This window comes from Lactuca sativa, chromosome 4 (assembly GCF_002870075.4).
Source record: "Lactuca sativa cultivar Salinas chromosome 4, Lsat_Salinas_v11, whole genome shotgun sequence".
Classification (NCBI taxonomy): Eukaryota; Viridiplantae; Streptophyta; class Magnoliopsida; order Asterales; family Asteraceae; genus Lactuca; species Lactuca sativa.
In genome coordinates this window covers 398689454-398761542 of record NC_056626.2, presented here as the reverse complement: position 1 = coordinate 398761542, position 72089 = coordinate 398689454, and the positions used below count along the sequence as shown (strand labels likewise).

At 37.9% G+C, this 72089-nt stretch overlaps 5 protein-coding genes and 2 long non-coding RNA genes across 9 annotated transcripts in view; 4 read left to right on the top strand and 3 right to left on the bottom strand.

The window, feature by feature from the left end:
• Positions 1 to 17625: 17625 nt before the first annotated feature.
• On the bottom strand, positions 17626 to 21024 carry LOC111906793 (putative F-box protein At1g32420). Of its 2 annotated transcripts, XM_023902564.3 has the most exons (3): positions 20756 to 21024; positions 19824 to 19969; positions 17626 to 18890 (listed from the first exon to the last, which is right to left on the bottom strand). In XM_023902564.3, exon 3 carries the CDS (start codon positions 18886 to 18888, stop codon positions 17731 to 17733), a length of 1158 nt encoding a protein of 385 aa, XP_023758332.2. In that variant the 5' UTR covers positions 18889 to 18890; positions 19824 to 19969; positions 20756 to 21024; the 3' UTR covers positions 17626 to 17730. The 2 variants fall into 2 exon arrangements, with proteins under 2 accessions (XP_023758332.2, XP_023758334.2); XM_023902566.3 differs by lacking the exon at positions 19824 to 19969.
• A 25204-nt stretch (positions 21025 to 46228) lies between these two features.
• On the top strand, positions 46229 to 47337 carry LOC111906770 (putative F-box protein At1g47790). Its single transcript, XM_023902541.2, has one exon. The coding sequence runs from the start codon at positions 46261 to 46263 to the stop codon at positions 47335 to 47337; it is 1077 nt and encodes a 358-aa protein (XP_023758309.2). The 5' UTR covers positions 46229 to 46260.
• A 387-nt stretch (positions 47338 to 47724) lies between these two features.
• On the top strand, positions 47725 to 49671 carry LOC122197434 (uncharacterized). Its single transcript, XR_006191076.1, has 2 exons — positions 47725 to 48249; positions 49086 to 49671. It is a non-coding gene; the product is annotated as an uncharacterized LOC122197434 (long non-coding RNA).
• A 1842-nt stretch (positions 49672 to 51513) lies between these two features.
• On the top strand, positions 51514 to 54281 carry LOC111906771 (serine carboxypeptidase-like 45). The gene is made up of 11 exons (XM_042901526.1): positions 51514 to 51746; positions 52024 to 52128; positions 52207 to 52302; positions 52459 to 52463; positions 52546 to 52597; positions 52700 to 52785; positions 52867 to 53166; positions 53350 to 53483; positions 53602 to 53694; positions 53848 to 53965; positions 54105 to 54281. Exons 1-11 carry the CDS (start codon positions 51518 to 51520, stop codon positions 54279 to 54281), a joined length of 1395 nt encoding a protein of 464 aa, XP_042757460.1. The 5' UTR covers positions 51514 to 51517.
• Positions 54282 to 54386: 105 nt separating this feature from the next.
• On the bottom strand, positions 54387 to 59351 carry LOC111906794 (translation factor GUF1 homolog, mitochondrial). Its single transcript, XM_023902567.3, has 11 exons — positions 58794 to 59351; positions 57913 to 58642; positions 57659 to 57815; positions 57334 to 57388; positions 56709 to 56776; positions 56515 to 56619; positions 56172 to 56243; positions 55953 to 56066; positions 55578 to 55718; positions 55424 to 55483; positions 54387 to 54931 (listed from the first exon to the last, which is right to left on the bottom strand). Exons 1-11 carry the CDS (start codon positions 59133 to 59135, stop codon positions 54766 to 54768), a joined length of 2010 nt encoding a protein of 669 aa, XP_023758335.1. The 5' UTR covers positions 59136 to 59351; the 3' UTR covers positions 54387 to 54765.
• Positions 59352 to 60916: 1565 nt separating this feature from the next.
• LOC111906795 (ubiquitin-conjugating enzyme E2 2) lies at positions 60917 to 62806 on the top strand. 2 transcript variants are annotated; one of them, XM_023902571.3, is made up of 6 exons: positions 60917 to 61095; positions 61624 to 61757; positions 61866 to 61891; positions 62009 to 62098; positions 62180 to 62268; positions 62344 to 62806. In XM_023902571.3, exons 2-6 carry the CDS (start codon positions 61633 to 61635, stop codon positions 62470 to 62472), a joined length of 459 nt encoding a protein of 152 aa, XP_023758339.1. In that variant the 5' UTR covers positions 60917 to 61095; positions 61624 to 61632; the 3' UTR covers positions 62473 to 62806. The 2 variants fall into 2 exon arrangements, with proteins under 2 accessions (XP_023758339.1, XP_023758338.1); XM_023902570.3 differs by having other exon boundaries at positions 60921 to 61095; positions 61615 to 61757.
• An 8334-nt stretch (positions 62807 to 71140) lies between these two features.
• LOC128133954 (uncharacterized) overlaps positions 71141 to 72089 on the bottom strand; it is a 2182-nt gene continuing 1233 nt past the window's right edge. Inside the window, exons 3-4 of the long non-coding RNA XR_008232277.1 lie at positions 71864 to 71935; positions 71141 to 71325 (exon numbers count right to left, since the gene is read on the bottom strand). This is a non-coding gene — a long non-coding RNA (uncharacterized LOC128133954). The remainder of the gene's footprint in view (positions 71326 to 71863; positions 71936 to 72089) is intronic.

Genomic DNA, 72089 nt, shown 5'->3' with positions numbered 1-72089 from the left:
CAAAAGAATTCGGCAGCTCTCGCATTCTATTTATAGGCTGCTGGGTCTGGGATTACGTTGGGAGTAATTTCCAAGTACGTTGGGCGTACTCAGTATGTTGGGCGTAATTTCCAAGTACGCTGGGCGTATGCTTCAGATAAACTTTGGTATGTGTGCCATGATCTTCAAAAATTTGTAACTTTCACATACGAGCTCCGTTTTCGACATTCTTTATATCCACGCGTAGGTGAGTTTATGCTCTACAACTTTCGTTTAGATTCCGTTGGCTAATTTTGACTTTATTTTTTTATTATTTATTTTTAGTAGGCCGGGACAGAAAAACTTCGTTAGAAATTCATAACTTCTTCGTCCGACGTCCGTTTTTGTCTGTCTTTTTACCGTTAGACTACTATCAACAAGATCTTCGATTCTCGTTTAGATTGTTTCGGCTAAAAACCACACGATCTCAAATCGAGTATTCAGTCTGCATACCGCTAAGTCGAAACTTAGAAAAATCATAACTTCCTCATACAAAGTCAGATTCAGACGTTCTTTTTATGCATGCTCATGGTTTAACGAACTCTACGACTTTTGTTTAGATCGCTAAGGCTAAATATCAATCTAACGTAAATTCACTTTTTATGTCATTCAGCGTCGTGTCGGTTCTGTCGCGAAACTTCGACAGGTCATAACTTCTTCGTTATAACTCGGATTTCGGCGTTCTTTATATGCACGGAAACCTTGTGACATATACTACAACTTAGTTTATATTATTCATTCTAAACAATCTTCTATCAAAAAGTCATTTTTGACGCTTATCGTCTCTAAATTGGCTAGCCCTAATCTATGAGCGTTACAGGAAGGTGTTTGATGGTGACAGAAGGTGTATCACAGATGCGAGGGTACACAACAGATGGTGTATTGGAAGATGAAAAGGAGCGAGAGGACAGGTGTTTCGCTGCGAAGCCTGTTAGTGCACAGATCAACGAATGTGATGAGTTGAGCAAGAAGGTACAAAATATTCTAGCCTCTCTGGAAATACCTATTACTAACTATGAAAAGGAATTGAATGGCTTAAAATCTAAATTTTCTAGTATAAGTAGTAGTCTTACCCAAACTCGTGTCACAAACTCTAACCTGACTGATCAAATTAGTAGGATATCGTCGAAGAGTGAGGAGAGAAGGATATGGATTGAGCAGAAGGAGAAAGAGTTAATTAGGTTTAGGGATGAGTCAATCTATTTGCAACGAGACAATCTTAAGCTTTTAAAACAACAAAACATTTTTTGTTTGATTGCGAAAAGACTTTATTTTAATATCACTCAATTGCATCTCGATTGTGAAATAGGAAAGAAGATACATCGCATGATTTTACCCTTCCTTGAGTTAAAGGAGGATGAAGTCGATGCTGAAGCTTACAACTGTGAAAATGTTGTATCTTCTGACGAAATCTCTCCTGCCTACAAAATTGGTCTTGACAAAATAGAGTCCTACATAAAGTCAAAAGACCATAAGGACATGCTCAAAAATATGTTAGATGAAAACGATAAATTGAAATTAAGAACCGAAACTATACAGAAATTTGACTCGTTGAATGCCAGATTAAGTTCAGAAAATAAAATTGATGTCGAAAATGCATCTGAACTTAATGAGGATGATGACATGAGTGAAATCTTTGTAGAGGATGTGGTGGACTGTTCAGAATTTGTCAAAAGCGAACCCGAAACTAACAAAAATCTAAAATCTGAAAACTCCGTTGAATTCGCTCGCTCATCGACAGACAAGACCAAAATTCTCAAGGAAAAAGCTGTTGTATATCAAAAGGTTCAAACCGCTCCAAATCAAGTTTACACAGTTCAGGGAGTCACTCCTCAACAAACAACAGAACTGACAGCAATGGTAGAAGAAGATATGCAAATGGATGTGAGGAGTTCTTCTGGTCAGCACCACTAGATAACACTGATGAAACAAAAGACCTATCTCAGAAAACCTCATGGGGAGTGAAGGGCAGGTACGTCCTGGAACCACTTAATGAGCCTACAAGATATGATGTGCCAAGCACAAGTGGCACCAAAACATCTTTGGGCAAACCAAATATAACATCTAGTGAGACGTCTTCGTCAAAGAGCGAAAGCCATGCTTAATTTCCAAAGAAAAAGGCCAATATTCATAAAAATCCAAAACAGGTGGCAGAACGAAAACACCAACGAAATCTGAGATACAAGAAGAATCTCTCAGAAAGAAAACAGTTTTGGCGATCTCAGATATATATGGCTTATCTTTATTTCTCTAAATTCAAACTCTTTGAACTTTCTCATTGAAATAATGATCCCACTCGCGAAATGCTTATTTTGGTCCATAAATGAACTTGTTAAGCTTACACATCCTTCAAAACCTATCTTGGTTTAATTATGTGCTTGTTCCTATCCATGATTGTCTCTACTTGAAGATCCACTTGCACCAAATGGTTAAGGTCAGGTGCATGATCTACCAAATTACAACATATATGGATTGAATCTTGCTTTCCATTTCCTCCTTCTATGTTGTAGCCTTTAGGGCCTATCATAGCTTCCGATAGCTGGTACACTCTGATTTCCTGTAACACCGTGAATTTCAAAATAAGTTTTCGCAAAATATAAAACATTTTTTATTTAATTTTCATAAAACATCAAGTTTAAATCTCCAATTTACATCATACAAAATCCCAAGATCACATATAAAAATCCCATGTGTGTGTACAGATCAAGCCGGCGCCTTCCCACGGTCATCACTAGTACCTGAAACAAACAACACTAACACTGTAAGCACAAAGCTTAGTGAGTTCCCCAAAATACCACATATAACACATATTAGCCACTCGAGGCTATAACTCTGTGGGTTCGTGCACCCAAACTCTGTGAACCCTCAGGTTCTAACTCTGGGAACCTTCCGGTTCCAACTCTATAAGCATGCACAGCATAAATCACATAGACATCATGCAGTACAACACATAGCATACACATAACATACACATACTCTATCACATAACTCTGATTACCTACTCAAGGTAAAGTATAGTGAGAAGACTCACCTCGTATATCTCGATAACTCGTGAATCCTGGAAATCACTCGTGCTCAATCCTCCGAGCTATAATCCTCCTATAACATCATATATCTCTAATTAACACTTTTACCACTAAGGTTGACTACCCTTGACAAGTCAACACTGGTCAACAATCAACGGTCAACAGTCAACTTTGACCGGACTCGGCGAGTGCACTAAAGCGACTCGACGAGTCTAAGCGTTTTCACCAACTCTCTAGGATTCCCTTTTGACACGTCGAGTACTCCCCTGACTCGACGAGGTCCACTTGGCATGAGTCGCGGGCCACCACAACTCAACTCGCCGAGTCTCAAGAACAACTCGGCGAGTTCCAGCTCGACTCAGTCCATCTGTCAACCCTCTCTAACTCACCCTGACTCACTGAGTCAACCCATAACTCGACAGGACCACTCGCTGAGTGGTTAAGGACAATCTTCATGCTACTCGCCGAGTCTGTTCTTCAGACTCGGCGAGTCCATGCCATGCATCAACTCAAACTAGCTTCTGAGGTCAGATCCGTTCCATCCACTCATAGATCTGGCCCTCCTAAGCTCATTCATCACGTAAAGTTCATATCTTGGTTACCATGCAACACTTACAAGGCTCTTTTAGGAGAAATGACCTCTAAGATGGCAACCCTAGTCTCCAACCCAAAAGGAAGGACATAAAGCATGACATTAGGGACTCTCTGGACCTACTAAGGTCCAAATCTAAGCACCATATCCCCATGGGACCTCTCACACTTCAAATACAAAGCAATTAAGGCATGAAGAAACCCTAGATTTGACCATATCAACAAAAACACGAGAATAAGCTCTGAATGATACCTCAAGAAGCCTCCTCTGATGAAATGGAAGTAGATCCAAGCTCCCCAACTCTTCTAGCTTGATTTTCCTCTTCCCTTCTTGCAAAAACACACAAATTTGGTGAACAATCGCCTCTTATCTCACTCACAAAAACCCTCGGCTGCTTTGGTGCTCTCAAGATCAAGGTAGCCGCAATGAAGGGCCATAAGGTCCTTTAAATAGGGCTTAGGACCGGGAAATTAGGGTTTCATTAAACAGCGAGGACTCGCCGAGTCCAGGCGCGAACCCGCGTCCTGAACCGCGATCCTACTCGGCGAGTTTGAGCTCCAACTCGCTGAGTCCCCTCACAAAACCCCAAAAATATATGCATAAAAGATACCTAGAAATCCGGGCTGTTACATTTCTCCATACCAGTGACTCATTTACCACAGTAATATAAACTCTTATATAACTAAGTTCATGACGTATTTTATCAGATCTATAAGGAAAAAGTGGAAATATGTCGGTTTCCTTAATAGCTCTTTCAATTCCAAATTGAATGCTATCTACAACTCTAGGCTCTTCGTTGGTTGACTCTTGAATCTTAGCACGATCAATGGGGCACCCACTAGCCCTTTTGGAAATCAGCTCCCTCTCTTGGAAGACTGCCCTTCGAGCAACAAACACTTTGTTCTCAAAAGGATTGTTAAGCAATTATCCAAAATGTTTGATGGGTTCTCCAATGAGATAACACATCTATATTCAAAGTCCTAGATTGTCGAGCTATTCACGACGAGTGTATGCCTCATAATCGTAGACTTCCTTATATAGCAGTGAGGATAGAATCCCATTTCACATATCATAGAGTGTTTCAAGAACCTACTTAGTTGGCACAAGACCAAAGGACTTCTTGTAACACTATTCATGGTACAGTCCACGAATTGTTAGCAAACATAGTGCGACTCGTCAAGTACAAAATCAACGAACAATTTGTTTCTCTATCCAACTAACACTTCCTAGTCGTAGTGGTTTGGGTGGAGATAGATCATGAAACTCTTTCATGATCACTTAGATGATTGATAAGGTTCTTTTACTGAGATTCTCACTATGAGTATCTCATCCTATTGCCCAGTTGATTCTTAACTTCGTTTCATGAGAGCTCTAAACACCTAAAAGGTTCCAGACTCACGTTCATACGAAGTTGATTTTGCCATGTATCGTGGTTAACCTGAATGGTCCATTAGTGCAAACTGATTCCAACAGATTTTCACTTCACCTAATGATGTATTCATCATCTATCTTGATAAACAAGATTTTCATTTATCATAAGACTCGAGGTCAAATGATATCCAAAATCCAATCCAACTGGATACCTGGTAATGCATTTCTCATTTATGTGTCTAAGATTATGATTCCACAAATACATTTCACCCAAACCTTTGGATGTATTTGACTAAGTACATATTGTGGTCAATCCGAACGATCAATTAGGTAAACTAATTTCAAAAAATATTCACAATAGTACATCTTATTCAAATAGTTGAATCAGCATTGAAATATTGCTACTATACTAGCTTCATAGATTTCATGACTTTTTTTTAACATGCTTCCACATTTAAATAAGTCAGAATTATCTCATGAATCATAGTACAAGCAATTTCAATTATAATACCATATGAAGAGAATTGTCCTTTGATTCTATGAATGCAGCAAGGACTTGGCATTCATGATCAAATTATCTTCTCCATGTTTCAGTCTTCTTACTTCATTTTAGCAACTGCACGTTCTTGCAAATGTCAGTTCTTAATCCTTAGTAAAATACTCAAGGTTTAGAAGTAATGTTTTGATGGCATTATAAATCCATATATTTGGTTAAATACCAAACATGGAAGAACTAGCAATCTTTTGATCCAATGGAAAGTAGCACGGGCTCGTGATCCATGATCATATTTAACCTCTTCATGTTCCAGTCCTTTCACCTCAAATATACATTTAGGAAAGTTTGATTTCTTAGTCCTTTTCTTGTTATGGAAACAAACAGCTATCAAAACATGTCTTAGAATAAGCCTTCCTTTTTCCTAGGTCTTAGGTCCCAGATTAGGTATACCAACACTAATCGCCTTATAAACCGTGGGAAATTAGATTTCTTCTTCTTGACACTTCTATTCATGATAGTAAAATATGGGAGTGTTTTGAAGTATGAGTTTCTATGATTGCCATGTTAATTCCAAAAGGAAATCTCAACATGCTACACAACTCCTTCATGGTTATTCCAAGTTATTCATATCAAAATCAAAATGAATTGATTATATGTACATGTCAGCTAGTTGACTAACCCTAGTCAACTTCTAACTCAAGGAAATTTCATTTTACTTCAATATGTCAATTTACAACGAACATTTGATAATTGCTCTTTCTAACAACTTAAAATGCAATGTTTGAAATAACCTAGGAAGAGCTTTAACAAAGGAATGATCTTTCCTTTTGTTTATGAGAAATATTCCCAAACTACGAACTTGACAAGATTGATCATCCTCATAGCTAATCCTTATAGGTTTTGAAGCAGTAGATTTTAGTGGATAAGGTTATAGACATCATTCAATAACAAATTTTATTATGGTTTGTTTTACTTATCCTTAGAAAATAATCACCCTAAATAAAATTATTTTAGAAGGCTAGGATCCATATGTGGCTCCATGATGTGTAAAGGGATGCCGTAAACACACCATAAAGTTATTTAAGTAGGCAAAGCCTTTTACCAATTTCGATCACTATGAAATTTCTAGATCATTAAGATTCATTGACTATCAATGACATGTTAATATCGGATTATGTTCATCTCAAATTCAATGACGGGGTCGCTGCGGATCACTATACAGATGGTGAATCGACCATACAAAATCGTGTGGTCCCCCGCTCAAGTTACACTTGAGATTCGCGAGTTCCACATCATTCTCTACCTATACACTCAAATGGACATGCCGGTTAACCATGTGAGCTCCATCAACAAGTTATAAAGAGAATGTGCAACTTTTATGGATAACATAAGATTCACATTAAATAGATTGAGAATTAACCTTGCAAAATCGCATGGCCCCCGACTCAAGTTACGCTTGAGATTCATGAGTTCCATATCATTCTCAACTATACCCAAGATTGATGTGCCGGTTAACCATACGAGCTCCACCAACAGAATATAAAGAGAATGTGCAATTTTCATGGATAATATAAACTCACATTCTATTAATAAAACAGGATTTTGTTTTATACTTGTATTTAGAATACTTTTAGATTGACCATTATCACCATCAAACCCTTTCGATAACTCCATTCTCAAAATGCAGTTGGGTGGTGAGAGTGGTAAGCGCGAAGCATATTAAAAACCTAGCTCATTAGGAATCATAGAGACCTCCTTAAACCCCTACATCATAATGGGTGAGCCTAATCATGGTAGGACTGATAATGTCAATATTTAAACATGCGAGGGCGCATGTTCTAACATTCTTATATATATAATAGGCACAATTCAAATATGTATAAATATAAGGATTAAATTTAAAACATTTTAAATTTAGCTGTCTATCATTAATTCTAATTAATTGCGATGACGCAATGTAATAATTAATAAAACATGAGGGGTTAATATTCAAATTTATAAATCTTTATTATAAATAATATTAAATATTTAGAATCACAATTTAAATAAATAAATAAATATTCAAATTCAAATAAACACATTGAAATAATATTTATCAATTTTCCAGATTTAAAACATTTTAAATTTGGTAATTATCCATATTTTATAAAGCTTCGTATTCGAAAAATGGCAAAAATCTGAAACCCTAATTTCTGCCGAGCTCACGTCGTAACCTCCTAGTTCACGTCGTGAGCTGCGACTAGGGTTTTTAACATATTATGAATTTTCATTTGTTCATCTTCCATTCAGTTTCAAACAAGTTTTAATAGAAAATATGGACGTAAGGTGAATATAACCATGAACCAATGTCTCTGATACCACTGTTGTGTTTTCTATGCATCAAATACACTCTAAACTAGGGAGCGGAAGAATCAAAACTATGATATACCTAAGTGTACATGCATCCTATGGATCTATTGTTTCATGCTAATTACACCAACCCTAGAAAACATAAAAGCAAAGAAGAAAATATACCTCTTATGTAGCCCATGATCTTCATGCTTGAGATCTTGATCCTTCATGAAGTTGCTTGGATGAAAGGATCCAAACCAGAATCTCTCTAATAGTATCACACCCAATGACACCAAAGAGTAGAATAAAAATAACTAAGAGAAGGGCCAATTTCATAAACCCAAATAGGGTTAGAAATTGTCCCTATGGGGGGAGGAATAAGGGTTGGCGAAACTTCAAGCCAAGGTGCAAGGAGGAATGCAATCCCTAAGGCCCTATTTATAGCCTTTGATCCCTTCCAAGTTTTAGTACTCCTTCCCATGTGGGATGGAGGCATAACCATGAAATTTCACTCCTTTTCCATGTGGGATGGAGTGATTTTCACCTAAACCTAATTCCATAAAGGTTCTAGAACATTCCTGATTAACCAACTATCGATTAATGAACATTCAACCCTTTAATTAATTAAACTGTTAATTAATTCCCATAATGTATTTCCAAAATATATTTTCAGTTAGTTTCTAATTTATTATTAACCATAATAATTAACAAACGAATTTCTCCTTTATTTATTCTATTCAATTTGAGTCTTGAGGGAAACCCAAAAGGACCCTGTCATTATTAGAAATATTACCAATAGTTAATGACCTTGGATACTATTCCAACAACAACATCTCAAATGGGGGTCAATCGATATTGGCATGGTAATTGTTGTTGTATGAAAACTCTGCCAATGGAAGATACGTATCCCAACTCCCTCTAAAATCCAACACACATGTCTGCAGCATATCCTTAAGTGTCTGGATCCTCCTCTTGCTTTGGCCACCTGTATGGGGTGGTACGTCGTGCTAAAATGCAACTGAGTGCCTAGTTCGTCGTGGAACTTCTTCCAGAACCTAGATGTAAAATGAACATCTCTGTCAGAGACTACTGACACTGGCACCCCGTGTCTAGCCACCACCTCTCGCACATAGATATCCACCAAATTTTCAGCGGGTATACTCTCAGAGATAGGGATAAAGTGGGCACTCTCCATCAATCTATCCAATATCACCATTATGGCATCCACACCCCTCGCCGTCCTTGGTAACTTAGTGATGAAGTCCATAGTGATATCCTCCCACTTCCACATGGGAATGGGTAGCAACTGAACCTTGCCATGAGGCCGCTGATGCTCAGCCTTGACCTTCCTGCAGGTCAAGCACCACTCCACAAACCAGGCAATTTACCGCTTCATGCAGGGCCACCAATAACTCAGTCTCAAATCTCTATACATTTTCTTAGCCCCTGGATGTATAGAGAAGTTGGACTTGTGTGCCTCCTCCAATATCTTCTATCTCACTCCTCCAATCACCGATACCCACACTCGATCACACTATGTCAGAAGACCTCAATTATCCTTAACAAACAAAGGATATTGTCCCTGAATCCGCTCTATCTTCCAATTCTCCTTCTTCACCCCCTCGACCTGAGCCTCCTTGATAATATCCTACAATGGAGAGATTACTTTCATCCTCCAACAAACGTTTCCAATCGGGGAACCTGCTGCCTTGCGGCTCAAAGCATCGGCCACTACATTGGCCTTCCCTGAATGGTACAAGATCTCACAGTTATAATCTTTTAGCACATCCAACCACCTCCTCTGCCGCATGTTGAGGTTCTGCTGATCCATCAAATACTTCAAACTCTTGTGATCAGTATAAATAGTGTACCGTACCCCATATAGATTGTGCCTCCAAATCTTGAGGGCAAATACCACTGCCCCCAATTTCAGGTCGTGAGTGGGGTAATTCGCCTCATGAGGCTTCAACTGCCTCGAGGAGTAAGCTATCACATTCCTCATATGCATCAGTACTACGCCTAACCCTGAGATCGATGCATCACAGTACACCACCAAATCATCTAACCCCTCAGGTAGTACTAAAATCGGAGCCTCGCATAACCTCCATCTCAGGGTCTCAAAAGCCAACTGTTGATTCGTGCCCCATCGAAATGTCATATTCTTCTTAATCAAGCGGGTCAAAGGCATAGCAATCTTGGAGAAGTCCTGGATAATTCTCCGATAATAGCCCGCTAGACCCAAGAAGCTACGGATCTCGGAAGCATTATTCTGCACTTCCCACCTCATCACTGCCTCAACCTTGGTTGGATCAACCGAAATGCCCTCTTGGTTGATGATGTGCCCCAAAAATTGTACCTCTCGCATCCAGAAATCACACGTGGAGAACTTGACATACAACATCTCCACCCTCAGGGTCTCCAATACCTCTCTCAGATGTTGCTCATGCTGCTCCTTGGTCTTAAAATAAACCAGGATATCATCAATAAAGACGATAACCGACTAATCCAGCATCGGTCTACACACCCTGTTCATGAGATCCATGAACGCTGCTGGGGAATTGGTGAGCCTGAATGGCATCACCACGAACTCATAGTGACCATACCGAGTCCTGAAAGTTGTCTTTGATATATCCTCATCTGGTGGTATCCCAACCGAAGATCAATCTTTGAAAACCAAGATGCACCCTATAACTGATCGAACAAATCATCGATCCTCGGTAACGGATAACGATTCTTTACCGTTAGTTTGTTCAACTCTCGATAATCAATACACATCCTGTGTGACCTATCCTTCTTTTTCACAAACAAGATCGGAGCTCCACACGGGGAACTACTTGGTCGGATAAACCCTCGGTCTAGCAGCTCCTGAAGCTGCGTAGATAACTCCTGCATCTCGGGCGGTGCTAACCGGTACAGTGCCTTTGCTATCATTGCGGCACCTGACACTAAATCAATGCGAAACTCCACTTGCCTCTTCGGAGGCACTCCCGGTAACTCCTAGGGAGAAAACATCTCAAAACTCCTGTACAATCGGCACACTGCCCACATCTATCGTGGGTTCAACCCTCGTATCCGAGATATAAGCCAAAAATCTCGTACATCCCTGGTGTAGAAATATCCTATCTCTCGCAACTGAACAAAGGGTTGGCCCTTGCGACGCTCTCTCACCATGAATAACCAATTCTCCCCCACCTGGGGTTCGAACCCTCAGCAACTAGCGCTCACAATCGATCATGGCCCCATTGGCCCCCAGCCAGTCCATCCCGACAATCACCTTCAGCCCTCGCAACGGTATCGGGACTAGATCAACATGAAACCTCTCCCCAAGAACATTCAGGACACAGTCCTGATACACCCTTGCAGCATTCATAGTGCGATCATCTGCAATCTCTATCTCGAGCGGGGAATCCAAAGTTCCCGACGCATTCCGAAACTTCTTGCTAAGCACAAGAGACACGAACGATCAGGTAGCTCCCGAATCGAACAACACATGAACCGACATACCATTAACCAAAAAGGTCCTTATACAAGCACAATGTACACTTAAGCAATGCAAATAAACATAGAGCAAAGAAAAAATAAACACATACCAGCCACAAGGTCTGGCACTGCCCGAGCCTCCTTGGTAGTCAACTGAAATGTGCGGCTCTTCATCGCTGGAGCATCCGCCTTAGCAAGGCGGCCATCAGTAATCCTCATCGTGGCGAGCGCAAGCGCTGCCACTGCTCCTCCCCCACCCTGTAACCTCGGACAATCGGCCTTCTTATGGCCAGTCTGGTTGCAGTGGAAACATATCAGGCCCTTCTTGGGGCAATCCCTGCCCACGTGGCCCAGCTGACCACACGTATAATATACCAGGCTCCTCCCCCGGCAAGCTCCCCCATGAAACCTCCCACATTTGGCACACCGGCCACGGGCTTGCTGGCCCCTACTAGATGAATCCGAAGTCTTAGGCTTTTAACCTGACCTACTGTTGTATGTGCCTACTCAGGCTTTCGCTTGGTACGAAAGTCCAACTCCATCTCCTGCTCACGGGCCTTCTCCACCATCTCATTCAGGGTTTTACACCATGTAAAGCTCACAAACTCCGAAATATCATCCCTAAACATGGAACGATATCTTGTCCTCCGCATGTCCTCATCGGCAGCATACTGTGGGATCAACAATGCTTGCTCCCGAAACTTGGCAGTGATCTCCGCCACAGTCTCGGTGGTCTGCTAGAGCTCTTGGAACTCCCTCACTAACCGTTGCACATCAATAAATAGTGCAAACTCCAAATCTAGTCCCTGAACAAACTTGACCCAATTCATCTCAGCCACACCGGCAGCTCCTACATGACTAGTCACCTCACCCCGCCAGTCTCGGGCTCTGTCTCTCAGCATACATGAAGCGAATCCCACCTTTGCCGCATCAGGGAAAGAACTCGTGCGCTGGGTGTTCTCTATATCCGCCACCCATCGTCGGCTGAAAATTGGGTCCCTGACCCCAAAAAACTTCGACACCCCACACGCCTTGAACTCCCGGAACGAAGGAGTCTGGGCCCCAACCTGGCCCGCATCAATCTCGACTCTGAATTCCCTAAGCCTCTCCTCCATAATCTCCATCATGCCCTACTTGACCTTCCCAAAGATAACTGGGGTGGCGTCAAGGATGCCCCTTATAACCTCAGTTGCGATGAGCTCACGCAGCCTCTCGTCGATGGGCTCGGTACCATCGCCCGACCCAGATCCCGATCCTGATCCCCCAACTCCATTTCGTGTCATCAATATACTGTATTGCTATACCATTAAACACAATGATCTGGATGGCTATAAAGGGGATCCTCCCACATCGGTCCTCCTTAGAGCTTCCAGGTCTAACATTGGTTCGGATATAGGTCTTGTGCTTTCAGTAGTATGGGCCCAATACTACCTTCCACACCTACCTGTATCTTCCCCAGTGCTCTACCCGATAACTCCAATTCTTCCCAAAATAAATCATATCCCACAGACTACCACATATCTCAAACCTTAGGCGACCCTAAGATTTACTCTACCCATATCAACCATACCGATCATAACAGGTTGCCCTTATGCATGCAAATTATACACGGAAAAGGATCAAATAGACTTTATTAAGAGATACTACCCTAGGACCACAAATAAAATGAGGAACATGAAATAAGGACAAATCAATCATTCTAAGGCTATAAGCTCCTAGCTGTATACAATTTTAAAAGCATACACATAGCAAGATCCATACGATTATCATAGCTCAAATATCAGTATAAAATGTCTAACACATTGGGGAACTACTTACTTAGCTCAGCCAATCACGCACGTTGCGGTCTCCTCTTTTCAATACTTAAAAGTTTTAACTTTTATTTTATTTTTGAAAACAGTTTAACCATTTCCTTAGTTTGAGTCTTGACACACCCAAGAGTGTGCATGAATCCCTCAAACCAAGGCTCTGATACCAACTTGTAACAACCCAATTTTTCAAAAGAAAATTTTCATTTTTAAATAGTCAAAACACTTTTCCATAAATCATGAAATCTCAATACAATTGTTTTCAATTTCATATCCATAACAATATTTTTTTCCAAACATCTGAGTGTCCCATAAAAAAATGCCTGAGAGAGTGCACGCCGCGCCATCAAGACTTACCCTTGCCCTTGGGCTCAGATGTACCAGAAACAAATCCACAAACTGTATGCTAATGCTTAGTGAGTCCCCCAAAGCATACCCCACACACAATCCACATAACACATATCATATTAGCCATAAAGCTACATAAATCACATAAGCCATGCATACAAACATATAAGGAAGCCATGGAAACCCTCCAGGGTCTTACACCTAGTGTCATTGGAACCCCCACATGGCCTTAACTACCTGTCATGGGAACCGCCACATGGTCTTCCTGCCATGGGAACCCCTACATGGTCTTCTCTAGCTTCCATGGGAACCCCACATGGTCTTCACTACCAAGAAAATATTATACATACTAAACAAGAAAATATACTAGGATGCCATGGAAACCCTCCAAGGTCTTACATCAAATGTCACGGGAACCTCCATGTGGCCTTAGTCTACTACCACGGGAACCCCACGTGGTCTTCCATGCAAATGTCATACTAACATAACGCATAATCAATCGACAATCCACATATCATAAAATGAGTCGGCCTTGGTGCCTTATACCCATTGGTATGGTGAGAAGACTCACCTCTCGGATGCTGAACTGACAAGCTAAGATCAAATAAATCCCACGCACTGCTCCGACTCAACCGCCTATATTCATGATGTGATTAACTTGTCACAATCCCGAAATACCATAAATGCCCTCAAGGTCAACCCTGGTCAAAGTCGAGGTCAACGGTCAGGGTCAACAGTCCATGTTGACCTCAACTTGTCGAGTGCATCCAGCAACTCGTCGTGTTACCCGAGTGACTCTTCAACTCGCTAAGTCACCTATTTCACTCATCGAGATCCTAAATGTCTAGAAGACCGAAAACCCATGTAGACCGAAAACCCTGATTCTTCACCGAAATCACCCCGAATCTTGAAAATGGGTAAACCCTACCCGGCTCGTCGAGTCAGCTAAGGGACTCGCCGAGTTACACGCGTCTAGACTCGTCGGGAAAAACCCTAACCGAATCGTTGAGTCAGCTTACCGACTTGTTGAGTCCCTTCAGACCATTTCCTCGTTCAGACGTTTTTTAGGCATAAGTGATGTCTCATACTCTAGATCTAGACTTCTAAAGCTCACTTATGACGTAAAGTTGCATGTTTTACGTTCATGCATGGCATCTAAGGCTCAAAATGCAAAAACAAGATCCATAAAGGATTTCATGCATGAGGCTTGCCCAAAGCTTGATAAAGCTTGGAGCTTTAGGCTCATGGGACCTCCTTTTTTCCAGATCTAGAGTCTCAACTTCATGGCAAGCTCCAGAAACTTAGGAACCACAAGATAAGGGGGAAAAAGCCCTAAAACTTTCTAGAGAGATATCTATCAAAAGAAATGCTCAAGGTGGTAGCTTTTTACCTCTAAACTGAAGCTAATATAGAGAAACACTTGATCCACAAGCCTCTTCTCGTTCCAAGGCTTGATGCTCTTCACTCTCCTTCCAAATATGCACTAAAACACCCAAAGTTTGCTCCTCTCTCTCTCTCTCTCACAAAAGGATAGACACGATTAGGGTTTCTCATAGAGGGTTAGAATGATAAGGGAGGTGGAAATAAGGGCTTACGATCCTTTAAATAGGACAGAAACCCTGAAAATTAGGGTTTTCTCACTCAGCTCCTACTCGTCAAGTCGGGGTCCTCCGACTCATCGAGTAGACTCTAGAATCACACGGCCAACTAACTCCTCTACTTGGCGAGTTGGGGCATCCAACAAGTTGAGTTGCTCTGAAAGTATGAAAATAAATTAATTAAATATTGTACCTGGGAGTCGGGATGTTACACTTGAAAGAATCTTTTCCCAACTCTTGTGTAAAATCATTCTTGATCACTAATTGTGACACAATCCAATTGTTATCAATAGTCATATTTGTTTCCTCCATAGTAGTAAAAGTTGAAAGAACTTGAAAATTATTGTCAAAAAATTCTTCGCCATCTTCTTCTCCAATTTCATCTTCTTCTGACACATCATATGCAGCAACTTCATTATCACTTGTTATTGCTTTGCTTGCAACAACAACTTGAGAGATTGGTAGAAATCCTCATTCTTAACAATGTCTAATACTCCCTTCATCCCAATATTATTGTCTACAGACAAGAAAACATTAATTACCACTAACTTTATACAATAAAATGACAAGTTTGTCCTTACTTTGCATTTAATGTTCCATTAAATGCTTAGTTGGTTAAGTAATAATAAAGGAGTATTTTGGTAAAAATGTTATTTATTTTTAGAAATTGACTATTATTTTTGGACAAACCAAAAAGGAAAGATAGACTATAATATTGGGACGGAAGGAGTATGACATTAGCATCCATCTACAATCAAATACATAAAATCTTAAGAAAAAAAAACATCTTGCATATTCAAGCAAATAAAAATGGAAACCAAAACAAGAACTCAATCAAATAGATTAAAAAAAATTAAAAAAAAAAAAGATAGAAAAGACAATCAAACGTCATCAAATCAAACAGACAAATATAAAAAAATCGGATTTACAACAACAGTAAAGATGATAAATCAAAATATCTTGCATATTCAAGCAAATAGAAAGAGAAATAGAAACTTAATTTCAATCCCGTATCATCTTATCAAATAATCAAACAAGGAACATAAAATCTGGAAAAAAAAAAAACATCTTGCATATTCAAGCAAACAGAAATGGAAACCAAAACAAGAACTCAATCAAATAGATAAAAAAAAAAAACAAAAACAAAAAAGGACAATCAAACATCATCCAATCAAACAGACAAATATAGAAAAATCAGATTTACAACAACAGTAAAGATGATAAATCAAAATATCTTGCATATTCAAGCAAATAGAAAGAGAAATAGAAACTCAATTTCAATCTCATATCATCTTATCAAATAATCAAACAAGGAACATCTATTCGTTAGAGATCATTTTGCAATCTTTATGTAGCTTAGACGATAAGTTGCAAGTCTAAAACAAATAATTTGTTTTTTTTTCCTTTTATCACTGTTTTTTTTTCTTTATTTTATCAGAGTACGTTTTCCGTTCTTCGTACTGTTGAAATATGAAGTTTTATGTACACTCCAACTCACCTGGATATAAAATTGTGTCTCTTTTCATCAAACATGATTATGAAATTGCAAGGTTCTAAATAACGTAAGGCATGACTTGGCGGCAAGGTAAAAGTTAAGCAATGACGAGCCATGACGTTTTTCAAGGCGTGACTATATTATATACATTAAAAAATATAAATCATATAATTATTGAATTTTATCAAATATATGAAGTTTTTAGAAATGTTATATTAATATCTAACAGAAAAGAATTAACAAAAACTCATTTATTTTAGGCCTGATAAAAAAAACAAAACAAAAAAAAAACAAAAAAACTCGTGCCTTGAAAAAAACTCGCGTCATAACGCGATAAGGCGCGCCTTGACAAGTTATTTGGGCGCCACGCTTCACAAAGCCGCCTTGGACGTTTTCGTAACGGCTACACCACGTCTCGCGCCATGACACGCCTTGAGGTGCGCCATGGCGTGCTTTTTAGAACCATGTAAAATTGTATGTCTCTTTTCATCAAACACGATGCCATAAATATTATTCGATTTCGAAACTAACTACAAGGTTGTAATCATTGTAAAACGCCAAGGAGTAAAACTAAATGTGTAAATAAACCACAACACAAATGCTCTTTTTGTATAGTTAAGTTTAACCTTACTATAAATTATTTTTTGTCAATATATCAAGAACCACATGCCATAAATATAAAATAATAAAATAACAAACAAAAAAATATTGGATCGACTAATTAAATGACAACCCTAACATAAATTGCATACACCTTTGTAAAGTTTTTTTTTTTTTTTTTTTGAAAGAGTACACCTTTGTAAAGTTTCTGGAGTCTACCTTTTATATTTGCACAAAAGTTAACCAAAAAACAATCATGCAAACCGCAAATATTTTGCTACATAAGCAACAGAAGGGTTGGGGGTACACGTCGCAATGTGATTTGAACATTTATAATGTCGACTTGAGATCGATTAAAATGCAAAGGAAACTAGCCCTATGAATTAAAAAATCATGAAAACATTTATAATGTCGACTTGGGATCGATTAAAATGTAGGTATAATTATAATATAAAAAAAAAATTAAACGTACAGTCGACATCTCATATTAAAATAGTGAAATAAACAAGTGAGACCTGAATAGTCATCATCTAATATATTCATTAATGAAGTTGGGTTAATTTTCCTTCAAGAAAAGGTAAGTTTGTTTCCCTCACAAGCGGTCCCCATGCCTAACAACTGAAGGCTTTCGAGACACTGAATAACATCAAATACAAAATAAGCACCATTGAAGTCCACTAGTCTTGAAAACTCCCCAATCTTAAGATTATAAACTTGGAACCCGTTACAGAAGCTGTAGAAAACAAGATCATCACTCGTGCTCAATTGCAAAACACTTGATAAATGTGCCCTAACTTGATCTTTTTTAAAATTCAAAAAAGCAGACCAAGAAGCATCTTTCATCAACCAAATCTGATTAGCAAAATCAGCTAGCGAAGGTATAGAACCTTGGATGGGTGTTGGTGCAGCTCGCGAAGAAACCGCAGCTATAGAACCTTGGATGGGTGTTGGTGCAACAGATAGCACAGTTTTGAATGGCAATGCAATACTGCCAAAAACATGAGTGCTCAAATCAAATGTCAATAGATAATAGGTCCGAGTCAAATCATAGTGTCCCAACCAATACAATACTCCATTGAAAAAACATGGCTTTGTCATCACAGAACTAAACAAAGGCGTAGCGGAAGCAATTCTACGCCAAGTGTTTGTCTTCAATGCATAAACAAAAGATCTTCCTGCTTTTTTCCTATTACGTTCGGGTACACACACAATCTTGTAATCATCAATGACCGGGTCAAAACCGAAACCGATCCCCACCTCAGAATAACATGTCCGAGGACAATCAGGCAGGGTTAGTTTGCGCCTAATTGAAGGGTTCCACAGACTAATACTTTTTTCATCATAATCAAACAGACAGACAAGTCCATTATATGAACCAATAATATTGGAATGTGTGGAAGGAAACTGTACGGGTGTTATATCGTTGTATCCATGTGTGCGAAACAATGGCAATTGGTCTTGTGGATGTAATGTGTAGAACTCTTCTAAGTCACCTTCTTCATTCTCTTTATGAGTTCGGTGTCTTATTAGGAGTTTTTGTCGGGATCGAAAAGTGTGCATGTGGATGAAATCAGGGCTACCAATACAAGAATACCACGATTTGGAGAGCGATCTAAATCGGAGGAGGGATTTGCTCGGTAGTCTTGTGAAGATTTCAACAATCAACTCATCGCATAGATGAGCCGACTGCATGCGCTTCGGCTTTTTTCTAAGTCGACAAGACATAACTGCAATACAAATTATATATATATATATATATATATATATATATATATATATATATATATATATAATCATATTCAAAGATGTATTATAATATTTAAATTCCAAATAAACATCCTAGGTTTCAAGTGTGTCTACCGTCTATCCTAGGATCAGTCATCATATATAAAAATACAAATCTAAAAGCATATTTTAGCAATCTAATGAGAGATTATGAATGTTTAATTATAAATAACAAAGTATAAATAGTCTAGAACTGGAACATCAAGATATCAAGAAACATTGACCTTTAATTAGCATTGCTTTTCTAAAACATATTTGTTATTTGATTTTCTTCTTTCTAATTTTATAAAGTTCGTCTCACATATACATATACATATACTCAAACTAATGTACTATCACCCCACAAGGATTTTGTCATTTTCGTTTTATACAAATCATGTAGGCACTGATACACTAGCATCAGCTAAGTCGTCTGCATAATGGTGTCATTCCAAGTGAACCTTGCATCTCAGGTCAGGTGTTAATACTTTTGAGAATCTTTCAATCAAATGAGTTGTCTTTTTTGAAACCCAAAAGAAAATTCCATTAAGGCATTACATCGAAAGCGTCATGTGCATATTAAAAGCAGGAAGATATTGAAGAGTTAAAACTAAAATGGAACCTGTGAAGAAGAAATCCTAATGGTTATTGATTTAAGAAACTGTAAACCCATAGACACCATCCCATTTTATTTTTGTTTGCCATGTTATCTCATCATTCATCAAACAACATGACAAACAGATGGTGAGTGGGAAAACACATTAAACTCACTGGAATCAAACCAGAAAACTGCTTACTGGAGATGGAGACTAGAAAAAGATGACAAGGAATTGATTTTATAAATTGAAAAATACTGTTATTGAGTTCATTTCTAAGAATTGAAGCTGAGATTATACACTGGGGATCCTAATCAGCTTTGACCCGCAGAACATTTTTTTATGGATCTGGTTGAATGCCTTATGCATTCAAAAGACTAGAATCGCTGTTACCCATGTGCACACTTCAGGAGGAGGAATCCAACATCAAAGAATCCTTCAAAACTCTGCATCAAATATAACATAAAATACTTATTTTTGTTGACTGATTTCATTACATTTCACAGGCTGATTGTGTAAGTGCTAAACCTTTTGTAGGCTGGATTAGAATATGTCCATGTCTTCTAATCTATTCTTTTTTAACAACCTAATCTGGTTCAAGTTGGATGATTTCCACTTTGACCCACTACAAGAACATACAAGCCTTTATTTGAATGGTTTGGCACTAAAGAACTTTGACCTCTTTACGTGATATATATATATATATATATATATATATATATATATATATATATATATATATATATATATATATATATATATATATATATATCCCTTTTTATTACTAGATAGATAGTGTCCAAACCAGATCCCTTTTTCTCATAATCTCCTTACACCATCTCAGGAACTATATCAGATACATAAGATCAGTTTCCATAATTAAAATAAAAAAACTCTCAATTCCAAAATTCAAATTCGAATTCTACTTTACATGATCAAACTCACGTATTAAAAAGCTAAATAATTTCACAGAATGCTTTAACCACATCCCGCCTAAAACCTAATTAAATTCACTCACCTGAGAACATACAACAGAACACATCCTAAAGCCTAATTATCATCCCATACGATTGACAAGATTCCTTACAGGAAACAACAAGCAGAATACATTCTGACTAAAACCTAATTATCATCGCATTCAATTGATAAAATTACTTAACGGAAAAGATAAACATAACAAATCGCGTCTAAAATCCAATTAACATCGCACTACGGGTTACAAAATCGCTTACCGGAGAAGATGAACAAAACGGCGGACGATTGACGGAATGGTTGTCGGCTGGTCGCTAAAAAATTGGATGGACGACTCCGCAGATAAGATCATAAGATAGCATAACTTAACGCCATAGCTGCAGAGATTTTCTGGGCTTAAACTCATTTAGTAACTTTCAACTGTGAGCCAGCCCGACGTTTATATATTTTCTGGGCCCAAACAATTGTTTTTCTATGCTTTTGTTCATCTTAATGTAGAAGACTAGAAAATGCACTCTTCAACCCGTCGGTTTGAGAACCAATTGGGTTTGTTCTACAACTTTACAAGCACGTTGAGGCAAAATCTAAGATAGCGTTTGTTTTTTGTCTGTAAATTTGTGTTGCCTCTTCTTTCTGTGCCGTGCAGACGTTAGCCTTCGCAGACTGTCTGCGCCGTGCAGATCATGCGTAGGCCTAAAAATGTTTGCATGTCCTCTTCTTGACGCAGATGTGGACCCGAGTCTTCTAACATCTTCTAGCCTAAAAAAACATATAAATCTTTATATTTTTCAAGTTTTTTTAATTTATATTTTTTCCAACTTTATTAATGATAAACAATTTGAAAAAAAAAAAATTACAAAACTTAAAAAAAAACGTTCGATGATACAAACATGATATTTTTGACAAATTTATAAATAAAGATTTATTACAATAATAGTCGTTGAAGTTGTTTATATGAATATGAAAAAAAAAATCATAATATATTCTTATATTTTTTTGCCAAATTTTGTAAAACATTATTTAATACAGTATCATCAATTTCTCGAGAAAATATTTATGATACGTTTTTAATGGATTTAATTGAAAAAATCGAAGTTTATTTTCATCCATTTATGTATCAAATTCTTTGATAGCTAATTATAATGTTTAGTTATAACTTTGCAACAAAAGTTGTTGTTTTTATCAAATATATACGTTAATTAATATCATTTTTATTTTTATTTTTATATAATAATACATAAAAGTTGATCTGAATTCGTTAATTATTTATAACAAAGTCATAAAAATATTAAAAAATCACGTTGAAGTTTAAAAAATCAGTTTATTTAGATTTCAGATTATTTTAATAACTCACAGATGTTAAAAAAACAAACAATCTTTTTTTTTCAGACTGCACACGTTTGGTCCACCTCTTCTACTGCAGAGGTCTACAGATATGGTCCGCAGACTGCAGACATTTTGCCTCAGAAAAAACAAACAACACCTAAGTATGCTAAAGTTCGTCTAAATAAATGGTTGACACGATACGACACGCAACTTAAACGGGTAAGGTTAGGGTTGAAAATTTCAACTCGAAAATGACTCGTTTATTTATATGAAAGTTCTTTGATTCTTTAAGTAAACTAAAAAGATCCAAAACCAAAAACATAAGTAAAAAAACATTTAGATTAAATCATTTTTGTAATGTGGAAATATCTTAGTTAGCTAGATCAATGATTCATTTCAGTTTTTCCATTCTCTCCCAAACTACACAGTCCGTTTCACCATTCTCTCATCCTCATGATGTCGTCATCCACCCCCGCAACTCCTAATGTTTCTATTTTGTCATTTGAATTTGTTATGACTTTATCTAATCTGAATCTCAACTATTACTTTTTCCTGTCCGCATACCCAACTCATACTCCTTCAACATGTTTAATGTTTCAACATGCAAAGCTTAATGCATATTATACACATTAAAAAGAAAAGTTCATGAGGCAATATGGGAAGGGAGGGGAGAAAGAAAACGCTGAAACGCTGACGGCTCAGGTGCGGAGGTCGAATTCTGATGTATACATAGGGCCTCGCTCCCCTTTAGAGGAGGTATAACATTTAACCTTATAGGAAGAGGATTGTCACAAAGCTAAGTGCTAAATTTATTGCCAGAAATCGGTGCATCTAGACTTTTAGATGATGGTCTGAAACTTAAGGTGACACAGAAAACAATATATATATATATATATATATATATATATATATATATATATATATATATATATATATATATATATATATATATATATCGAATCAAAACAACGTATGGAAAGTAAGGAAAAAAATAAGACCTAAGAAGCTAAAGGGAAGACAAGGACCTATACTCAGCTTCCGTGCTTGACCGGGACACTACTTTTTGCTTTCTGGATGTCCAACTAATTAGATTTGAACCATGAAAGATAGCAAAGCCATACTTAGAACGACTAGCATCTCCATCTAAATTCCAACCTACATCAGAATAAGCATGAAGAGCGGGAACTGTAGTGGGTTTGAAGTGAAGACAACGATCAATAGTCCCTTTTAAGTATTGAAGTATATGTTTCACTGCTTGCCAATGTCTAGTTGTTAGAGCATGCATAAACTGACAAACTCTATTAACCAAGTAAGCAATATCGGGACGTGTGATTGTTTCATACTGAAGAGAACCAACTATCTGTCTATACAGTTTTGGATCTTCAAATGGGTCACCTTCTAATTGAAGATGATGATGAGGATTAGCCGGTGTCGTCATCGGAGCTGCCATCGCCATGTTACTTTTGTTTATCACTTCTTGTATATAAGCCTGTTGAGAAATTTAGAGACCATCTATATGTCGATGTATTTGAAGACTAAGAAAATAATGCAAGTCACCAAGATCTTTTAGTGAGAATTGTTGATTTAAGGCATTGATAAACTTCTGAAGGTGAGATGCATTTGTTCCTGTTACAATTAAGGCATCCACATACACAAGAACATAAACAGTGGAGGTAGATGAAATATGCACAAACAGAGATGTAGCGGACTGACACGCTCTAAAACCATTTGTAACCAAGTATTGCTTTAGTTTTGTAAACCAAGCTCTTGATGCTTGTTTAAGTCCGTAAAGAGCTTTATGTAAGCAGCATACATGGGTGGGATTATTTGGGTCTTCAAAGCCTTTTGGTTGTTTCATGTATACCTCCTCCATTAGATCGCCATTAAGAAAAGCATTGTTAATGTCGAGTTGTCGAATTTTCCATCCTTGCGAAACAGCAATGGAGAGCACAAGACGTATAGTTGTAGGCTTAATAACCAGACTAAACGTCTCAAAAAAATCAATCCCAGCCTCTTGACTAAAGCGTTGTGCTACTAATCTGGATTTGTGTCGTTCAATAGTGCCATCCGATTTTCTTTTAATCTTGTAAATCCACTTACAACCAATAACATTAGTATTAGTGGGACATGAAACTAAAGACCATGTGTTATTTTTCATGAGTTCATCATACTCTGCCTTCATTGCAATTTGCCAACATGCGTGCTTATTTGCTTGAGAGAAAGTTTGTGGTTCAAGATAAGAAGATGTGGAAAGATGGAAGAGTTTTGGTTTTAGTGAGTTGGTGCGAGCATGGGTGATCATAGAATGTTGATTATTGTCAACAGGACGATAATGAGAAGGAATAGAAGGATTTTGTCGAGCTCTTGAGCTAATTGTAGATTGTTGATGATGTGGAGTGGGAGAGGGAGACATAGATGAGATGATTGGAGTATTTGATGGACTCGAGTTAGGGGTGGAAGGTGGTGATGAATGGGATGAGATTGTTGGGGAGGATTGGATTGAGGATAGTGAATCTATTTGAGTTATAATGGTAGGAGTATTGTCAACATTTGGTGAGGTCTGATGTGAAGGAGTAGATTGAGGGATGTATGGAAAGACCTCCTCATTGAAAACAACATAGCGAGAGATGTATATGCGAGAGGTTGGTTGATGGAAACAAAGATAACATTTGTGTGAAGCACTATATCCAAGAAAAATGCAAGGTTTGGAACGAAAATCAATTTTGTGAGCATTATATGGTCTGAGAAAAGGATAACAAAGGCAGCCAAAAGTTTTTAGAAAATCATAATCAGGAGCTTTGAGGTAAAGTTTTTGATAAGGTGATTGGTAATGTAGTATTGGTGTGATGGTACGATTGTTTAAGTAGGTTGCTGTTTTAAAAGCATGTTCCCAAAAAACTTGAGGTAGTGAAGCTTGAGCTAGAACAGTTAATCCTTTTTCAACTATGATTCTATTTCTACGTTCAATAGCTTCATTTTGTGCTTGTTTATAGGGACAAGAAATATGATGAATGATTCCATTTGGATGAAGAAAAGACGAGATATTTCGAAACTCCCCACCCAATCTGTTTGTAAGCTCTTTATATCATAGTTGAATTGAGTTTTTATCATGGTTCGAAATTGTAAGAAGGTAGAAAAAGCTTGTGATTTATGGGACAAGAAATATATCCATATAAACTTTATGCAATCATCAACAAATAAGATAAAATACCAATTTCCATTTAAAGAAAATTCAGGTTATGGACCCCATACATCAGAGTAAACAAGTTCAAAAGGTGTAGAAGATGTAACATGCAAAGAAGCAAGAGGAAAACGATGACTTTTTCCAAGTTGACATGAGTCACAAATACTTGGAAATTTATTTGATGAAACAAGAAGATTAAATGAAGCCACAAGTTTACGCAGAACAGGCTTATGAGGGTGTGCCAAACGTTTATGCCATCCATGTAGAGATGTACGGATACCGGTGAATGCCATTGAAGGAGGTTTTGATAGGGTATGAGGCAGCCGATAGAGATTATGTTTAACATCTCCTCTGAGTATGGTTTGTCCCTGCAAGGTCTTAACAGTACAATGATTAGGCCAAAACTCCATATAGACATTATTGTCTCTTGTTAACTTAGACACACTTAAAAGATTTTTAGTGAGTTTAGGAACAATAAGCAAAGTTGGTAATTTTAAATTAGGCAAAGAAGAGGATCCAACATGAGAAATACACAGATTTTTACCATTTCCCACTTGCAACTTATCATCCCCTTTGTATTCTTCTGAAATATGGAGCTTGTTCAAGTCAGGAGAAATGTGATTAGTGGCTCCAGTATCAAAATACCATTACTTGTTTATATCACTTTCTCTCTCTAGAAAACCCATTCGAAATCACTTTCTCTCTCTAGAAATCTTCAAGTTTTTGTGATCACGGTGAATTTGTCGTACAATTCTTGGATTGTGATCGTTGAAGGTATCAAATACAAAGTCAATAAAGATCAATATTATGGGTTGGTGTTAAACCGTTTGATTTTTGGGGAAACTATGGTTTCTTATGGAGGATTGAAGGATGATCATGGAAGCTTGATATTTCAACCACTTTGTGAGATCAAATGGTTGGCTGATATTACATGGTCCATATCAACATGTGGTAGTGAAAAATGGAGAAGAAAAATATTTGTTTAGAAAAAAATATATTTCTCTTATTGAAGACCCAAATGATCTTCGTGCTCTTAAGTTTGTTGAAGTTCAAGACAATGGAGTTCAATGTGATGTTCATGATGTTCTTGATGTTCATGATGTTCAAGAAAAAAGAGTTCAAGTTGATTCTTATGATGATAAAGTTTTTTGCTCGATTGGAGTTCAAACTGATGATATTTTGTGTTCTTGTGATTCGTTTGAAAGAATGATTCCTTATCGGAAGCCGGTGATCCAAGAAATTCACAAGTATCAAACTCCAAAAGATTTGATTCAAATTTACAAAGTTGAAGTTGTGGAAAGTGGGTTTGTTCAAGGAATCAAGTCTTCAAGATGCAAAAAGATGAGAAAGAAAAAGAAGAAGAAGATCAATCGCAAAAACAAGCGGGTTTACTCACAAAAATCGTCAAATGTTGTTGTGAAGCCGAAATCCGTGAAGCAAATTTGGGTTCCAAAGCAACAATCTCCAAAGGTTGCATTGAATTTGAAGTCAAAACCCAAAAGTGTTGATGGTTCTTTTGAAGATGTTTTTGGTTTGACGAAGAACACGAAGAACGAGTTGTACATTTCGCATAATGGGTGGTACAATGTTCAAATTGGAGATTTTTTCATTCCAACAAAAGAACCAAGATCTTCTAAATTCGATTCGTTTGTTGAAAATGGAACTCGATTCGTCAAAAAGGTATCACAAATTCTCAAATGGATTCCAAAACGTCCATGATTTCGATTCGTACTTTGCGTTTTTCAATTTTAGATTGATTTGCCTCATTGGATCAAATCCGTTTCAACTCCATTGATTGATCCAATTGTTTTTGTTTAGATCAAAATCCCAAAAATCAAAATCAAATTAAAATATTTTACTGTTCATTCGATTTTTACTGTTCATCCAATTGTTTTCGAGCCCAACCCAAAAATTCAACCTGATACTGTTCATCGATCCAAATTTGAAGCCCATTTCATTAATTTGTTTTGATCCGTATATTTGTAATACAATTCAAATTTTACTTCATTTTTTTTTAAAAGCCCAAAATCAAGTGTTCGAAATCGGAACGAACGAGATAAACAAAAGTCAAAATTTGATTTGTCGATTTGTCGAAATAGTTTGTTGTTGTTCGATCGTTTCCTAGTATCGAAGATTGAAGACCGATTTGTAGACGAACATATTTTCAATTTGTTCTCATAGGAGTCGAATTTGATTTTGACTGATCTTACTTGGTGTCGATTGAAAACGAACATGTTTGTTTGCTTGGGGTCCAACGATGGTTACTGGGAATCGAATGGGTTTGTGCTTACTTGATTTTGGAGTCGAATGTGTTTTGGATTTGAAATTGAATTCGATTATTTGGAAGTTAATGATACACAGTCAAACACATTTGATTCAACTGTGTTTGCTTAGGATCGAAATCGAATTCGAGTGTTGTTTCTTTTCGATTCGACTGTTAATGATGTTCGTGTTGTCTGGAAACGAATTGAGGTATGTGTTTACGAATCGAAACTGGATTCGTGATTAATGGTCGAACAATCGATTATTTGGGTCGAATAGAAATTGGATTCGTGATTATTCGATGTCGAGTTTTGATTTTGGAGTCGAAGATCTGGGATTGCGGTTGAGAGTCTAATTTACGGAATTGATCTCATACTTGAGAGTCGAGCATCAAGCCTGGGAGTCTCGACTTGACAGGTTTGAAGTCAATCGAGTGTTCGCATCTATGGATTGTGTTCGATGTGTGCTGATTTTTTTTGAGTTCGCTATATGTGATTGTAATTTGGAGTTGTTCGCTATGCATCTGGTAATTTCGACTTGTGATAGTCGAGTGAGTAGTGGCTTTGCTATAGGTCAATATATGGCTTTGCGAAGAACTCGTTTGGAAAGCAAAGTGGTTGTTTAACGAGTTTGCTATTCGAAATTGGAGTCTCGATTTGGGAAGGGAAGACATGTAGAACGAAGTCTGCGATTTTGAAATCGTATGAGAAGATTAAAAAGCGAAGTTTGATGATTTAGATTGTCGATTTTGTTTGTTAATGAAGGACTTCGTTAAGTGATATTGATTTCGAAGGTTTCACAGTTGGAATGGATGTCGATGGTTATAGACTGAAAAGCGAAGACTTATCGTTTAAGGACGAATTATAGATGGTCTAGTAACGAAGCCTTGGTTGATAATGAGTTTGGAAGGGTATTTGCTTTTGATAAATGGGTTTGCCTTATTAACGATAATTTGATGTTAACTAACGAAGGTTTTGTAGCGATTTTTGTTCTTTGATTAACGAAGTGAAGAACAAGGATAACCACAAATCACAAGTTTCGAAACTTATCCCTCAATATTTAACGAACGAAGTGGCAGTCACATTGACTTCGCTATCTGTGTAATGAATTGGAGAAGAAAACAAATATATTTCGAAATTGGTCCCTGTAGTTTCGAAGAAATGGCATAACTGGTCAAATTTCGACATTTTTGAAGACAAGTGGATGAATTTTCGAAAGTAGCACCTGTAGTTTCGAACGTTTGGCAGTTTATACCCAATTTCGAAAAAGGTGTTCCAAAGCTGAGAAAATGAAGAATGTTCATTTATGGTCCCTGCAGTTTGTGCGAAGTTACGCTTTATGCTCAGTTTCGCAAATTGGCTAGATTTTCGCATATTAGACTATTTTTGGTGCAACGGGTCCCTGCAGAATTCAGAAAGTGACATTTTTTACCCGGATTTTGAAAAATCTTGCAACTTTCACCCAAAAAGTCAAATTTTCACAAATTGGAATTTTTTTTAGGCTTTTTCGTGTTTGTTTTTCCATGCAAGATTTTTGCTGATTCATTTTTGGTACACATCAAGGGGGAGTATTGTGAAGTTTATTCCTCGGGCGCTTCTCACCCTTAATGGGTTTTATAATCATTTTTTTATTATAAAAAGGGGGAGAATGATGGGTATTCGAAGCTTCTCGGGTTATTTTGATATGCATTTGCGGATTTGAAGACCGGTGTTACTTCGAGGGGGAGTTTGGTCTTGATCGCGCTAGTTCGTTGGATACTGAAGCCGGGACATCCAATCCTAACTTTGAGGGGGAGAATGTTAGGGTGCAAAGTCATGCTTGGATGTGGAGTCTTGGGCTTTCCCTTTTGTACGTGTAAATGAGCTGAGTTTTTCCTATAAATAGGAAGTGAGTGACTCCCATTATGTAAGGAACCATTTGGAGTGTTAGACTAGAGAGAGAAATTGTGTACAAGCCCATTTGTATATCCTTTCTAGATCTAATACGAGCTTACAAAGAATTATTTACTCCTTGTGTTCTTGAGTTTCTATGATGATTCACTAGATCTTTTCTTATTCCGCACATGCCATCATAATCAACACCACTACAGGTATAGAAACCCCAGTTCTTCTCGATGATTGCCATGGATTTTTATGAGAAATAAATCGATAAATAGAGGTATGGAAATCCCTTAGCACCACCATATGACCGGAATCAACTCAAATCCTTAGATATCCCTCTATCCTCCACCATCTGAAGTCCTTCAACTTCTTCCCCACATTTTCCAACAAGAATCTGATGAAATTTTGAACTCAAATCTTCTACCAATATTGAAATTGAGACTAATCCACATCAAACCCGAACATTAAGCGAAGCATACATTTAAAGACAAAAGCAGAACCAAATCAAAATCCACTTGTGTTTTTCAAAACCAAATCAAAAGACACTTGCTTTAAAGCCAAACAATGCGAAGCATTCATGTGTTTTTTAGGTTGGTTTCTGTTTTACTCAGTCCTTCACCTCTACCTTCAATCAATATCCTTATATCCATACAGATTTCACAAATTGATTCTTCTTACTTCCTTCCATTCACGATCGAACCCATGATGGTGGTGTGTGGCGTTCTTCATATTTGTGATAGGGGATGAAGAAGAATTAAGTGGCACAATGGCGGTGGATCTGCTTTTTATTTTGGGATTTCTAGAATTTTGAATCAATTTCTTTGGGCTTTTTCTAGTTTTTCTCTACATCTTTTTTTAATGGATTTGTACCATGGCTAATTGATTTAATTTGTATACGTGAAGGAAGGAAACAGATAGTGGCACGGTGGCGAGAGAGCTCTAATTGGACAGGGGGAGAGGCAGAGATGAGGCGGTTTTTGGATTATTTTTTTAATTTTAATTTTATATTTATTTTATATAATAATAAACTAGAAAATAAACAAATAAGGGCAATACATTCATTTCAGATGTAGTAAGGACCAGACGGGTTACAAATTTTAATACTAGGGATCATCCGAGTTAAAAATCTTGCCCATGAACTAAGTGTGCAAGTTTCTCCAAACCACATGGATCATCCGTGTAATTTACATTATTTTTTTGTTACGAGTACCGCTATGGTCATAAACATAAACAACCTCAAACGCATTATTAATGATTGTCCCACGTAGGATGTCATTAGAAAACATTAAAAAAATCGATCATAAGTACCGAATATATACAAAGATAACAAAGACTTATTCCTGCAATAAAAAAAATATTAAGGACTAGATGTGCAAAAAAAAAAATAAATAAATGACTAAATGTGTACAAAGTGAGAAATATATTACCCTATTAATTAATTTTTCCAGCTTACCTAGTAGCCGGACATAAAGACTAAATATATACAATTTAACAAATTGAAAGAGTATATATAAACCCAAAACAAACTCTATTGCAAATAAAAAATGCATTATACATTTATTTCATTTTCCCTAATATTAAGCTATATAGAAACGTTAAACATCTAAACTAAACGTCCTAAACCAGGCCAGAGTCGGGTGTCATGCATGGCCCATTTTCTTACGTCAAGGCCGGTGTCTATGCCGATTTTGTTACCTTAAAATCCAACAGCCACAGGTTAGGTTTAACATAGAAGCCGAACAAAATGATGAATAACAGAATGATGAATACGGTGATTAAGAAGGTGAAGGCGGATGAACGGACGAGAGCCATAATTCGTAACGGGTTGGCAATCGGACAGCGTTCTATCTTCGTCATATCCGGCGACAAGCCCCTGTTGGACTTTAATCCAAACTTGCAACAGAAGACTTGGTCATTTATCTTTCCTAGTCCGTTGGTTTTATTTGATTTAGTCATCAGTATTTTTAGGAGTCAATAAGTAACCGGTTGGTTATTGAAATAGTGGTAGTCGTGATCCTAGTTTATTGGAAGTCTTTTATTATTTAAAGAGTTGTATGTTGCAGTCTTTTATAAGGTGAATACAGCAGAAAATTGCCCCAAAAATACCCTTGTAATTAATCCCCTGTTCTACTCTGTTCTTCCTTTCTTTTCACAGCAATCATAGCACCTGTTTTGCTTACACGTGGTATCAAAGCATACTAGGTTGCTCTCCAGTTTGAAGTTGATGTATGCCAAAGTACATGCCTCGTAATACCCCTATGGATGGAAAGAAGCAAGATGGTCAGATTACTCTTCATTACCCGATGTTAGCCAAGAACAACTACACTGCATGGGCCATAAAAATGAAGGTCTTCATGCAAGCCCAAGGAGTTTGGGACGCGGTAGAGCCCTCAGATCCGAAAGAAACTTTAGAAGAGAGGAAGGATAAGATGGCAATGGCTGCCATTTATCAAGGTATCCCGGAAGAGATGTTGTTATCATTGGCGGAAAAGAAATCGGCAAAGGAGGCATGGGAGACATTGAGAACAATGTACTTGGGTGCTGATCGTGTGAAGAATGCTAAGATTCAGACATTAAAGGCAGAATTCGAGTGTCTAATGATGAAGGAGACAGAGTGTATTGATGATTTTGCAATGAAGTTGAACAACATTGTAAATAACATCAGAGCTTTGGGAGAAACAATAGAAGAGTCATATGTGGTTAAGAAATTCCTAAGAGCAGTCCCTGTGAAGTTCTTACACATAGCTTCTACTATTGAGCAATTTGGTGATCTCGACACGATGTTGGTCGAAGAGGTGGTAGGAAGACTTAAAGCTCATGAGGAGCGTGTTCGTGGGCAAGTTGATAACGTCTCTACCCAGCTACTCCTGACTCAAGAGGAATGGAAATCAAGAAGTAAGAAAAAGGAAGAAGGAGATTCATCTTCTAGTGGTAAATCCTACCATCAACAACAAAATAGGAACTTTAACAGAGGACGAGGTAGGGGCCGAGGAAGAACAAGTAGCGGAAGAGGTGGCCGACATAACAGTTCACATCAGCAAAATCGTGAACATAACAGTTCACAGCAACAAAATCGTGAACAAGGACGAGGTGTTGGTGGGAGTCGTGACCATAACACACTTAGATGCTACAACTGTGATGATATCGGGCATTTCGCATCACAGTGTCGTAAGCCTCGGCGTGAAAGAAATCTACAGGAAGCACTCTTGGCACATACTCATGAAGATGAACCCGCTCTTCTCATGGCAGCTTGCATGGAAGAGGTTTCTGATGTAGTGTTGCTACATGAAAAGTATGTGAACCCAAAGCTCCGACCACAAGAAGATAAGTCTGTCAAATCCAATTTGTGGTGCTTGGATAATGGCGCTAGCAATCACATGACGGGTCAGAGATCAAAGTTTAGAGAGTTGGATACAAGCATCAAGGGTCGAGTGAAGTTTGGTGATGATTCTGTGGTTCGTATCGAGGGCAAGGGTTCAATTCTATTCCAGTGTAAAAATGGCGAACAAAGGCTGTTGCGAGATGTGTATTTCATACCAAACTTATGCAATAACATCATAAGTTTGGGTCAACTTGCAGAAGGCGGTAATAAGGTTTTCATGGATGGGGAAATATTATGGGTATTTGACAGGCATTGGAAGCTTATTATAAAGACATGTCAATCCCCAAACAGGTTATACAAAGTAACCCTTGAAGAATGTGAAAATGTGTGTTTAATGGCAAAGTTGGATGAGGCTGCATGGTTATGGCATGCCCGTCTCGGTCACGTGAACTTTGGTGCTCTGGAGTCTATGGCTACAAAAGGTCTTGTGGATGGTCTTCCCAAAATACATCATCCAAATCAACTTTGTGATGGATGCTTGGTAGGTAAACAGACCCGGAACCCTTTCCCGCCTCAATCCCATAATAGGTCCACAGTCTCCCTTCAATTAGTTCATGCTGACCTTTGTGGACCAATCTCACCACCAACAAAAAGTGGAAACAAGTATTTTTTATTACTTGTTGATGATTACAGCCGTGCAATGTGGGTTTACATGTTGAAGAACAAAGATGAAGCATTTGGTGCGTTTAAAAAATATCAAGCAGCAGTTGAAAACCAAGCCAATCAAAGGATCAAAACACTACGAACCGATCGAGGCGGAGAGTTCATGTCTTATGAGTTTACAAATTACTGTGAACAAGTCGGAATTGCAAGGCAAACTACCGCACCGTACAGCCCGCAACAAAACGGTGTTGCCGAGCGACGAAACCGAACCATTGTTGAAATGGCCAGGAGTATGTTGAAGAGTAAGGTTTTACCAGTGAGTTTATGGGGTGAAGCTGTGAGGCATGCTGTGTACATCTTGAACCGACTTCTGACTAAAGCATTGACTGATTGTACCCCATATGAAGCATGGTCAGGTATGAAGCCAAATGTTAGTCACATAAAGATTTTTGGTTGTGTAGGTCATATGAAAGTCCCAAAGCCATACTTAAGAAAGCTTGATGATCGTAGTCAAATGGTGATTCATTTGGGCATAGAACCTGGTACCAAAGCATACCGGTTATATGATCCCAAAACTGAGAAGTTGTATATCAGTAGGGACGTGAAATTTGAAGAGGAGAGAAGTTGGTCTTGGTCACAAGAAGAAGAAAATAATTCTAATCAGTTTGCATCGTTCACAGTGCATAGCACTGATTATTGGAGTCCTAATCTTGAGACACAATCAGAAATGGAACCATCTGGTACTGTTACACCCTTGAGCACTCTAAGGTCTCGTTCAGGTGACTCTTTACAGGAGAATGTACATGCACACGATATGCCTTCGACTCATTCAAGTGAAGGAAGCAACTCCCTTACAACCAATTTTGGTGACTCCCCAACTAGCGACTCAAGTGAATGTGGGCCAGGAGGGTACAGATCACTTGCTGATGTCTATGCTCGGGCTGAGAGAGTGGATCTTGATGATGATCAGTTGTACTTCATAGATGAAGACGAACCCACAACATATTCACATGCTGTGAAACATGCTGAATGGCAGGCTGCAATGAAGAACGAGTGGGAAGCAATTGAAAAAAACCGTACCTGGGAACTCACCGACCTACCGACCGGTCACAAGCCGATTGGATTGAAGTGGGTGTTTAAGCTAAAAAGGGATTCTGAGGGTAATGTGATCAAGCATAAAGCCCGACTTGTCGCGAAAGGATATGTTCAAAAACACGGTGTCGATTTTGAAGAAGTGTTCGCTCCCGTTGCCCGCATGGAAACAATCAGGTTATTACTTGCACTTGCAGCATCAAGAGGGTCGGAGGTTCATCACCTTGATGTGAAATCAGCCTTCCTTAATGGGGAGCTCCAGGAAGAAGTTTATGTAACCCAACCTGAAGGGTTTGTGAAGGAAAATCAAACTTCAAAGGTGTACAGGTTATTCAAGGCGTTGTATGGCCTTCGCCAAGCCCCAAGGGCTTGGAACACTCGATTAGACAAGAGCTTAAAAACTCTTGGTTTTAGTCGTTGCCCAGTGGAGCATGCGGTGTATTCCAAACATATTGGTGATAAAGTCTTGATTATCGGCATTTATGTTGATGACATGATAATAACAGGTACCGATGCTGGTGAAATTGGAAAGCTTAAAAAACAGATGCAAAGTCAATTTGAAATGAGTGATCTGGGGCCTCTTTCATACTACCTGGGTATTGAAGTAAAACAGGAGAACGGATGCATTTCATTGAGCCAATCCACTTATGCAAAGAAACTACTAGAGAAGGTTGGAATGGCAGATTGTAATCCCACCAAAATACCAATGGAACAGAAGCTGCAGCTTAGCAAACATGGTGAGGGAAAACCCGTAAACCCAACTGTGTTTAAAAGTATTGTTGGCAGTTTACGATATCTCCTTCACACCCGACCCGATCTCGCATATGTTGTTGGGATTGTGAGCAGGTACATGGAGCAACCCACAACCCAACATTATCAGGCCGTGAAGCATATTCTGCGATATGTAAAGGGATCTATTCATTGTGGTCTCAGATATTCACAACAAGAAGGTGTGGCATTGACAGGCTTTACCGATAGTAGTTTGCAAGGAGACATCGATGATCGAAAGAGCACAAGTGGAATGGCATTCTACCTCAACAACAATCTGATTTCATGGTGCTCTCAAAAGCAGAAAAGTGTTGCACTCTCGTCATGCGAATCAGAATTCATCGCAGCTACAGCTACAGCATGTCAAAGTGTTTGGTTACGGGCACTACTCAGTCATCTAACCAAACGTCAAGTTGACCCGGTTGTTCTCTATGTAGACAACAAATCTGCGATTTCATTGATGAAAAACCCCGTTTTTCACGGGAGAAGCAAGCACATTGAAGCTCGGTTCCATTTCATAGGTGAATGTGTGGAGGAAGGAAAGATCATCGTGAAGTATGTCAGGTCTGAAGAACAATGTGCATATGTCTTAACAAAAGCAATGGCAAGGGTCAAATTCAATGAAATGAAGGAACTTTTGGGAGTCAAAGATGTTGGAAATGCAATTTCGGATTAAGGGGGAGCATGTTGGACTTTAATCCAAACTTGCAACAAAAGACTTGGTCATTTATCTTTCCTAGTCCGTTGGTTTTATTTGATTTAGTCATCAGTATTTTTAGGAGTCAATAAGTAACCGGCTCTGTTCTTCCTTTCTTTTCACAGCAATCACAGCACCTGTTTTGCTTACAGCCCCATGATCAGGTCATCACACAAACAAAAACACACATATACGTATACATTAAATGTTTGCTGCTTATAGAGTTTGAGTATGGATCATTCATGGGTTTTTTTTCTAGCAGATTGCGAAGCTCTACTTCATTCTTCGCCAAGAAGAAGGCAATAGGGACCTTGTATCGAAAGAAGTTGTTTGGTGCTACGAGGATAAACTTGAACTTCGAAGGTTTTTTTCTAATTTTTTTTTTCGTAGTTAATTTACGTTTTCATCCATACTATAACAAAAAATTAGGTACTTTAACACGCACATGGTATCATCGACTGCAAAGTAGGATTTTTATTTATTTATCATTTTTGTCGAAAATTGTATAAAATTTAACTGAGGCGTCCTATTTTAGGATGTTGTAAATTGGACGCCTTGGAAAGGTTGATGAGCACTGACCAAGGAATATACCAATACTAGTAGTTGTGTAAGTTGTGTAACAGAAAACAAAAAGAGGGAGGGTAAGGATGAGTCCAATTTAATTTGTGGACTAGTTTTGTTTGCAGCTAGAGAATGTTTTGCTTTGTGATTACATGGAATGTGTCATGCTGTTGCTTATGTCTAGAATTTCATTTCTTGGCTAATTACTAATTTATGTGTTCATTGATCACTATACCATGTTGCAATCTTGCAGTCATAGGAAGTTGGCCAAACAGGTGGAGTGTTTGAGACGTCATGGGGTTTTAGATCTTGAGAAGTGTCCCCCTTTCTCAATTTTTCTTGAGTTTGCACCAATTACGCCTTGTTGGTATGAGGATTCTGAGAGAATTCTTGGCAATAATACATTTGGCATGTGTGTATTTCAGGTAAATCACAATTCACAGTCACATTAAAATGAGTTACTTTAGGTCAAGTTCTTGACTATGGTAAATGTTGATGAATCCTGATGATATGCAATGTGTTTTTCTTTTCTTTTCTTTTCAGGATTTTGAGGTTTTGACACCTAATCTTCTAGCAACAACTATTCAAACAGTGGACGTGGGTGGGTTGGTCATTCTGTTGATTCCTTCTTGGGTATGAGTCTCTGTTTTTATCTTTTACTAGTTGCTTGTTTTTTTTTTTTTTTAACACAATTACTGATTTGGTAAAACAATCCCCTATATCTGCTAAATTTGGATGTATGTTCCATCATCCTTCCCGGGGGGGGGGGGGGGGGGGGGGGGGGGGGGGTTGATAATCTCTATATTCTGCATTAATAGTAATGCTACCTGGGTTATGTTGACATGCTTACTTGTTCTATCAAGAGCAAGTGCTATGAGTGAGTGGAAACTTTTGCACTAATAACAACTCCATTTTTACTTGTATAATTAATTACAGACATTTATTCAATAAAATAGTGTGTGTATTCAGATGAATCATATTTCATAACATTAGTTTGGGCCCGGGTGATATTTGCAGGAGAGATTTATTACAGAATCACATTCATGGGCTGTCGATGAACATGTCCTACTGCAGAGCATATAAAGTTATAGATGATAAATTGAATGTATTACCAATCTCATCTCAGCCACAGCCACCACATATTGAGGAGGACCTGGGAGTGGGAGGACTTCACCAGACAGATGTCACGCCTCATGATTCACCAAGGCGAGCCGTATATCAACCCATTGGATCCTACACAGCATCAGCTTCTCGTCAATATGGGACCATTGCACCCATCCATGAGGATGACCACTAGCCCATATCATCATCATCATCATCATCATCATGACATTGTCAAGTGTTTGCTATTAAAATGATTTTCAAACATTTATTATTATTATTAACACTTGCATGGTTTGTAATTATAACTCTTTACTTTTTCTCATGGACGAGTAACATGTGGTTTGTCTAATTATTAGGATCTATTTGTGATGATCACGTTTGGTAAATTTCAAGTCTGAGGTCGTTTATATATTTCCATTGCTCACACCTGGCATTGCTTGCCCCGAATTATTTCTATTTTAGTTGTATACTGGTTATTTATGTTACTCAATTTAATGCACGCTTGCAGAGTTGCATTCATACAACCATAATGCTAACTTGAATGCTTCGGCTTTGCAACCTATTTTAGCATAATTTCTTGTTTTTTTATTTCTTTTTCGGCATGCTTGGCTTGGCTCAATTGTGATGTCGTTCTATTTGTACATATATTTTGTGTGGATTAGTGTTCAATGGGATGAGCACTCTTCTCATGGATCAAATAGCCAAATGTTGAGGGTTCCAATTTTTGTTGTGTTGATGAAAGATGTAGATTTTGGAGTAGAGTGGTGTGTGTGTGTATAAGCCGTTCTTAAAAAAACCGTACCATGGACCAATGTATACAAGGAGATCACAACATAAATCAGCTTACCAAAGGGCCTTTGGTGTAATGCTAACGAGCGACCCCCTCAATTGAGATTTTATGGGTAGTTTAGTAGTTAGATTAGGAGCCGTTCTAAAAAAACAATATAAATTAGCCTAAATACAACAAGGAAGCAGAAGAAATACAAAATACAACAAATGAAATGGATAGTAGAATCAATTAGAGTCGATCCCACTAAATGCTTTAGTCAACAAGTCAATTCTCCAATATATGTTCTCCTCAACACCCCTTTTCTAGGTGGAGAATAGATGTCAATTATTCCCAACTTGTTAAGAGAGATGTGAAAAACTCTAATGCATACCGTTTTCATCGACATATTTGTAAGCCGATCATTTGAGGTTACATACGAAAGTCCAATTGTTCTTTATCAAGATGGTTTTTGATAAAATAATGATCGACCTCCATATATTTCAGCCTATCCTGTTGAACCGGGTTATTCACAATCTTTACAGCTACCTCATTACCACAATGTACCATAACTTGATCGGTTTTATCAACACTTCATATACGTCGTGGACCATATCTCTTAGTTTAGCGCTGGCCCCACTATCTAAAATTTTTACTTCTCATTTGTTAGAAAATTTGGATGGTGGTTCATTTTGGTAACATAATCTCATCTGATCTTACGATCATGGTTTCACAGCTTTGAATGAAAGCATTCAGATTCTACTTTTATTTTAGGAGTCGGTAGACTCAAATAAGTTACTTAAAGTCGAAAATGATATTGTTGGGGTTCCTTTTTATTTCATTTTTTTCGCATTCCTTGTAGAATCAAAACAAAACTATATATATATATATATATATATATATATATATATATATATATATATATATATATATATATATATATATATATATATATATATATATATATATATATATATATATATATATATATATATATATATATATATATATATATATCCCAAGTCCAAGTATACCTTGTAACCCTTGATCTTTTGAGCACTTGTCCATTTTGGCCCTTCATAGAGGAAAGGTGGTAAATGAGTACGCGGGGCGTACTCGAGTGTACGCTCAGCGTACTCATATGCGTGCATTTGACACGTAAGCCACTTAGTACGTTGGGTGTACGAGGCCCAGAGTGAAAATCCTAATTGGTGGTGAGCCCCCTATATTGTAACGTCCGTGTTTCTGGGCTTGTCATCAATAGCAATGTAATAAGAATGTATTATTTAAGTATTATATGCTTAATTGCTTAATTGTGTGGCTTAAATGAATTAAGAATGAAAATAAGCGTGAAAATGAAATGTTAGATAAGACCGATATCAATGCATGATGACGTAGTGGTCGCGACGAGGTTTCCGAAAATATAAAGAATGCTGAAATCCGAGTTATAACGAAGAAGTTATGACATGTCGAAGTTTCGCGACAAATCCGGTACGGTACAGCGTAACGTAAATAGTGAATTTATGTTGGAGCGACATTTAACCTTGGTGATCTAAACGAAAGTCGTAGATAATGTTAAACTGAGAGTGTGCATGAAAAGAACGCCCAAATCTGACTTCGTATGAGGATGTTATGATTTTTCGAAGTTTCAGCCTAACAGTAAACAGCCCGAAGTTCGAATATGAGATCGAGCGATATTTAGCCGAAACAATCTAAATGAGAATTGAAGATCTCATCGATGGTAGTCCAACGGAAGAAAGACAGACGAAAACGGACGTCAGATGAAGAAGATATGATTTCTAACGGAGTTTTCCTGTTCCGGCCTACTAACAATAAATAATAAAAATAAAATCAAAATTAGCCGACGGAGTCTAAACGAGAGTTGTAGAGCATAATCTCACATGCGCGTGCGTATAAATAACGTTGAAAACGGAGCTCGTATGTGAAAGATATGAATTTCTGAAGTTTGGAACACAATTTTCGAGACTGTGTCAGAACTCACGAGGTGAGCACAGTGCTCACGACGTGAGCACAGTCTGTACACCCTCCAGAGCAAGTGGACGAGTGGCACATGCAGTGACCTACTGAGCTCACGACGTGAGCATTAGAAACTCACGACGTGAGTACAACAATTTTTCCCTATAAATAGATTTTGAGGGCATGCCGTTTTGGGTTGCTACATCTCTTCTCTCTCACTCCCGATACTCTCTCTAAGCCCTACTTTAACCCCCCCCCCCCCCCCCCCCCGAAGCCCCGGTATCATCCCGAGATGCGAAGCAAGTCCCGAAGCCCCGAAGATCCCGAGAATCAGAGTTCCCGAGCTAAAGCTCTGCCTGCAAGAAGCCCGGTTTTTCAAAGAAGCCAATTTTTGTGAAGATCTTCCAGATGTACCGAAGAATACTACTTCTACAAGCCGTAGTGTTGTTCGATCATCTTCTGATCAAGTGAGTGTATATACCCTTTCTTCTAACACATAGATATAAAGTATCTCTTATATAATACATGTTATGTGAGTACATAGTCCTCTTCTTAAACACGATTCTAATACAAGCATTGTTTGAATGTAGTAAGTATATGCGATATTCTCTATGAAACATGTGCTATATGATTATGTGTTATCTGTTTATTTGGAATGAATATCTTATCAATTTTAAATGGCATATAAATGCATATGTATATTGTTATCTACAAAATGTTGGGTAGAACTTGGGTAGATAATTGTCGTGTGATAAACAGATGAGAGGCCTCATTGTTGTAGTTGATCAGGTCATTCAGCAAAATATGGATGACGACCACGAACTCTTTCTAGACTTTCCTGTGAAACGCTGGCAGGTTCATAACATGTAGGTGTTGTGAACGATGTGTTCACCGGTGTATTCTATCCCCCTCATGGTTGCCTTTAAGACATCTATTGTTGAGGAAACCCCTTTGCAATAAAGTCCGTCCCGATGAAAATCCTAGATTAGGTCCCTTGAGATAGATGTTGTTTTAAGGACGTAAAGTGAGGATAATGGGAATGGGTAATCGGGTTATTGTTGATTGGTGAATTAATTATAATTATTATTGTGGGTTGAAAGCCCTATATGCTCACTAGGCTCCCAGGCCTGACTCACTCAGTTTATTTGTATTACAGGTAGTGGCGCAAGGGCATAAGATGGATGAATCATCAAGTTATTTTGTTTATAAGCCTGTAGTTGTATATAACTGTTGTATGACTTGTAATATGTCGTTTATGCCTTTTGGTCTGTATCGGAACATGACATCCCGAGTTTTGATATATAATGAAAACGCATTTCTTTATGGAATGCTTTGGTAAATATTATTTTATCATGTTTTGTTTTTAGGAACAAATTCCGCAACTCTTTCAAATCAAAAGGATTTACTCTGAAATTATCTTTAAAAGTATAAATGAAACCGGTCTTTTCTGGCTGTGATTTTGGGGATGTCACAGTTGGTATCAGAGCATTAGTATAAGCGAACTAGGAATTTGTAGGATTTTTAGACTTAAACTTAGAATGCTAAGTGAAGTTTGTGAGTTGTGTGTCTGTTATATTTTAGACACAAGCACTAGTTTATTTTAGGAAAATTGTCTAAAATGCTTTTATGTGCTAAATGTTATATAATTGCCATATATGATGTCATTTGTTCGGATCGACGGTTTGTTGCCAACCGGATCTGAAGGTTTATGTGTTTAGGATTCTAAGCGTATGTATACGATATTAGAACTAGCATGTAATCGTTTGGAGTAATAAGGATGATTTGGATATCTATCGTGGAAGAGGATCTAATTTCACCTTATTTGGTGTATAGATCAGCAATGGTGATAACAAGAAGTGGAGTTGGAAATGCTGATGAAAACAGGAATCAAATAACTGTGTTGGAGCAAGTAGTGATTGCAGCAACAGCACCCGAGCCGATGACTATGACTGGTGTGCAATTGATGATTCAGACGATGCTGAATCGTCAGATGGAAGAGACGAGATGTCTGCTACGGCAGAATCGTGGAGAACTCTTGATTCCGATAGAAGAGCCCGAGGTTAATGGAGGGCAGTCGGAAGGAGAAAACTTTAGTGGAATCCATGGTCAAGACGACCCACCGATTGTTAAGCAGAATAAGTGGGATAGAGGAAACGATGGAAGAGGATGCAAGTATAAGGATTTCATGGCATCCAAACCACCAAGTCTATCCGGAAGCCCGACGCCAGTAGAAGTGATTAACTGGATCTCCGAAATGGAGACAATGTTCGAAAGTTGCGAGTCAGCAACAGACAGAAGACCGCACTTGCGATCCCTCTGTTAAAATATAGGGTACTAAACTGGTGGAAGTTACTAGCTGATTCGATGCCCAAGAGAGAAGCTAGCAAGATGTATTGGGAAGACTTTGTTGAGCAGCTGAAATTGCAATACTGCTCAGAGTAGGACCTTCTGGAAATCAACAATGAGTTTCAGAATCTAAAAAAAGGAAAGATGAGTGTTACTGAATACGCTGCAAGTTTCACTGAGAAGATGAAGCTTATCCCATACTTAGTTCCAACTGAGCTAGCGAAGGTCAATAAGTTTGTTCGTGGGTTACCAGCGGACTTCGGTCCAATGGTTAAGCAAGCCACAACTTTGAAAGCTGCCATCTGGGCTGCTAAAAATGTTGAGAACCAGATCAGGGAGAAGAGTCTGGAGAGGTCTGAGGTTGGAGAGAAGAGGAAGTTCAAGAAGAAGCACTCTGATTCTCGAAATCTGGTTCGAGAAGAGGAAGTGGTGGAGGAGGCGAGGCGAAATGGTGCGACAAGTGCAAGAAGAAGCACTCTGGGAAATGTGACGGGGAGGTCGTCACATGTTTTAAATGTAGGAAGCCAGGGCATTATGCCAACGAGTGCACCCTTACCAAGAAAGTTTGTTATGGGTGTGGTGAGGAGGGGCACATTTCAAGGGATTGTCCGAAGAAGAAGGACGCAGCCAAACCCAACACATTCCGCCAAAGCCGAAGGCGAGAGCATTCCAGATGACACTGGAAGCTGCAAAAGAAGAAGCTGATGTCGCTTCAGGGACCTTTCTCGTAAATGAATTGCCTGCCCAAATTTTATTTGATTCTGGAGCCAATTACTCCTTTATATCGCATGAATTTGGTAGAATACTAGCTTTGCCTGTTGATAGACTAGATAATGCTTTAATAGTCGAAGTTGCTAGTGGCAAGTTTGTACGTGTTAGCCATCTTATGAGAAACATCTTACTTGATTTAAATGGGAATAAGTTCCACGAGGAATTATTGCCTATCGAGCTTAATGGTTTCGACATCGTGCTGGGAATGGATTGGCTTAGCGCCAATGACGCCGAGATATTATGCAAGAAGAAGATAGTACAAGTGAACCCGCCAGGGAAAGAGTCGTTTATGGTGTATGGGGACAAATACAGAGTGAATTCTGGGATCATTTCATTAATGAAAACCAGAGAGTGTTTAGTCAAGGGATGTACATCATATCTAGGGTTCGTGATTGACACAAAGAAGGAGAAGAAGGAGGTGCAAAGTATTCTGGTGGTGTGTGATTATCCGGAAGTGTTTCCTGAAGATCTTCCTGGATTACCACCTGATCGACAAGTAGAATTCCGTATTGACTTGTTACCCGGAACGACACCAATTGCAAAAGCACCTTACCGATTTGCACCAACCGAGATGAAGGAGCTGATGATGCAATTGCAGGAGTTATTGGACAAAGGTTTCATTAGACCTAGTTCATCACCCTGGGGAGCTCCGGTGTTATTCGTGAAGAAGAAGGATGGAAGTATGAGGATGTGCATCGATTATAGAAAGCTGAACAAGGCAACAATAAAGAATGGATATCCGTTGCCGAGGATTAATGACCTGTTCGATCAGTTGCAAGACTCAAGTTATTTTTCAAAGATCGATCCGAGGTCAGGATATCATCAGCTGAAGGTGAAAGAGCAAGATATAGAGAAGACTGCATTCAGAACAAGATATGGACACTACAAGTTTTTGGTTATGTCGTTTGGACTAACCAATGCTCCAGCAGCATTCATTGATTTAATAAATAGGGTTTTTAATCCATTACTTGATAAATTTGTGATGGTGTTCATTGATGACATTCTGATTTATTCAAAAAGCCAAGAAGAGCATGGCAGACACTTGCGAGATGTGTTGGAAGTATTAAAGAAGGAGAAGTTGTATGCAAAGTTCTCCAAATGTGATTTCTGGATTTGAGAAGTCCAATTCTTGGGTCACATGGTCAACCAAGAAAGGATAATGGTTGATTCGGCAAAGATTGAGGTTGTGACAAAATGGGAGCAACCGAAGAGTCCCTTGGAAATCCGAAGCTTTTTAGGATTAGCTGGATATTACCGAAGGTTTATCCAAGGCTTTTCTTCGATCACTAGTCCATTAACAGATTTGACCCACAAGGGAGTCGCTTATGCTTGGAGTGATAAGCATAGAGAAGCATTTGAGTTGCTAAATAAGAAGCTATGTGAGGCACCGATTTTATCTCTACCCGCAGGAGTTGAAGATTTCGTTGTTTATAGCGATGCGTCTGGGATTGGATTGGGTTGTGTTTTGACCCAAAGAGATAAGGTGATCGCGTATGCATCTCGACAGCTGAAAGAGCATGAAAAGAACTACCCGATTCATGATTTAGAGTTGTTCACAATGTTCTACGATATGAGGTATACTGATCTTCTTACCACGGTGACCAAGTTCAACAAATCTTGCCTCCCACCTCAGTGGAATGGGTTATTTACCCTTCTTTTCAAGGCCTTTACTGAAAGGGTTGCTTGGTCAGATGGGGCTAGCAAAGCTCTCATGACCTTACTCTATGGGATCTATCACGACATCAACTTGGACTATGGATCAATTTTATGGTCGCAACTGGTACAAAGTCTCAACTCTTCTTCAAGACACTCTGAAATCTCCTGTAGCAGGTTTTGGACTCTTATTACTCATCAATCCATCGAGAAGTTTAATGTCCCTATCATGGTTGATGCTCTCAGATCGTCAATCGGCACCTTCCACACCATTATTGTCTCTGATCCAACCAAGTTAGCGTTTGTTGGTTCCATTCCAGAATCGATGTATCAGTGTGTCTTTGCCAAAAGCAAGGTGATCAGGGAGTATATAAAGCTTCCTTCTTCAGGACCAAGACATTTAACTCCTGAAATGCAAAGCGCGCTGGATGCAGTTGATAAACCAGCAAAACGTGGGAAGAAGCCTGATCAAAAGAAGCAGGAGAAAGAGGGTCAATCTTCCAAAGCTTCTACGCCCAAAAAGCGTAAGGCCGAACAAGCAACTCCTTCTGCACCAAAGAAGCGAAAGGTGAAGAAGATGGTCAGGAAACTGAAAGAAGCTTCGCCCAATGATTCAGATTTTGTTCCTTCTGATCACGATCAAGAACAATCAGACGAAGGCGAAGGTGCTCACCATGAACAATCAGACAACCCTAATTAATTTTTGAAATATTTTTATTGGTTGAAATTGCATTGTTTTCCGAAAAAGCTGATTACAAGTAGATGATTATAGGTTGACTTTTATAAAAATGATGATAGGGTGTCTAAGGGGTGTCTTATTAGCAACACCCTTTTCAAAAAGACTGAAAAATATTCTACATAAAAAGAACAAACAATTAGAAATAGTTGTTTGGGCTGGGCCACAGATGAATGTTATTTAATACTGATTATAACTTTCGCCCATCTATTTTTTTAGCCCGACACCCACACCATGCATCGTCTGCCGTTTTGTTCATCTTCTCCGGTAAGCGATTTTGTTATTCATATGAGATGATAATTAGTTTTTAGGCGATGTGTTCTGTTGATATTCTCTGGAAAAATTTGTTAATCGTATGCTATGATTGTTTTAGGAAGTGTTCTGTTTTCATCTTCTCCAGGGATTAATTAGGTTTCAGGTGGGGCGTGTTTATAATATTCTGTGAATTTATTTAGCTTTTCAATAATTTGCACAATGAACAGTAATACGTAATATTGCGTACAAAGTGATATTAATTTAATTATAGGATTTCTTTTTCACATGTTATGGGAGCAGAATAACTCCATTCTTAATATGCACATGAAGCGTCTCATTTTTAAAATATATTTTACTTGTATTGCAGTTATGTCTCGTCGACTTAGAAAAAAGCAGAAGCGCATGAAGTCAGCTCATCTATGCGATGAGTTGATTGTTGAAATCTTCACGAGACTACCGAGCAAATCCCTCCTCCGATTTAGATCGCTCTCCAAATCGTGCTATTCTTGTATTGGTAGCCCTGATTTCATCCGCATGCACACTTCTCAATCCCAACAAAAACTCCTAATAAGACACCGAGCTCATAAAGAGAATAAAGAAGGTGAATTAGAAGAGTTCTACACATTACATCCACAAGACCAATTGTCATTGTCTTACAAACATGGATACAACAATATAACACCCGTACAGTTTCCTTCCACATATTCCAATATTATTGGTTCATATAATGGACTTGTCTGTCTGTTTGATTATGATGAAAAAAGTATTATTCTATGGAACCCTTCAATTAGGCGCAAACTAACCCTGCCTGATTGTCCTCGGACATGCTATTCTGAGGTGGAGATCGGTTTCGGTTTTGACCCGGTCATTGATGATTACAAGATTGTGTGTATGCCCGTAAGTAATGGGAAAAAAGCAGGAAGATTTTTTGTTTATGCATTGAAGACAAACATTTGGCGTAGAATTGCTTCCCATACGCCTTTGTTTAGTTCTGTGATAACAAAGCCATGTCTTTTCAATGGAGTATTGTATTGGTTGGGACACTATGATTTGACTCGAACCTATTATCTATTGACATTTGATTTGAGCACTCATGTTTTTGGCAGTATTGCATTGCCATTCAAAACTGTGCTATCTGTTGCACCAACACCCATCCAAGGTTCTATACCTTCGCTAGCTAATTTTGCTAATCAGATTTGGTTGATGAAAGATGCTTCTTGGTCTGCTTTTTTGAATTTTAAAAAAGATCAAGTTATGGCACATTTATCAAGTGTTTTGCAACTGAGCACGAGTGATGATCTTGTTTTCTACAGCTTCTGTAACGGGTTCCAAGTTTATAATCTTAAGATTGGGGAGTTTTCAAGACTAGTAAACTTCAATGGAGCTTCTTTTGTATTTGATGTTATTCAGTGTCTCGAAAGCCTTCAATTGTTAGGCATGGGTACCGCTTGTGAGGGAAACAAACTTATCTTTTCTTGAAGGAAAAATAACCCAACTTCATTAATGGGTATATTGGATGATGACTCTATTCAGACCTCAATTATTTATTTGCTATTTCAATATGAGATGTTTTTTTTATTATAACAATAGATACATTTTAACTGATCCTAAGTTGTACGTGGATCGGCGTTATAAACGTTTTCATGATCATGGCGTTGTCCTATAATTCATAGGGCTAGTTTTGTTTGCATGTTGTCATGATCATACTCATGGAGGTTTTGGGTTTGAAACTCGGAAACAGTCGTTTGACTTTTGCTGTTCAAGTGATCAACTAATTGAATATTTAATGTCTTTTTTGTGTTTTATGTTTAAATATATTGTACTTGTATTGCAGTTATGACTCCCTTGAAAAAATGCAGAATTACACGGTGCCATATCATCATCTATGCGATGAGTTGATTGTTAAAATCTTCACCAGACTACATCCCCAATCCCTCCTACGTTTTAGGTCACTTTAAGACACATTAAGTAATTATCACGTGAAGGGTTCTAGACATTACATCCACAAGGCCAATTGCCATCATGTCCATACATTGGTATGTGATTATATAACACCGGTATAGTTTCCTTCCATGTTGTCAAAATCTGACTTATATTTTTAATGACCTGGACAAGTAACCCGACCCGAAGGGAAGTGGACACCCAATGGCGATTTCGAAAGGAGAAGTGTTTGGAGAATTTATTTGTTTTCTGAGTTATCTTGCCATTGAAATTAGCTCCAGTAAAACCTAAATCAATATTCAGTTTTAAAACACACATCCACACACCCCTACACGTTTATGTTTTCAAATGGAAGACAAGGCTAGCTACTCCTCCTTTCGGCCATCTATTTTTCTAGCGACCAGCCCGACAACCGCGTCGTCAGTCGTCTGCCGTTTTGTTCATCTACCGGTAAGCGATTTCGTTATTCTTACGAGATTTCTGTTGATATTCTCTGGTAAATTTTGTTACTTATATGCGATGATTATTAGGTTTTAGGATGTGTTCTGTTCATCTTCCCCGGGAGGTGAAATTCATTAGGTTTCAAAGCGGGATGTGTTTATAATATTCCGTGAATTTATTTAGCTTTTGGATAGTTTGCAGTAATACGTGATATTGCGATACAAATACAAAGAATAGGATGAGTGGGGCCTTGTAAAGGTAGAATCCGAACGAAAGTTAGCAGTGAGGAAATTGTAAGGAGATTAGGTGAAAAGGGGATCATATTTGGACAATATTTATCTAGGTTCTTTAGCACATCATTCGAATAACCATCTTAATAGACATGTGATGAAGGTATGAATGTTTTTGTTGTCATTTAAAGTCGAAACCATCAATTTTTTTGAGCCAGATTAGCTTGTTTAGAAAGAACGAGATTAGAAGTCGTTGATGTATTTTAACCCAGTTTACTGTGACTGATATACACAGCTGTTTGGTGAGATAACATTGCAAACAAACATGGGAAGGCGTCTATGAGTTTAATGACCCATGTTACAAGATGGTTTCTTAAATCAATAACCATTAGGATTTCTTTTTCACAGGTTATGGGATTGAGCAGAATAACTCCATATTAGTTTATGAGCATATATGATTTATCTTTTCAACATCTTCCTGGTTTTAATATTTATTTGCACATCAAGCGTTTGATACAATGCCTGAAAAGATGGAACCAACCCATTTGATTTACTTCTTGTATTCATTAGAACTTTATGTGGTTTATTTTTAAATCTATTTTACTTGTATTGCAGTTATGCCTGGCCTTAGAAAAAAGCACAACCACATGATGTCAGCTCATCTATGTGACGAGTTGATTTGTGAAATCTTTACAATTGATATCAAAATCATGTTTGGTCAATGGAGCGTTACATTGCTAGGTGGTATCTAATGTCAGAGGGAGATGTTATGTATTGACATTCGATTTGAGCACTCATGTTTTTGGCAGAATTGCATTGCCAAAACACTGTTTGACAGCAACACCCATCCAAGGTTCTTTAGCTGTGATTTCTGATTATAATTGCATTCGGGTGAGGGGAGATTGTTCAAGCCTAGTGGACTTCAATGATGCTTCTTTGTATTTGATGTTGTTTGGTGTCTCGAATGCCTTCAATTGTTAGACATGGGGACCCCTTGCGAGGGAAAAAAATATCTTTTCCTTTAAGGAATAATGACCCACCATCAATATTGTATGTATCAGATTCAGATGATGATGATGATGATGATGATGATGGGTATTAGATCTGATTATCTGGATTATTTATTTCCATATGAGATGAGATGTTTGAGAATCTTAAACTTTTTGATGATAATCATATACAGCTACATTTTTATCTTAAACTTTTTGCACGTTTGAAATATAAGGTTTTTTGTTAAATCAAAAGTGGGGTTATCATTCTTTATTTAGGACTCAACATCATTATAAGGTCTCTAAATTCCAAAGGGCGGTTAAAGACTTTAATTAAATTCACAATGTAGATGTTTTAATTTACATATCACATGATAATGGAAAAAAAAAAAAACATAGCTAGTTAATTAGCTTTTGTTGACTGTTCTTACCAAAAGTATTCGGTACATAAATTGGATTTGACTGGAAAAAAAGAGCTAGTTCCTTTAAAAACATACTAAATTTGTACAGGTAAAACATTTCATATATGATCACATGAAACATTTCTTTCGTCAAAAATGGCTTCCTATTTTTGGTTTAGACAAAAACAAATACAGATCTACTTTGGTGTGTACCAAAGTATGTTGCTATTGTAGCAATAAATAACAAATAATTGAAATATGTTGCTTTTAGATGTCACCTAATAGCAACATACTTGCAATCTGTTACTCATAATAGCAACATATTTACAATTCATTAACATATCCTGGAATCTAGTTTATTTGTCCAACACCTAGGCTAAAATATCATTTTACCCTTCTCTCACTTTGGCCCAATAACCGAGGCCCAAACTCAATAGCACTAAAAGCCCAATAGTGGCCCAATTCCTAAAGGACACCCAAAGTACAATATGGGCCCAAATCCAAGAAGGCCCAAAACCTCACAATGGCCCAAAGTCCGAAAGGCTAGTGGCTCAACAAAGCTCAAAACCCTAATAGTCCAAATATGGGCCAACCACAAAAGTCAACAGTTGCTGAGTATGCCCAGCGTACTCAGACTTACACCCGGCGTACACATGTTTAGCCTACTACGTGCAACATACTGTGGAGTACGCTACTGGTAAGTCCCCATTTCTCAATCAAATGACTTAATCCATTAAGCCCACAACACCTAAACCTCAGATCTACTGAATAAGGTCTTAATACATAAAGTTTGCAACTTTACTCATTTGCATGATTTGTAATGTACAAGTGCTAAAGCTATATAGGAGGGAGGGAGGGAGAGGGAGAGAGTTGCCCGCATGGTGAAATTGCTTCCTACGGTGGTACCCTCCGCACTAGCCATGTATATGTTATGTTGTATGATAACCTTGTATGTAGCCCATACTTAGTTAAGTATTTAGCTTAACCCATGTTAGTTTTGTATATATATTCGTTTGTATCTTCTATTGAAAGGCAATGAAAATACTTTCCCATTCCATAATACCTTGTACAATACAACTTCATCTCCCGCCTCACCAATGATCCCGCTCCTGCTCCCTCAAATCAACACCACGGGCAGGTTGATGGCCACTCTCAACTCCCAATTCAAATCTTCAAGTTTTTTTCAGATCTATTTACAGTTTAGATTATCATATTTTAACTACTATGATATGATTTTATTTTCATTTAAACATTAAATAAAAGACAAGGATGCTTTTGTCATTTTTAGTGATTTTGGCAGGATTATAAGAACCATTATATAGGTCGATGCTCACTTGTTTTTAATATATCTATAGTTGAGTTGTGATGCCTAACTAAAAACTCTAGCAAACATTATCCCTAAAGTTAAAACTAGTTTCGAACATGAAGAGCAGTAGATACACTTGAATTCATTTTGAACCTTCCAAGAATCTTTAGCCGAATAAGTTTCTCTAAACAATAAAAATACAATTCTTTTCCTATAGCTTTAAATACTATAAACAAATATCGAACTCATAAGAAAATCCATCCAATCGTTATCTTCAATGGTGTCCAATTCTATATATATATAGCAAACAGTTTTACATACATACTCGAAACCAACATCAAGTTCTTTGTCATGGATTTTCAGTTTCTTGGAACGATATTGTTTTTTGTCTGTCTATTGCAATCTTGCAATGGAGAGCTTATAAAAGCATTGCCAGGGCAACCTACGAATGTCTCTTTTCAACAACATTCAGGTTATATTGTCACAAATGAAGGACATGGGCGTTCACTTTTCTATTACTTTGTTGAGGCAGATTCAGTTAACCATTCTTCGCTTCCCTTAACCCTATGGCTCAATGGAGGTTTCACTTCTCTTTTTTCTTATGATGTTACTTATTAAAAATTACAAATATATATATTCAAACTACAAAGTTTCCTTATTAATTATGTTATATGATTTGTATAAACTCAATTGAGTGAGTGTAAATAAAATCTGATTTGATTGGGCTTGGGATTGCCATTTGATGAGTTGACTCGTCTTGTGTATGTCTACATATAATACATACACATATTATATATGTGATTTTTTTTTTTTGTTGTTGTAAAGGTTTTATTTATAATTAATTCATTATAATTTAGGTCCTGGATGTTCTTCCGTTGGTTTTGGGGCATTCATGGAAAATGGACCATTTCAAGTTGGTGAAAATGGAGAACTTGTCAAGAATCAATACTCTTGGAATTTAGGTAAATTTTATATATATAAAAAACATATATGGTTTACTACTTTACGGATTTAATTTCTTATATAATTTTGCGTTACAGAATCCAACATGTTATACGTTGAATCACCAATTGGGGTTGGTTTTTCTTACTCGGAAACCGATGAAGATTACATTGATTGGAATGACACCAATACAGGTTTACATCACAATGTTTATGAAGCTCTAATCATATTTAATCTGCATTTATTTTATTTTTCATCATTTACAATATTTTTTTAAATCAATCCAAAAATACCTTTCTTATGATTTTTGTATTACTATTAGAAATGTATCATTTTCTATGTTTAACAAGAAAAAGTTATCTTATATTTGACTACTTTTACTTTAAATGATGACAGCTTATGATAATCTTGTATTTATCACAAAGTGGCTTGAAAAGTTTCCGTTGTACAAAGACTCGGAATTCTTTTTGGTCGGGGAAAGCTATGCAGGTAAGTTGACAATAACTTAATTCAAAAAAAAAATCCAAATTTAATTCCCTAAAATATGTATTTCTGTTATTTTAAATTATATAAATATTTTTTTGATTGTAGGCCATTATATTCCACAAGTAGCAGAATTAATCTTGAACTATAACAAGAGTCCAGGCGTTGCTCCAATCAACCTCAAAGCAATTGCTGTAAAGAAATTCAAGATTAATCGTTTTTCTTCTTTTTTGTTATAATTAGCTTTTGTAACATTTGTTATGTTTTTTTGGTAGATTGGAAATCCTCTATTAGACATAGACATTAGTGTTCTTGCGGGAGAATATTTATGGTCACATGGTGCGATTTCAGACAAAACTTTAATGCTAGAAAAAACCGTATGCAACGATTCAAAGTATCTTCGAGAGTACATCCATTCAGGATGGTCTCAAGGTTGTAATGATGTTTTCAATCGTGTCGATAATGAAGTCAGTGAAGATGTTGCTTTTGATGATTTACTTTTGCCCAAATGTTTATCAACACCGTCAGCTCAGCAATTTAAACCTCGAGGGTTACACGCAAAGGCACATTCATCGGTACAAAATACAGTGTTGTACATAGGCCGAACCAGAGACCAAGAGACCAGACTGGTTCACTCTGCTGGTCCGGTCCGGTCCGGTCCAAGTGTGCAACTTTATTGCATACTTCGATTGAACCCATATTTGTGTTCAAATCCTTTTTTTTTGGTTTTATCAAATTTAAAATTTTGTTTCTGGCAGATTGACAGAGTTAGAAGTACAAGTGACCCGTGTTTGCAATCAAGGATTTTAACGTATTTGAATAGACGCGACGTGCAAAAGGCACTTTATGCTAACACGACCGATCTTCCGGGGCATTGGGACTTTTGTCTAGGGTTTGCTACTTTCTCTTACTTTTCTTTTCTTTTTTTTGTTATGGAAAAATATAGATGTTTTCATATGTGACGGATGTTTTTTAGATATGAATTTACGTTTCGATATAAAATGTTGTAGGCCGCTGGTTTATCAAGAAGAGAATCTTGAAATAAACATAATCCCACTCGTCTCCGACCTCATAAAGGCTGGTCTTCCCGTCTTTCTTTACAGGTACACTAAGAGCTGTTTGACAACCTCTAAATGATTCAAAGGACTGAATGATTCTAAGGCTTTGGGTTATCCTATATCTAGGACTTGAATCTTTGACTTTTTCTGCAAGTATACCACTAAACCTAATGTAATAAATGTATATACCTTGTTCAGTGGAGATCAAGATTCAAAAATCCCGCTTACACAAACAAGGATCATTGCTAATAACATCGCAAAAGGACTTAAGCTCACAACACTCTCAAAATACAGGACTTGGTACAATGAGAAACAAGTAAGCATAACGATAATGATTTTGATGGAATTATATTGCACAACCGATTAACATAAACATATCTTCTATATTTCCACTTAGAAAATTGATTTATCTATAGAAAATATATGATTCACTAACAACATTTATGATGTTGTAGGTGGGAGGTTGGTCGCAGTCTTTTGGGGGACTAAAAGACGGAAAAAACATCACGTATTTAACATATGCAACAGTACGAGGAGCAGCCCATGAAGTTCCATTCACATCACCATCACAAGCTCTCACACTATTTCATAGTTTCCTTAATGGATCCCCTCTCCCTCGTCCTAAATCCTAAAATATACACTACATTTTTAAAATTTGTAGTGCATTCAAAAACACTAAAAAAATAATAATAATAATAATAATAAGCTAATACACTATATGGTTCTAAAAGACACAATGACAATAATCAAACACGTTGACATTTGTACGTTGTAAGTCTTTTCAAAGACATATGTATGAATATTCTACAACGAATAACAAAGGGAAAAAGTATCTTTTCAATGTAGATTGATATCCATGATTAGTTAGTTACCCAATACACTATCAAAAATACCCCTATCTCGATCGTCTCTATAATATTGAAGGGCAAAAATGTCTTTTTTCAATGTAGATATCCATGATTGGTTGGTTACCTTTAGACTACCAAAAATACCCTTATCCGAAGATGAGCCAAAAGACTAGCATGTGCATTTGCCTCCTTTGATTTTTGGCCTTGGAATTTATTTTATTTTTATTTGTAAATTTGGCCTCTTGAGGTTTTTTTTTTTTTCTAAAAGTTAGCCTACTTTCAGTATTGCGTGAAAAGCCTCTTGAGGGATATCGACTGATCCAACACGCTTCATTCTCTTCTTTCCTTCTTTTTGTTTCTCCAACAATTTCTTCTTCCTTGTCACATCTCCACCATAACACTTTGCAAGAACATTCTTTCTCAAAGCCGAAATCCTAAAAGAAGGGCAAAACGGTCAAATATCACTGCCAACAAAATCTACCAAAATGGGACAAAACAATAAAAAGGTCGTACTATGCATGGAACATAAATTTGCTTTCCTTCCGCCTCTGTGCAAAAGACGTAAATACCCTCCTTATAGAGTAAATTGCAAGTTTGTGGAACGAGGCTGACACCAGTAGGACAAAAATTGCAATTTCTCGTCCCACCCAAGAAAGTATAACATGGACATGTCTTTGTTCTCTCTTATGTGCAAAAGACATGAATACCCTCCTCGTTTGTGCAAAAGACGTAAATACCCTCCTCTTAGTTTAAGTTGCAAGTTTGTAGAACGAGACTAAGTCAATGGGAAAAGAATTGCAAATTTGTGTCCCACCAAAGTAGATAGAACAAGGTGGAATAGGGACGAACTCGCTTTTGTTCTCTCACATGTGCAAAAGACATAAATGCCCTTGTAGGTTTGTGGAATGAGAGGGGGTGTTACTTACGTTTCCCTAGCAATGACCTTTGATCCAACAGCAGCTTGTATTGTGATCTCAAACATTTGTCTGTTTGAATGCAGGAAATGTTAAAGAGGGTTGATTATTTAATAAAAAATAAAGTAAATAAAAAATAAAAAATGGTTGAGAAAAGTTGGTAAACCTATCGATAAATTTCTTGAGTTTGTCTACAAGTTCACGACCAACACGTTGTGCTTTCAAACTATGAACAATAGTTGCCATTGCATCAACAGGTTGTCCATTCAAAAGAACATCAAGTTTCACCACATCAGAAGCCACATACCTGTAAAGGTACAAGGGTAAAATGGTCATTTACTCTGGTAAATGTACTAAGGCAGGGGCAAAAAATGGTCATTGTCATGAATTTAATGAGATGGATCTTAATTTGCATGCTCCAGGAAAGAAAAATGTTAAGAATCACTAGAGTAGGGATGAAAAATGCAAAAAGGTTTCTTCTTTGGACCATATCCTGAAAAAATGATATAACACAGGGACCAAAACTGTAATTTGTACTTACTCTGAATCTTCATAATCGAATGAAGCATAACCAGATGTAATACTTTTTAGTTCATTGTAGAAGTCAACAACAATTTCCCTTAGGGGTAACCTGTACTTCATAAATGCCCTTTGACTGTATATAAGCCAAACAAACAACAAGTTTTAATACTCAAAAAAGGGCAAAATGGTAATATTTGAAAACCTTAATTTACTTGGTGTGCACACATCATCAACTTACCTATCGATAAATGAATACTCTAATTGTTCCCCTCTTCTTTCAGAGCAAAGAGTAATAACAGCTCCCACATACCTTCAATAAAATAAAATGCTGTATGAATAAATATGATGTTTAAAAAAATATATTTGAGAAAATAACCAAATATTTGGGTAAATGGAAGGAAAAATCAATTGATGGCAAATCTGTGAAAAGTTTCATTTCCCCGACCTTATGCATTTCGTCAAAAAGAAGAAACCAAAATACTACAATTTTAATAATAGGGTTTTAAAAAAGGGTATTTCAGTCATTTATACAATTTACCATTTGGGGATAAAAAAAAAAATTAGGGATTTTGAGAGCTTACTCACTGGGGATAATAATTGTTGCCAATACTGTAGGTTCCCAAGAAGCAACCACTCGGATTTTAGGGTTTGCAGTGAAAGCACCTGGATTTTGAACCTCTACTTTGCTGAAATAAATTTATTAATTAATTAAAAAAGAAAAAACATTTGACAAAAAAGCTACTAGAGTGTATTCATATAGGTCAAAAAGTCAAACCTCCCGTCTGAATACTCAAAGATATATGGTACAGTTGGAACAGTGGAAATAATATGAGTTCCATATTCCTGTCATTTACAACACAAATATATGCATATAATACTTTCAAAATAAAATTTTATACAAGTTAAATTTCCATCAAGCGTTTGATGAGTTAATAAAGTCTTATTTCATTTTTTTATAAGGGCAAATTACAGAAAAAGCCATTACATTATCAGCATTTTACCTGAAAAGCCATTATGAATTTTTTTTACATAAAGTAAGTTTATAAAAGAAATTTTCCATTTCAGGATTGACCTAAAAAAACCGGTTAAGAGATTTGATTTGCTTACATGGACAATTTTTAATGATGTGGCAATAGAAAGGTCCATATAAGAATGTTAAAGTGTCAAAAAGGTGTCCATCAGTATATGCTTATGTGGACATTTCCCTTGCCACATCAGATGTCACCTCATTAAAATTTGTCCATGTAAGCCAATAAACATGGTAACCGGTTTTGGTAGGTCAATAATGGCTGAAATGAAGAAAAAAAAATCATAATGGTGTTTTAGGTAAAAGGTTGATAAAAGTAATGGCTTTTATGTAATTTTCCCTTTTTAAAAGCCCAAAAAAGAAGAAAGAAAACCTGCTCAAGCCGCTGATGGAAAACATCCATGTGGAGTAATCCTAAGAACCCACACCTACAAATAATAATTATTATTATTATTATTTATACAACAATGTTCCATTTTTACCAATTTATGCAAAAATGTTTCACTTTTTTAAACAATTTACGCAACAATGTCCCACTTTTTATAATTTATACAAAATGAAACGACATTGCATACTTTGTATAAATTCTAGAAACCACTTTGTTGCATAAATTGGTTAATTGGGAAAAAGATGAAACTATGTCGCATACATGTGAATTTAAATCTACAAAAATAAAAGGACAAAAAGAATTCACATACCTGAAACCTAGTCCAAGTGCTGTACTGCTCTCTCTAGCAACAGAGACACTTGCATCATTACATGTTAATCTCTCAATTGCATTATTCAATCCTTCAAAATCAGATCCATCAGCAGGATAAAGTCCAGAAAAAACCATATGTTTTGCAGCCTTGAACCCTAATCATTATATGCATATCAAGAAATAACAATTAGGAATCTGAATGCTATGTTAAATTGTTTTTATTAAATTTTATATTTTAAGATAATTATTTACCTGGGAGAGGCTCTACAATAGTTTTGTTATGAAACAATGTATCTCCAACACGCGCCTCCTTAGTTGACCTCATACCACTAACCATATACCCAACTTGACCAGTCAAAAGGAATCCGGTACTCCGAAGTTCTGGATGCATGATTCCGACATCCAAAACCTCATAAGATTGACCTGTTGCAGCTGATGTAATCTTTTCACCTTTACGCAAAGACCCATCAACAATCGCCACGTGACATATCACCCCCTTATACTCATCATAATAAGAATCCAACAGAAACATACGAAGATTGGAATCACACATTCCGGGAGGAGGCGGAATCCGCTCTATTACAGCCGGAATCACGTGTTCAAGACCTTGACCGGTTTTAGCAGAGGTTAAAAGTACGTCACTTGGGTCAAGATCAAACATGGATTTCAACTGGGATTTGACTCGATCAGGGTCAGCTGTTGGTTGATCGATTTTGTTTATGATTGGTATTATTGAAAGGTTGGATTCAAATGCAAGGTAAAAGTTTGCAACTGTTTGAGCTTGAACACCTTGAGCTGCATCAACTACCAAAAGGGCACCCTGGCAAGCAGCTAAAGATCTTGATACTTCATAGCTGAAATCAACATGGCCTGGTGTGTCAACTAGGTTCAGTAAATAGCTTGTGGAGCTCTCTTTTGATTTGTAGTTATAAAACATGGTGGCTGTTTGAGCTTTAACAGTGATTCCTCTTTCTTTCTCAACCTATTACAATCCAAACACCCCCTAAATGGGATTAATTTACAAACCCAATCAACCACAGCATTCAGAAAATCAGAAAATCAGAAAATGAAGACGAGATAAAGTAATACGAAAAAATCCTGAAACGAAAGCAATGATAATGGGCATTGTGTACCTGTAATTTATCAAGGTATTGGGCCCCAAGGCCTCTCTTAATAGTACCAGTAAGCTCAAGAAGTCGATCAGCCAGTGTAGATTTTCCATGATCAACATGAGCAATAATGGAGAAATTTCGAATTTTTTCGGTAGGATATTGGCTCAAATCTATGGCGTTGTTATCGTCTTTGCGGTTACTATTCCGTGAATTGGAGCAAAATCCGTGTTCATATGAGCTAGAATAAGGTACTCCTAACCTATAACAATGATGGTGATGATTGGGGCTGAGTTTGTATTTGCGATTGACTACTTGGATTGCTTTGGACGCTCTATTGAGATAACCCATTGAGTGTTTATGCATCAAAAACTAGGGTTTTGTATCGCCTGGAGATGGGAATCATTACTGACGGCTGATAGTGGTGTTTAATGGTTATCAGCTGTGTTTGCAGCTCGTCTTCCTCCTTTGTTATTCCTGTTTGCCCTAAATCATTACAGCGGAAATGGTTAACTCACATGTCCATTGCAAAACCCATTCTAAGTTTACAACGTTCTAGCCTACGCACTGTTTTTTAAGTGGTGAATTTGGCATTGGTTTCAAAAAATGGTAGAGATGGTTTTTTTTACATTTAGTTTAATTATTTATTGGAGGGCCGCACGCATGATTTTACAGGAATGATTGTACGGAAGAGTTAGGGTTGCACGGTAGTAGAAAAAGTAAAATTTCGAAAAATTTTCCAATGCAGCCGGAAAAGTTAGGGGTTGTCGGTACCACCATGGACCACCCCTAGGTCCACCCTGATTGTTTGTTATGTTTTTAAAATGGTCTATATGTCTTTGTTAAAATTTTAGAATTAATTTATGTGTCTATTTAAAAAATGACAAGGTGATCCTTTTTAACCACCACAACTATTGCATTCATCCAATGTCTTTAGTAACTTACCAACATCATTGCCTTCAATTAACATCAGCGCCTTCAACCATTGTCATTGTCACCATCACTACCTTTAACATGCACATGCACCACAGCAACCACTACCACCATCATCGCCTCCATCCACCACCACCACCATCATTGTCTTCGACCTAAATCACCACTTTCACCATCATTCATAAAAGGAATAAGAGGAAAAAGTAAAAGAGTATATTTGTCATTTCATATATCCTTAACCCAACTTTACTAACGAAATATTTTTTTTAAAAGACCAAACTTACGCCTTTCTTAAACCACAAACACATATTTGGAGGTTTTTTAAAAGTTGGTTGCTAGGTTCTTGATTCATCACCACAAAATGTTGAATATATGGTTTTGAAAATCTGGCCGGCCATTTTCAACCGAAAACCGGTCGGGTTACCATCTTTTTAAGGCCTACAAACCACTTGTAATCAAACGTGTGAAAACTCGTCAGTTCAACCAAAGACCAATCCAAAATTAGTCCGATCAAAACACAAAACACTGGTTTATTTATAAAAATATTATAAAATGTAGCATTCCATTCTTTTTACAGAGCTCTCAAAGATCTACGACTTCAGTTTTTTGGGACTAGTTCGTCGAACCAGTTGAACCATCAAAGTAAAGCGACTAGTTCGGTGTCTAGTTCAGTGTTCAAACCATTGGTTGGATCATCATGAGCACATTATTACATTACACCTAATAGCACCAACACATATAGACTCATTATAAGAACTTGTTTTGTATTCCGCATGTACATATAAACAGTGTCGTAGGTAATAAATTATATATTTGGTTACTTCCAACATCAAATAACCCATTTTTTTATCAAATAAATAATTATTATTTTAATTGTCATTTGGAAGTGATATTTTCACTTATATTTGTATCCATTTATTTAATAAAAATATGATCTGACTTTTATGTAATAGATGATTCTTTAGTTTGAAAAGTGATATTTTCACTTATATTTGTATCTAAGAAAAATGTGTTTTTGACTTTTATATGTCATAGATCAATGATTCTATATTTTCAATTAAAATAAAATCAATGAATTCTTTTTTTTAAGTGGACGAATACGATGATAGATAAATAAATTTTGTGATTTCATATTTTTTTTTTGTAATTTACTTTTGTTATTATTCTATTTTAACAAATGTGTTATGCCGACATGACGACATACAAACGATATACCACCAGCTTACATGTTACGCGAAGTCGAACCTTCATCTTCGTTTCCGAGACACGAGTTTAAAAGGCCAAACTGCAGACGGAGGTCACGGATTCCCCCACGGCCATCGGCGGCTGATCATCATTTTCCTCTTCACTCCGGTTCACCCACACCGCCGCTCTCCGCTGCTTAACCCCTCAGGCAAAATCCTCCTCCCTATCTTCCATTTCTCTCTTACTCCACATTCGTATTGTCACATAATCATCTCCATAGTCAACGTACATACCGGAATCCTAGAATTGAACAATAAAACCTTCTCTAATTGGTTTTTCGGGTTTAAAATCGCTTCATGTTTTGTACAATTGGTCCGTATTTATAGATCTAGGGTTCACATTCTAATAATTTGATTAGGGAACTTGTTTCTTTTCTGTGGTTCTGTTTTCACGATGATTCTAGGGGTTGGATGTTCTTATAAAATGACTGTTGCGTTTTGATTGCATGCAAAAGTGCGATTTCGAGCTTATGACTCAAATTTTCTGATTATATACTATCTGGAGCAGTAAGTAAACAAGTTCGAAACTAATTATTCACAATAATTCGCAAGAACCACTTTACAAACACTGAAACACACATCTAAACACTCATGGCATCAATTAGGTAGATGATTAACATGTAGACGACACGATAATGTTCTTACTTTTTCGTGTTCATTGAATTCAGTTGTAACAGGGGAGGAGAATGTCTACACCTTCAAGGAAGAGGCTAATGAGGGACTTTAAGAGGTTGCAGCAGGACCCTCCTGCTGGTATCAGTGGTGCACCTGTGGATAACAATATAATGCTATGGAATGCTGTCATTTTTGGGTATGTTGGAGTGTAAATTCATCTTCTTTTCATCATCATATGGTCTTTCTTTTTTTTTTTCTTGAAATGAAAATGATCATTCACTGATTACTTCTATTTGCTTTTCAGACCAGATGACACTCCATGGGATGGAGGTGAGTTTGGACTTCATCTTTCACTCATTAGTCCATAATGACAAATGATTCAAGGAATTCCCATCTTTATCATACATTCTCTTCATCTGTTGCATATAATACTTAAATTGATCTCAGGTACGTTCAAGTTAACACTACAGTTTTCAGAAGATTATCCAAACAAGCCACCAACAGTGCGATTCATTTCTAGAATGTTTCACCCCAATAGTAAGTTGAGATTGAGAGTGTTTCTTCTTCTTTACATGGTGACATTGTTTTAACTCCATTGCATTTTTTTTTGCTCATTAGTTTATGCAGATGGAAGCATATGTTTGGACATTCTTCAAAATCAATGGAGTCCAATTTATGATGTTGCTGCCATCCTTACATCTATTCAGGTATACAGTTTCTTTGATACAATGTTTACACAACACATTAAGTCCTAATCTTTATTTATAATTATTATTATATAGTCATTGCTATGTGATCCAAATCCAAACTCACCAGCAAATTCAGAAGCAGCAAGAATGTTTAGTGAGAATAAGCGCGAATATAACAGAAAAGTGCGTGAAATTGTGGAACAGAGCTGGACAGCTGACTAAATATATAGTATTATATATGTCTGTATCTGTACTCTATATCATTTAAGATCAAATTCTCTTATGGTATGGTATGGTGGTATGTTTCTATCAGATATTTACTTGCTTCAAAAATCAAAACCCCACCAAATATTCTCAATAATAAGACTGGTTAGTAGTAAAAGTTATGTTTTTATGCCATCAAAGTATTTAGGGAAATTTAAGCTTTCTAGTTTCTATTATATGTGTTTTGTTGTGTTGTGTTGTTTGCTTGTTAGGCATGTAATGTGTGTACATACGATGGTTTCTTGTATTATATGATTGGTCTTAAATTATGCTAATATTTGTTACTTATTCATACCTTATTTTACTACATCTTGTTGCTATCGCTATATAGTTTGTACTTGATATTGTCACTTGAAGTGGAGAGGAGAAGAATTGTTTTGAAGCATTTTCACAAGATAGTTGGGTTTGTTTTTTAACTTTTTACACAGACTCCACAATGGGTATATTTAACTTTTTTCGTGGGGTGTTGTTCCTGGTTGAGTGAAGTCGGATTTTTTTTTCTTAGTTTGTAGATCGGTTTTCCAAACCTAGTACTAGGTCTCGTACTTCTATCTTGGAGGCTTTCTTGAAATATCTCTACAAAGTAATCCCTTTTGATTGAAATTGATGCGACTCGTGATGAAATTGGAAGAGTAGTTTGGGATTGTGGTTCTGAGAAATCCTTAAGATGGTTTCATTTTGATTTTTTCAAAAAGATATGGTACCTCACTGAAGATGATGTGTTAAGGTTGTGTTGGAATTCTTAATTTTAACATGTTTCCTAGAGGATGTTATTGATATTTTATTACATTGATCCCCAAAGTGTATGGTGTAGAGTTTGTCCAAGTCTTCAAACCTATTAGTTTGATAGGTTGTCAATATAAACTTATTGGCAAAATATTAGCTAATCATTTGAGCTCGATGGTGGATGATATGGTTACTATCGAGCAAATGACTTTTTTTCGAGTTACATAGACTCCAGATTACCCTTGATTGTGGATGAGATTGTGGCTTGGTGCAAGTCATCATAAGAAAGTTATGATGTTCAAGGTATATTTTGAAAAAGCTTAGGGTGCGTTTGGTTGTGGAAAATTTTTCAGTTTTCTACGGAAATTTTCCAAGAAAAACGGAAATTTTGAAAACACGTTTGGTTCGTTCAGTTTTCCAAAATTTTCCAAGAAAATGAAAATTTTCAGTTTTCCAAATTGTATGTAAATTAGAAAAGTGATTTGTATAGTTTTCCAAAATTTTCCAAATTTTTAAGATAGAAAATGAAAACTCCTCCCGTTTCAACCAAACACGTTTTCTAAAATTTTCATTGAAAATTGAAAGCGAAAACTTAATCCTATTTTCGGAAAACATTTCTTAGAAAATGAAAATAGTTTTCTACACCAAACGCACCCTTAGGGTGCGTTTGGTTGTGGAAAATTTTCCAGTTTTGTAGGAAAAATTTTCAAGAAAAACGGAAATTTTGAAAACGTGTTTGGTTCGTTCAGTTTTCCAAAATTTTCCAAGAAAATGAAAATTTTCAGTTTTCCAAATTGTATGTAAATTAGAAAAGTGATTTTTACAGTTTTCCAAAGTTTTCCAAATTTTTAAGAAGGAAAATGAAAACTACCCCGGTTTCAACCAAACGCGTTTTCTAAAATTTTCATTGAAATTTGAAAACGAAAACTCAACTGTATTTTCTAAAAACATTTTCTTAGAAAATGAAAACAGTTTTTCACAACCAAACGCACCCTTAGAATGTGTTTGGTTGTGGAAAGTTTTCCAGTTTTCTAGGAAAATTTTCCAAGAAAATCGAAAATTTCGAAAACGCGTTTGGTTCGTTCGGTTTTCCAAAGTTTTCTAAGAAAATGAAAATTTTCAGTTTTCCAAATTATATGTAAATTAGAAAAGTGATTTTTATAGTTTTCCAAAGTTTTCGAAATTTCTATGATGGAAAATGAAAACTCCACCATTTCCAACCAAACACGTTTTCATTGAAAATTGAAAATGAAAACTCAACCCTATTTTCTGAAAACATTTTCATAGAAAATGAAAACAGTTTTCCACAACCAAACGCACCATTAGGGTGCGTTTAGTTGCAGAAAAATGGGTCGTTTTCCGGAAAATTTTTCCAAGAAAAATGAGAATTTTGAAAACGCGTTTAGTTCGTCTATTTTTCTAAATTTTTCACGGAAAATGAAATTTTTCCGTTTTCTAAAATTACAAAGAAGTTGGAAATTTTTGGAAAACTGATAATGATTGTTTTCCATATTTTTCTAATTCCAAAATTTTTCTAAAATATAAAGACACACCCACTCCACCCCATCCACCTCTACCTACCCCCACCTTAACACCGCCACCCACACACACACATACCCACCCACCCCTCCCCCCCCACACACACACCCGCACACACACACACACCAACCCACAAACACACACACACATACATACCCACACACACACCCGTACATACACACACACACCAACCCACACACACGCATACATACCCACCCACCCACCCACAAACACACACACATACATATACATATACATACCCACCCACACACACACACACACCCACAAACACACACACATATACATACCCACCCACACACCCATAAACAAACACACATATACACACACACCACCCGCACACACACACACCAACCCACACACACATACATACCCACACACACACACACACAAACCTACACCTACCCCTACAAACACATACACACACAAACATACACTCGCACCCCCACCCACCCAACACCACCACGACAATCACCGACCTACCATCACCATCACCACCACCACCACCACTAACCCGTCACTAGCACCACCACCACCGCTGCTGCCGCCATCACCACCACTGACACAATTGCCGCCGCCACCACCATCGCCTGTCATCACCACCACCGACGCCGACCCGCTACCGTCACCTCCCCGACCCACACCCTACCACCACTACCGTTTTCTAAAAATGAAAACCAATAGAAAAATACACATCTAAACACGTTTTCTAATTTTCTAAAACTGAAAATGAAAAATGAATAAGTTTAACTAAACGCGTTTTCTAAATTTTTCAATGAAAAACGAAAACGGAAAACGAAAATCGAAAAGGGAAAACAAAAAACGGAAAATGAAAATTGTTTTTCCGTAACTAAACGCAATTTTATAACTTGGTACATTGAATTCTTCTAGGGGTGGGTTGGGTGGTCACCATCCATCGATTTCTTACTTAACACATCAATTTGATTCGATTATGCAGGAGCAAGGTTCGAAAGGAATAAAGAGGGGTGGGTTAGGTGGTCACCATCCATCGATTTCTTCCTCCCATCGTTGCAACCAATCTTGTCGGATCTACAATATACTCGCCAAAAAAACGCACAGAGCTAGGGTTTGGTGTGCGGGAACGACCTTTCCCTTCCCTGATCTCGTCGGCCCTGGTCTGTAGTGATGAAGACATCTTAATCTTGTTGCCTCTATTCCAATTCCATGTCTCCAAAACTCACCTTGGGTTAACCGGAAATACAAACAGTCAGGTAGAAAGGGAAATGGGCCAATCTTGGTCGGAAGTCGCTCGTCTTCAACTGAGCAAAAATGAACAAAGAAAATCACATTATCTTGTTTTGATTTTCTTTCCTCCTTCACTAGATTCAAATTTAAGTGAGCAAAAAGAACACCGTCTAATATTTATAGTAGAGTTTTAGGTTTGATTTGGTTTCAGGTTGGATTTTAGGTATGATTTGGTTTTTGGTTGTATTTTAGGTATGATTTTAGTTGTAGATTTTCATTTAGTTCTATTTGCAGGCTTGGATTTGGTTTTGGTTGTGGTTTTTGTTTATAGGTTTTGATTTCCTTTTGGTTTCATTTCACCTGGTTTCCAAAATAGATGTGGTTGTCGGACTGGACTAATTGTGGTGGCCGGATTGGACTGATGGTGTGGTACATAAGTGTAGAGAGAGAAATACTAGGTTTGACGTTTTGTTTTTAATAAATAAATAAGAAATACATAATTATAAAGAAATAAAAAAGACAATATATTCTTTTTAGGGTTGGCAGGGACCAAACGCGCAACTAAATTACGTTTTAGGGACCGTCCGAGTTATGAAAAAGTTAGGGACCAAATGCGCAGATTACCCCAAACCACAGGGACCAATCGCGTAATTTGTCCTAATTTTAATTCATGACATTTTGGTCCCTGTAGTGGAAGGAATTAGCCATGAGAACTCATAATGGAAAAACCGTAATTTGGAGGGAATGGGAGTACGCCATGCGTACGTGTGTACGCTTAGCGTACTAGGGCGCGTCCCAGTATGCTGGGCATACGTCAACGTATGCGGGACGTACTCATCAAATGTTGAAAACCCTAATTTTTAGGGTTAAGCCATATATAATCCCACTTATAATCCCACTTATAACCCCATTTCCCTCACCCTTTCAGCTTCCACCTTCCTTGAGTCGATCTTGCAAGCCCTAGCCCTTGTGTGAGTTGAACTTGAGTGTGTGTGTGTGTGTGCATGTTCTTGGTGTTGAAGAAAGAAGAAATGATTCTTTGAGAAGCTTTGGTGTGGGATTCAAGCTTGTAGATATGAGATCTTCATCTTTTTGGGAAGCTCCATAAGGTATAAACTCTTGAACTTTACTTGTAATTCTTAGAGATCTAGCCATATGGAGTTTTATAAGTTTTGTCCATTTTTCTTAGACTTAATTAGTAAATGCTTCTATAAGACAAAAGGAGCTGCCTTTTCAGAAGATTTGAGTTGTGTTAAGTCATAAAAATGTTTTCTTGACTCATTTAGTGCTTGCATGTAAAGTGTAGAGGTCTTTAGTGATTAAGATCAACTAAGAGGTTGGTTTTGGGTCCTAATGATGCATGCATAAAGTTGGAAACTTTATGGTTAAAAGCACCTTCTTGGACTTGGATCTGGATTTTAGACGTTTGGACTAAATGGTTTAAGCCCTTATTTGAAATTTGCATGGCCACCGCGTACGCTGGGTGTACCAGGGCGTACATTGGGCGTAGGTGGTCAGCAACGCGTTTCTTGGTCAAGACGGAAGTACGTTGATCGTACAGCTGGGTACACCCCGTGTACTCAGTCTATTAGGTTTTGCAAGTTTGGGCCACCTTTTTGGGCTTAGATGCTTGGGCCCTTATTAGACCATCTGAGTATTGGTGTTTTGGGCTAAGTGAAGGGATGAACTTTAGGGTAAGGCCCAATTAGGAGTTTGGAGCCCAATTTGGAAAATTGGGCTGAATCTGGGCCTTGAGTGATTTCGTAGTTTTAGGCATTTTTGGATTAAGATTTGGGCATAAGTCTTAGCCTAACTAAGGAAAGGTTAAAGTTGCTTTTTACCCTAATTATGGACTAATAGCTAAGGGTTGTAATCAAATTATTAATTGGACGGTTATTTTTATTGTGATAACGCGGGGATTTTAGTGAGCCATCAGCCGGAGACTTTCAGTGTGATTCAACAGTGTGAGGTGAGTTTTCCTCGTTGTACTTATGTGTCGAAGGCACCAAGGCCAACCCTTTGGATTGTTATCTTGATTATCGTATAATTGAGTATTGTAGTGATCTGTTAGATATGTATTCTGGTAGATACGGTGATGTTATGCTTATTGATGTGTAAGATCTGTCTGCTTGTTATTGGCTGGTTAATTGTATGATTATTTGTTACATATGTGTATCGACACGGTCTATGTATGGTTGGGTTGAGGCAATCATGCTTTGTGCTGAAGGCCAACAGACCTTGGGCGTCCCAAATAGACTGAAGGCCGGTGGGGCATACCAGTCAGGCCGAAGGCCCGGAGAACGTTCCAGATAGGCTGAAGGCCCGGTGTGGTGTGCCAGTCATGTTGTAGGTTCTGTGAGCGTACTAGGGAGACTGGATGCCAGTGGGGGGTTCCAGTCATACTGAAGGCTATGTATGCATGTTGTTTATTGTTATTATTTTGGTTTTGTGTTGTGTTGGTATTTTGGGGGAACTGATCACTAAGCTTTGGGCTTACAGTTTTGGGTTATGTTTCAGGTACCTCAGATGATCGCGGGAAGGCAAAGGCGTGATCGTGCACCTTCTCGTGTTTTGTTTTATGATTTTGGGAAAACTCTGATAATAAACATGTTTTGAAAACTATTTTGTAAACAATGATAGTTTGTGGAATTGCTTGAAAAGTTTAAATTTTTCATGAATTTTATGGATGTTACATAAATAAGTTTTATTTTTCTATTTAAAATAAAGACTTTTTATCTATCCTGGTCGATGACCTATATGTTATAGTCTATATAAGCCTAGAAGGTCCTTATTAAGTCATCATTACATGTTGATTATCAAAACGAAAATACAAAAGTTTGTTGTTAGATGTAGGGATTTGAATAACAAATAAAATGAATATTTTTTTTTTGGATCGTGAGTACAGTATTTTTGGAAATATGTAATTCGACCTTATGGGTTATATAAATTCAAACTATAGGATAATCCATCAGATTAAATAAGGGTTGGAACCTATTTAAGCATCATTATAGCCCCATACCCTTATTTGTCTTCAACCTCCATCCCTATCTCGAAACCCTAAAGTGTGTGAGTATGTTTTGAAGCTTGGAGAGCCATTTTGGTGCCATTTTAGTAAAGCGGTTTTATTAACGGAAGATGTGGTTAGAAAATGACGGGATAAATTTCGGGTTGTCACACTATCGATATCTGTCACTGCCCCCACTTGCGTATCTGAAACATAGGCCAAAAATCCCATGCAACCCTGCTGCAAAAACCTCCTTGCCCTCGCGGCTGAACAAAGGGTCGGGCCCTGCGTAGTCCTTTCTCCGTGGATAACCAGTTCTCTCCCCTTTGGGGTTCGAACCCGGACTAGCTGCAGCTCACAATCGATCATGGCCCCATTGGCCCCCAGCCGGTCCATCCCAATAATCACCTTCAATCCTCGCAATGGTATGGGAACCAAATCAACGCGAAACCTTTCGCCGTGCACATTCAGGACGTAGTCCTGACACACCCTTGCAACATTCACTGTGCGATCATCTGCAATCTCCACCTCGAGCGGGGTATCCAGAGTCCCCGGTGCGTCTCGGAATTTCTTGCTAAGTGCAAGAGACACAAAAGATCAGGTAGCCCCCGAATCAAATAAGACATGGGCCGTCATACCATTGACCAGAAAGGTCCCTATACACAGCATAATAAGCATACATACAAACATTTAACATAAAAGAGATAGAGGATAATGAACACATACCATCCACAATGTCTGGCGCGGCCCGAGCCTCTTCGGTAGTCAGCTGGAATGTGCGGCTCTTCGCCGCTGGAGCTTCCGCCTTAGGGCAGCCATCAGTAATCCTCATGGCGACGGGCATGGGCGCTGCCACATATCCTCCTCCTCCTCCTCCTTGCAACCTCAGACAATCGGCCTTTTTATGGCCTGTCTGGTTGCAGTGAAAACATAGCAGGCCCTTTTTGGGGCAATCCTTACTCAAGTGACCCTGTTGTCCACATGAGTAGCATCCCGACATCCCGGCTGTCCGACAAGTCCCACTATGAAACCTCCCGCACTTGGCGCACCGGCCCCAGCCCTGTTGGCCCTTACTCGAAGAATCGGAGGTCTTAGGCTTCTTAGCCTGGGCCCTCGCTGCTTGAATCTTCTTAGTCTTCCGCTTCGTGCGGGATTCCAACTCCATCTCCCTCTCACGGGCCTTATCAACCATCTCATTCAGGGTTTTGCACCTTGTAAAGCTCACAAATTCATGTATGTCCTCTCTTCAACATAGAGTGGTATCGGGTCCTCCTCAAGTCCTCATCTGCCGCATACTGAGGGATCAACAAAGCTCGCTCTCATAACTTGGCGGTGATCTCCACCACAGTCTCAGTAGTCTGCTGTAAATCATGAAACTCCCTCACCATCCGTTGCACCTCAATAGGTGGTGCAAACTCCTGATCGAATCGTCGCACAAACTCGGCCCACGACATGTCAGCCACACCGGCTGCTCCCACCTGACTAGTAATGTCGCCCCACCAATCTCGGGCCCTGTCCCTCAGCATACAGGAAGCAAATCCAACCTTTGCCTCCTCCGGGCAAGAACTTGTGCGTTGGGCATTCTCGATGTCCACCACCCAGCGTCTGCTCACAATGGGGTCCCTGACCCCTGAAAACTCTGGAGCTCCACATGCCTTGAACTCCCTAAACGAGGGGGGTCGAGCTCCACCCTGGCCCGCAGAAATATCGGCCCTGAATGCTCTAAGCCTCTCTTCCATGATCTCCATTATGCCCTCCTTGACCGTCCCAAAGATGACTGGGGTAGCGTCAAGGATACCCCTCGCAACCTCGGCCGCAATCAGCTCACGCAGCTTCTCATTGATACCATCAGTAGGGCCGCCTGACCCAGCCCCGGATCCCGATCCTGATCCCAATCGCGTAACCACCATGCTGGACTGACATTTCATAAAACATAATGATCAGGTTACCCGTAACGAGGTTACTTCCATACCGTTTTCCTTTGGAATTACCAGGTAGAACATGGGTTTGGGTACGGGTCCTATGCTTCCAGTAGTACGGGCCCAATACTACCTTCCACACCTACTCGTACCTGTAACGACCCAATTTTCACGTCCAAAAATTTCGTTATAAAACATTACATGAAAGCATTAATAGTTAAAACATTGTTTGATTAAACCATTTCACATCGAAAACCAAATTGAAAACCACAACATTCGATAAATCAAATATCAGAGTATCAATCCCAGAATAAACTCGTAACTGCGGAAACAAGAGTGTGTGTGTGTGTGTGACATGATGTTACCGCGCCGGCTCCTTTCCCCTAGCTGAGGAGGTACCTGAAACCAAAACTGAAAACCGTAAGCACAAAGCTTAGTGAGTTCCCCCACTGTACCACATACCATATAATCTCATAACATACATATATTGTCAGGCATATCTGGGTGCCCGACCTACCCCTTCGGCCCTCTCGACCGGGTATTGCCTAGCATATCTGGGTGCTGGCCTCCCCTTCGGTCCTCTCGACCGGATATTGCCTAGCATATCTGGGTGCTGGCCTCCCCTTCGGTCCTCTCGACCGGATGCTGGGGAACTATTCCTCCCCTCCACTACTACCACATAACATGTATCACAATATCAGAATCTATCTAACATGGCTGGGTATGATTACCCCTTCGGCCCTACCGACCGGATACCTCGGGGACTATCTCCCTCTACTGTCACTAGCACATAACATCATATCATACTAGCACATAAACATAACATAGGTAGTAGTAATCCCTAGATGAATATCACGGAGACAATCATCTACATACAACTCCTACTGGTGGGCCGACATTGTGGCCGTAGACCCACCGCTACTGGAAGGTAACTTACCTCAAAGTAGCTGCCGATCTGATCGGGAACTGACTGTCTACTGTTGCTGTTGCTGCTCTGGAAATCCTCCGGCTGCAATTCCTACAACATACTCAATCAAACACTGCTAACTGTCCTTTGGGTAAAATGACCATTTTACCCCTGATCATGCCCTAAGTCAAAGTCAGAGTCAACTTTCAGTTGACCCGACTCGCCGAGTTGGCTTTCCAACTCGCCGAGTCCCTAC

Coding starts and splice junctions, on each gene's coding strand:
- LOC111906793 (XM_023902564.3), bottom strand. CDS start 18,888: ATGTCTTGTCGACTTAGAAAAAAGCCGAAGCGCATGCAGTCGGCTCAT.
- LOC111906794 (XM_023902567.3), bottom strand. CDS start 59,135: ATGCATAAACACTCAATGGGTTATCTCAATAGAGCGTCCAAAGCAATC. Junction 58,643..58,793: donor AATACCTTGATAAATTACAG/GTACACAATGCC, acceptor GGATTGTAATAG/GTTGAGAAAGAAAGAGGAAT. Junction 56,244..56,514: donor ACAATTATTATCCCCAGTGA/GTAAGCTCTCAA, acceptor ATTTTATTGAAG/GTATGTGGGAGCTGTTATTA.
- LOC111906795 (XM_023902571.3), top strand. CDS start 61,633: ATGTCTACACCTTCAAGGAAGAGGCTAATGAGGGACTTTAAGAGGTTG. Junction 61,892..62,008: donor TGACACTCCATGGGATGGAG/GTGAGTTTGGAC, acceptor AATTGATCTCAG/GTACGTTCAAGTTAACACTA. Junction 62,269..62,343: donor CCATCCTTACATCTATTCAG/GTATACAGTTTC, acceptor ATTATTATATAG/TCATTGCTATGTGATCCAAA.
- LOC111906770 (XM_023902541.2), top strand. CDS start 46,261: ATGAAGTCAGCTCATCTATGCGATGAGTTGATTGTTGAAATCTTCACG.
- LOC111906771 (XM_042901526.1), top strand. CDS start 51,518: ATGGATTTTCAGTTTCTTGGAACGATATTGTTTTTTGTCTGTCTATTG. Junction 52,129..52,206: donor TCAATACTCTTGGAATTTAG/GTAAATTTTATA, acceptor TTTGCGTTACAG/AATCCAACATGTTATACGTT. Junction 53,695..53,847: donor CTTCCCGTCTTTCTTTACAG/GTACACTAAGAG, acceptor TACCTTGTTCAG/TGGAGATCAAGATTCAAAAA.